A 70,606-nucleotide genomic window follows, 5' to 3' on the forward strand; every position below is an offset into this window, starting at 1 on the left:
AGACAGGAGCATGGTGGTTCGCGGACAGCCACAGCTACTTAGTGAGCCGTCCGCAACTCAGTGAGACCCTGTTTCAAAAATAAAGACTAAAACTGGGTGTGGTGGTGCATGCTGTAATCCCAGCATTTGGGAGTCAGAGACAGGAGGATTGTGGTTTGCGTACAACCTCAGCTACTATTTAGTGAGGCCCTCTACCCCTTAGTGAGACCCTATTTCAAAATAAAGAATAAAAAATAGGGCAGCGGGTGTAGCTTGGAGGTTGAATGTCCCTGGGTTCCATCCCCAGACCTGCAAAAATAAATAAATAAATAAATAAATAAATTGATTAATTAATTAAAATATAGGGCTGGGGACAGATCTTAGAGGTAGAATGCCCCTGGGTTCCATCCCCAGTATTGCAAAATAATAATAATAATAATAATAATAATAATAATAATAATTCAATTTTAAGAAAAGATTAAAAAACAGGGCTGGAGTATAGCTTGGGGTTCCATCCCCAGTGACACAAATAAAATAAATAAATAACTGATAAAACAATAAAAATAGTCTGGGGGTGTCTCTCAGAGGTAGAATGTCCCTGGGTTCCATTCCTAGTACCTCAAAAAAAAAAAAATCAGCCGGGCGTGGTGGGGCACACTTGTAATCCCCATGCTTGGGAGGCTTGAGACAAGAGGATCGCTCAGATTCGAAGCCAGCCTCAGCTGGCTTAAGAGACCTGTTTCCAAATAAAATATAAAGTAGGTCTGGGAGTGTAGCCCGGAGGTAGAAGGCCCCTGGGTCCCATCCCCAGTACCACCAAAAAAAAAAAAAAAAAAAGAAATCAAATTAAAATAGTGCTCAAGGTGAAGCTCTGAGGTAGACTGTTCCTGGGTTCAATCCTCAGTAACACACACACACACACACACACGACCTTGTTTCAAAATAAAATATAAGTTATGGCTTGGGTATAATGCCCTGGGTTCAATCTCCAGTATCAAAATATATAGGGTGAGGGTATAGCTCAGAGGTAGAATACCCTTGAGCTCAATCCCCAGTATGAAAAATAAAGTCTGTACATGTTTTGTACAGATGTATCTTTCAAAAATAGATTTTTTTTATCCACAGTTGGTTAAAGGCACAGATTGGAACCTGCAGATACTTAGGGCCACTCTATAGCACACCTTCCACTCTCCCCTGATCACCTGCATCCATGGCAGGCATCACCAATCAATCATAGATTACCATCCTTGCCCAACCCCAACCACTAGCTATCAGTGAAAAAACTAAAATCAGGTTCCTGTCTCTGGAATAATCTGGCCACTTGTCATTTTTCACATGAATAAACTAGGGCACAGAGGGGAGAAGAGCCTGCCTCAAGGTCAGAGCTGGAGCCCCAGGACTGTCCAATGTTTTTTTCCAGTACAGTCACTGACTCCAAACTCTATTTCCTGGGATTGCTGAGCAGCCGGTCTCTAGGGAGAGGGCTCGGAGAGGGGCCCCTGCCTTCTAGCCGGCCTCTCATCCTTCTGCCCTGCCTGGATGTAACAGAAGCCCCTGCCCACAGCCTGGCAGCCCCTCCCCGACATCACCACCGACAGACCTGCGGTTGCAATTCTCCAGGTCTGCAGTTTCAGCTTCCCAAAATAAACATTAAAAAAAATTAAAAAAATAAAGGAGCCATGCTCTAAGCATCTTTGCCTGTCACCCCTGAATCGTGGGAATATTAATTGACCAGACTAAATCAAATAGTTTATTACGGCAGAGAGGTCGCTTCAGCTGTTGAAGCCATAAAACTCTGAAAGCACCCCCTTTCCACCAACACGTCAGACTGGCCCTGGCTGTCACTGGAAGCGACGGCGAGAAAGAGAACGTGGGAGCACCAGCAGGTCTGCATGGGTGTGGGTGTTCTCGGCTGGGCAAGCAGAACATCCACTCAGTTCCCTGCAGGCCGGGGCAGGAGGGAAACATCAGGAGGGCGGCGATGCCAGAGCCCTGCGATGCCCGATGCCCAAGCCCTGCAGCCAGCTCGGCCCCACCAGCCACATGACCTTGGGCGGAGACTTCAGGTGTCTCAGTCTCAGTTTGTGTCTTCATCTATAAGACAGGCACGTGGCGGGGTGCGGTGGTGCTCACCTATCATCCTAGTCCTTAGAAGGCTGAATCAGGAGGGTTGCAGGTCCCAGCACAGCCTCAGCAGGCACTGAGACTCAGCAACCCAGCAAGACCTTGTTTCAAAACAAAATTACCTGTCTTTCTTCCTTTTTTTCTTTTTCTTTCCTTTTTCTTTCTCCTTTTTTCTTTTCTTTTCTTTTTTTTTTTTTTTTTTCGGGTCTAGGGATGGAACCCAGGGACATTCGACCTCCAAGGTACACCTCCTGTCCTATTTTTTATTCTTTTTTTTTTTTTTTTTTTTGCGGGTCTGGGGATGGAACCCAGGGGCATTTGACCTCCAAGCTACACCCCCTGCCCTATTTTTTGTCCTTAGTGAGACCCAGGGTCTCACTAAGTTGCGGAGTGCCTCACTAAGTAGCTGACGCTATCCGCAAACTGCAATTCTCTGGTGTCAGCCTCCCGAAGGTTGGGATTACAAGCGTGCGCCACCACACCCAGCCTATTTTTTATTCTTTAGTTTGAAACAGGGTCTCACTAAGTTGCAGAGAGCCTCAGTAAGTAGCTGAGGCTGTCTGTGAACAGTGATCCTCTGGTCTTAGCCTCCCAAATGCTGGGATTACAACCTGCGCCACCACACCCAGTATTTTCTTTTCATTTTTTTCTTTGTGATACTGGGGATTGAACCAGAGGCATTCTGCCTCCAAGCTACACGCCCAGATCTATTTTGTTATTTATTTATTTATTTATTGCGGGTCTGGGGATGGAACCCAGGGGCATTCGACCTCTGAGCTATAACCCTGCCCTATTTTTTATTCTTTATTTTGAAATAGGGTCTCACTAAGTTGCAGAGAGCCTCACTAAGTAGCTGAGGCTGTCTGCGAACCGCGATCCTCCAGTCTCAGCCTCCTGAATGCTGGGATTACAAGCGTGCACCACCACGCCTGGCTTTATTTTTATTTTGAAGCAAGGTCATGCTAGGTTGATGAGAGTCTCAATACTTACTGAGGTTGTCCTCAAACCTGTGATTCTCCTGTCTCAGCCTCCCAAGTGCTGTGATTACAGGTGTGTGATAGATACCACAGCTGACTCTCACAACAAAAATTTTAAAAGGTCTAAGGGTATAGCTCAGAGGTAGAGTTTCACTGCGTTCAATTCTCTCTCTCTCTACACACACACACACACACACACACACACACACACACACACACACGATGTATGGCTTATGAGTAGAACCTATTATTCATATAACTACCCCATAGACATGTACAATTACTATGTGTCAATTGAAAATAAAAATATGAAGCTGGCCAGGCGTGGTGGCGCACACTTGTAATTCCCACGCTTGGGAGGCTGAGACAGGAGGATCATGCAGGTTCGAAGCCAGCCTCAGCTACTAAGTGAGGCTCTCAGCAACTTAGTGAGACCCTGTTTCCAAATAAAATATAAAATAGGTCTGGGAGTTTAGCCCGGAGGTAGAAAAGCCCCTGGGCTCCAACCCCAGTACCAACAACAACAAAAAAAAAAAAAAGAGAGAAAGAAAGAAAGGAAGGAAGGAAGGAAACTGGACAGAGTGCTGAAGCAGGAGGTATTTTTCAGTTCAGTAGTTCAAGACCAGCCTGGACAACATAAAATCTTGTACCCCAAAAACAAAGAGGCCGGGCATAGTGATGCACACTTGTAAACCCAGTACTTGGGAGGCTGAGGCAGGAGGATCGCGGTTTGTGGCCAGCCTCAGTTGCTACTTAGTGAGGCTCTTTGCAACTCAGTGAGACCCTGTTTCAAAATAAAGAATAAAAAAAAAAATAGGGCTGGGGTGTAGCTCAGAGGTAGAATGCCCCTCAGTTCCATCCCCATACCAAAAAAAAAAAAAAAAGAAAAAAGAAAAAAGAAAAGAAAAGAAAAGAAAAGAAAAGAAAAAGAGTCAGGTGTGATGTTGCACACTGTAATCCCAGTGATTTGGGAGGCCAAGGCAGGAGGATTGCAAGTTCAAGGTCAGCCTCTGCTACTTAGGGAGACTGTCTCGAAATAAAAAACAAAAAGGTCCTGGATGTAGCTCAGTAGTAGAGCACCACTGGGTTCAATTCCCAATACCAGAAGAAAAAGTGGACGTTCATCTGTGGGTGCTTTTCAGTGACTGAGATCGTGCTTAGCTTGTACCAAGTCAATGTACCAGGTCGGTGGTAGAATGCCCCTGGGTTCCATCCATCCCCAGTACCGCAAAAGACAAAACAATAACTCCAGTACCAAAAATAGATGAATAGTAGATGGACTATGTAGGCATTAAACAGATAGTGTAACACAGTGCAGTGATGGAGATTTGCAAATTTACCCCTCAGTGCTGTAAACGGGCCTGCTTCCTAGAACGGAAGGACTGAATGGGTGCCGGATGCGCAGGCTTCCCACAGTGCCTGGCACAGTGAGGTGCTCAGTACATTCCAGCTAGGACTTTGTCGTTTACCATCTGACTTTGGGTAAATACTTGCCATCTCTAAGGCTGATCAGTAAAGTAAAAATAGAATAGTTAATCTCAGTACAATTGCTGGGACGGAGGCTGAAATGGAAAAGTGCTTAGGACTATGGTATATGGAAAGTGCTTAATAATTTTTTTTTTTTGCAGTACCAGAGAGTGTGTGTGTGTGTGTGTGTGTGTGTGTGCGCGTGTGTGCGTGTGTGCGCGTGTGCGTGTGTGCGTGCGTGCGTGCGTGTGTGTGTGTGTGTGTGTGTGTGTGTGTTACTGGAGATTGAAGCCAGGGGCATTCTACCTCTGAGCCACACCCCCAGGCCTGTTTTTTTTGTGTGTGTATGGTACCAGAAAAAGAACCTAGGGGCATTTACCTCCGAGCTACACTCCCAGACCTATTTTTTATTCTTTTTTTTTTTTTTTGGTGGTATTGGGGGTGGAACTCAGAAGCTTTCTATCTCTGGGTTATACTCCCAGCCCTCTTTTATATTTTATTTGAAAACAGGGTCTCACTAAGTTGCTGAGAGCCTCACTAAGTAGCTTCGAACCTGTGCGATCTTCCTGTCTCAGCCTCCCAAGTGCTGGGATCACAAGTGTGCGCCACCACGCCCGGCCTTTTATTCTTTATTTTTAAATAGGGTCTCACTAAGTGTGGAAGGCCTCATTAAGTAGCTGAGGCTGGTCGTGAACCTGTGATCCTCCTATTTCGGCCTCCTAAGTACTGGGTATTCCAGGCATGCACCATCCGGCTACTGTGTGTGCTACTGGGGATTAAACCCAGGACATTCTACCTCTGAACCACACCCCCAATCTTTTTTATTTTTCCCTTTTGACACAGGGTCTCATTAGGTTGGGAGTGTAAGTTGCTGAGGCTATCCTCAAACCTATGATCCTTCTGTTTTACCCTCCCAAATACTAGGGTTACAGGCATGTGCCACCATGCCCAGTTTTAATAATGTTTATATAATAATAAAGGTAAAAAGCAGGGGCAAGCCAGGCCTGGTGGCGCACGCTTGTAATCCCTGCACTTGGGAGGCGGAGACAGGAGGATCGCACAGGTTCGAAGCCAGCCTCAGCTACTTAGTGAGGCTCTCAGCAACTTAGTGAGACCCTGTTTCCAAATAAAATATAAAAAAATATGTCTGAGAGTGTAGCCCGGAGTTTGAAAGCCCTGGGTTCCATCCTCAGTACCACAAAAAAAAAAAAAAAATATATATATATATATATATATATATATATATATATATATATATATGGAGGAAAATAGATTGAATTAATTTTGTTGGATACTAACTGGGATCAGAACACCCCAAGCATTCTTATTAGGTAAACAATTAATTTTTCTTTTGGTAACATCTGTATCGGGATCCTACTCACCTATTAACCAATTTACCCACTTCACTGTTTTTTGGTAAATTCACAAAATTGTGCAGCTTTAGAACATACCTTTCTTTCTTTCTTTCTTTCTTTCTTTCTTTCTTTCTTTCTTTCTTTTTTGGTGGTACTGGGGTTCCTGGAAGCCCTTCTACCTCCGGGCTACACTCCCAGACCTATTTTTACATTTTTTTTATTTGGAAAGAGGATCTCGTAAGCCAGCGCGGCTGGCTTCGAACCTGCGCCATCCGGCTGGCTTCGAACCTGCGCCATCCTCCTGTCTCCTCCTCCCAGGCGCGGGGATTACCAGCGTGCGCCACCGCGCCCGGCTGCTTTAGAACATTTCATCATTCAAAAAAGGGGTCTAGACCCATCAGCAGACCCCTGTTCATTTCTCCTCTCCTCTGCTCAGCCCCAGGCTCCAGGCCACCGCGCTTCCTTCCTGTTTCTATTGATTTGCCCATTTGACCGTCTCATGTAAATGTCATCATAAAACCCATGGCCTTTGTGTCTAGTTCCTTCCATTTATCATGTTTTTTCAAAGTCCATCTGCGTTTTTCCCCCAGTATGGGTGATTGAACCTAGGGCGCTCCACCACTGAGCTATACCTTTAATCCCATTTATTTATTTATCTATTTATTCATTCAGTTCCTTATTTATTCATTTATTTATTTATATGCGTATTTATTTTGTGGTGCCAGTGATGGAACCAGGGACATTCTTTCTACCTCTGACCTACATTTCTAGCCCTAAGTTTTTATTTTTTTCCTTTTTTTTTTCCCTTTGGTACTAGGGATGGAACCAACAGGCATTCTATCTCTGAGCTACACCCTCAGCCCTATTTTTTATTCTTTATTTTGAAACGGGGTCTCTCACTGAGTTGTGGAGGGCCTCACTAAGTGGCTGAGGCTGTCTGTGAACCGCGATCCTCCCGTCTCAGCCTCCCAAATGCTGGGATCACAGGCATGCACCACCAGGCCCGGCTATTCATTATTTTGAAACAGGGTCTCACTAGTTGCAGAGGGCCTCCCTCAGTAGCTGAGGTTGGCTTCGAACCTGCGTGATCCTCCTGTGTCAGCCTCCCAAGTACTGATTACAAGCATGTGCCACCCATGCCTGGCTACATCGCACATTTATTTATTTATTTATTTATTTATTTATTTATTTATTTATTTTGTTGATACTGGGGGTTTCTGGAAGCCTTTCTACTTCCGGGCTACACTCCCAGGCCCATTTAAAAAAAAAAAAATATATATATATATATTTTTTTTTTTTTAATTTAGAAACAGGGTCTCTTAAACCAGCACGGCTGGCTTCGAACCTGCGAGATTCTCCTGTCTCCGCCTCCCAAGAGTGGGGATTACAAGCGTGCGCCACCATGCCTGGGTTTATTTATTTATTTTAAAAATTCCATTACTTAGTTATTTTTGCTGTCCTGAGGATGGAACCCAGGGGCATTCTAGCTCCGAGCTATACCCCCAGCCCTATTTTTTATTCTTTATTGTGAAACCGGGTCTCACTGAGATGCAGAGGGCCTCACTAAGTAGCTGAGGTTGTCTAGGAACCACAATCCTCCTGTCTTAGCCTCCTGAATGCTGGGATTACAAGCGTGCGCCACCACACAAGGCTTTTCTTTTCTTTTTCTTTTTTATTATTTGAGACAGAACTCACTAAATTGCCCAGGCTGGCTTTGAACTTGTAATCCTCCTGCCTCAGCCTCTCCAGTTAGTAGAAATCATGTGTATGTCACCATGCCCAACTGGGTTTCTTATCTCCCTTTCTTTCTTCCTCCCTCCCTGCCTTCCTTCCTTTTTTTGTGGTGCTAGATATTGAACCCCCAGGGCATTCTCGATCCAAGCTACACCCCCTAGCCCTATTTTATTTTTTTACTTGGAAACAGAGTATTGCAAAATTGCTGAGAGCCTCACTTAAGTTTCTGAGGCTAGCCTCAAACTTGCAATCCTCCTGTCTCAGCTTCCCATGTACTGAGATTACGTGTGTGTGCCACCATGTCTGGTTGTATTTCCTTTTATGCCCAAATATATTCCATTGCATGGAATTGGTGGACATTGAGATGTTTCTACTTTTTGGCTATTATGAACACCACCATGAACTTTCCCATATGAGCTTTCTGTATAGACATATTTTCCATTTCTCTGAGGTATACACCTGGGAGTGGAATTGCTGAGTCACATGGCAACTCTATATTTAGCCTTTAAGGAACTGTCCCTGTCTTCCATAGCGCCACTTGCGTTCCTACCAGCGATGTAGAAGGTCCTCATTTTTCCACCACCCCACCGACAGCTGGACAGCTGTAATGATCTGTTTTTGATCAGAGTCATTCTAGTGAGCGTGAAGGGTATCTCATTGTGGTTTTGATTTGCATTTTCCCAATGGGTAATGAGGTTGCACATGTTTTTGTGAGCTGAGAGGCCATTTATATATCTTTTTTCTCTGTGTGTATAGTACTGGGGATTGAACCTAGGGGCATTCTACCTCCAAGCTACACCCCTACCCTTTTCTTTTCTTTTCTTTTCTTGTGGGCCTGGGGATAGAACCCAGGGGCATTCAACCTCTGAGCTACACCCCCTGCCCTATTTTTTATTTTTATTTTTTTTTGCAAGTCTGGGGATGGAACCCAGGAATATTTGACCCCTGAGCTACACCCCCTGCCCTATTTTTATTCTTTGTTTTTTGTTTTGTTTTGTTTTGTCTTTTGAGGTCTGGGGATGAAACCCAGGAATATTTGACCTCTGAGCTACACCCCCTGCCCTATTTTTTATTCTTTTATTTATTTTTTTAAATTTTTATTATTATTATTTTTTCGGGTCTGGGGATGGAACCCAGGAATATTCGACCTCTGAGATGCACCCCATGCCCTATTTTTTATTCTTTTTTTAATTTTAATTTTTATTATTTATTTATTTATTTTTTGCGGGTCTGGGGATGGAACCCAGGAAATATTCGACCTCTAAGCTACACCCCCTGCCCTATTTTTATTCTTTGCTTTTTTGGTTTTTGGGGTTTTTTTGTGGGTCTGGGGATGGAACTCAGGGGCAATCGACCTCTGAGCTACACCCCCTGCCCTGTTTTTTTTTATTCTTTATTTTGAAACCAGGTCTCACTGAGTCACAGAGGACCTCACTTAGTAGCTGAGGCTGTCCGCGAACCGCGATCCTCCGGTCTCAGCCGGGCTTTTGTTTGTTTTGTTTTGAAATAGGGCTCTTGCTGAGAGTCGTTGCTCAAGCTGGCCTCCAACCTGTGAGCCTGAGCTTCACCCCCCCACCACCACCCCAGCAGTCTTGAAAGCAACTATATTTGAGCAGGACCAGAGTAACTGGATTAGGGAATGCGGTCACAGAGCTTCCTCATCTTTCTTTAAGGATTTCTGTGTGTAAATTGCTTCTGCATACACATCTCACTTCTTGCAGCAACTCTAATCTGATAGGAAACCAAGCTCCGAGATTGAGCGGCGCGCGCGTCCGTCCCTAGACCCACCCAGCCCGAAGCCGGGAGACCCCAGGACCAGCCTGTGGCTGTTCCCTCGATCCCAGCTCATTCATTCCTGGTTGAGTCCAGAAATTTGAAGAAGGGAAAAATGATGAGAAAAATTGGGGAGGAAAGCTGGGCATGGTGGCGCACGCTTGTAATCCCAGCATTTGGGAGGCTGAGACCGGAGGACGGCGGTTCGCAGCCAGCCTCTGCTACTTAGTGAAGCCCTTGCAACTCAGTGAGACCCTGTTTCAAAATAAAGAATAAAAAAATAAGGCTGTCGAGGTAGCTTGCAGGTAGAATGCCCCTGGGTTCCACCCCCAGTACCACCAAAAAAAAAAAAAAAAAAAAAAATTGGGAGGAAAAAATTAGGGAATTGAAAACTTATATTCATACAAAAACCTGCATATGGCTGCTACACTTTGTTTTATCTTGGTACTGAGGATTGAACCCAAGACAATAGGCTTACAAGCAAGGAATCTTTGTTTTGGGGCTTTTTGATTTTGCTAGGGATTGAACCTAAGGCCTCCTACGTGCTAGGCAAGCACTCTTCCACTAAGCTACATCCCCAGTCCCTGTGTAGTGCTGTTTTGAGAGCTTTATTCATTTACTTATTTATTGTCAAGATTTGAAAGCAACCAAAACATCCTTCACTAGGTGAATGGATAAACTGGGGCACTTCTAGACAAGGGAATATTATTTAGCACACACAAAAAAATGAAGGTGGAGACAGGAGGATTGTGGTTCGAGGACAGCCTCAAATACTCAGTGAGGCCCTCTGCAACTCAGTGAGACCCTGTTTCAAAATAAAGAATAAAAAATTGGGCTGGGGGTGTAGCTCGGACTTCTGGAGGTACAGCTGGGGGTGCATCTGGGTTCCGTCCTTGGTACCATAAAAAGAGTTAGCCAGGCATGGCGGCTCATGCCTGTAATCCCAGTGCCCGAGAGGCTGACAGGAGAACTACAGGTTAGAAGATAGCCTCAGCAGATAGCGAGACTCTTAGGAACCTAGTAGGACCCTGCTTCAATCAATCAACAAATCAATCAACAGGCGAGGGTGTAGCTCAGAGGCAGAATGCCCTTGGATTCAATCCCTAATACACACAAAAAAAAAAAAAAAAAAAGAAAGAGAGAGAGAGAGAGAGAGAGAGAGAGAGAGAGAGAGAGAGAGATATGTGTGTTGGTTGAACCCAGGGCATTCTATCTCTAAAGCCACATCCCAGCCTTTTTTATTTTTTTATTATTAGTGTGTGTGTGTGTGTGTGTGTTACTAGGGATTGAACTCAGGGGCTATACACCGAGTCCTATTTTTTTATTCTTTATTTTGAAACAGGATCTCACTAAATTGCAGAGGGCCGGGCTGGCTGTGAAGCTGTGGTTGTCCTGTCTCAGCCTCCCAAGTACTGCGATTACAAGCATGCGCAACCACGCCAGCTATTTTATTCATTTTTTGAAATAGGGTCTCAATGGGTTGTCGAGACTCTTACTATAGCCTCCCGTTTCAGCCTCTCAAGTGCTGGGATTGCAGTGGTGAGCCATGATGCCCAGCTAAAACTAAGTAAAAGAAGCCAGTCTGAAAAGGCTACATAGTTTATGCTTTTGGCTGTATGACATTCTAGAAAAAGCAAAACTCCAGAGATAGTAAAAAGGTCGGTGGTTGCTGAGGGATAGAGGAGGGGGACCAATGAATAGGTAGAGCGTAGAGGCTTTTTAAAAATTTTATTTTATTTTATTTTCTGTACTAGAGATCAAACCTAGGGGCACTCTACTACTGAGTTGCATTCTCAGATCTTTTTATTTTTTATTTTGAGACAGGATATCACTAAATCGCCCAGGCTGGTCTCAAACTTTCAATCCTGCTGTCTCAGCTGGGAATAGCTGGGATTTTTAGGATAGTGAAAATACCCTCCCTATATGACGCTATAATGGTTGGACACATGTCATTCTACATTTGTCGAAACCCATAGAATTTGCTCCACCAAGAGTGAACCCTGATGCGAAATTTAGAGCTTGGATAACAGTGATGTGTCATGTAGGTTACCAGTGTAACAAATGTATCACTGGGGGGGGGTATTTAATTAATTAATTAATTTTTTGCAGTACTGATGGGATGGAACCCAGGGGCATTCTACCTCTGGGCTACACTCCCAGACCTATTTTACACTTTATTTGGAAACAGGGTCTCGCTAATTTTAATAAATAAAAATAAAAAATAAAAATAAAACGCCCAGCTATTTTATTTTTATTTTTAAAACAGTCTTGGAGTCGGGTGTGGTGGCACACGCTTGTAATCCCCGCGCTTGGGAGGCTGAGACAGGAGGATCGTACAGGTTCGAAGCCAGCCTCAGCTACTTAGTGAGGCTCTCAGCAACTTAGCGAGACCCTGTTTCCAAATAAAATATAAAAAAGGTCTGGGAATGCAGCCTGGAGGTAGAAAGCCTCTGGGTTCCACCCCTAGTGCCACCCCCCGAAAAAATAAAAAAATTAAAAAAATGAAAATAAAAATAAAATAGGGCTGGGAGTGTAGCTTGGAGATAGAGTGCCCCTGGGTTCAATTGTGAGTATCACAAATGCACGTACACACACACACACACACACACACCCCAAAAACACAAAAAGCTGGGTATGATGGTTCATACCTGTAATCTCAGTACTTGGGAGGCTGAAGCCAGAGGATCACAGGTTCAAGGCCAGCCTCAGCAAGTAGTGAAACTCATCAACCTAGTGAGACCCTGTTACCAAATAAAAATAAAATAGGGCTGGGCTGTAGCTTGGAATTAGAATGTCCCTGGGTTCAATCACTATTACTTCACACACACACACACACACACACACACACACACACACACACGTGTTTTTATTTTAAAGTGGTAGACTGTTGTCAAATGAACTGATTACAAATGATTTCTAATCAACTACAATAAATTGCTCCTTCTCCTTTAAAGACCAGAATGGGGATGTTCTGGGTAATCCAGGGCTTTGCCTGGTACTGCATTTTCAAAGAATGAGAATAGAATGAAATACTCTCAACACTAAACTCAAACACACTATAATTTAATCTCAAAATCTTCAGTATATTTGAAAGCAGTGTCTCTCCAAGAGTGGTCCCAGGAAAACTCAGGTACCAGCATCATCTGATCGATGTGCTTATTTAAAAAATGCAGTTTTCAAAGTCCCCATCCATCCTGTCTACTGAATATCATTAGTGATTTTTTAATGCATATCAAGGTTGGGGAACCAGTTTTTTTGTGTTTGTTTGCAGTACCAGGGATGGAACCCAGGGCCAGTCTACCTCTGAGCTACACCCCAGCCCTATTTTATTTTTTGAGACAAGGTCTTGCTAAATTGCTGAGGGTTTCACTAAATTTCAAAGAGACTGGCTTCAAATCTGAACCAAAGCTGTAGTATTTAGTTGCTATGGTTATTTTCTTTTAACTTTTTTTTTTTTTTTTTTTTTTTTGGTACTGGAGATTGAACCCAGAGGCATTCCACCTCTGAGCCAAACCCTCAGCCCCATTTTATTATATTTTAGTTTGAAACAGGGTTTCCCTAAGTTTTAGAGGGCCTCCCTAAATTGATGAGGCTGGCCGAGACCCTGCCGTCCTCCTTTCTCAGCCTCCCGAGTACTGGGATTACAAGCTTGCGCCACCACCACGCTGGGCTTGGGAACCAGCTTTGATAGTTAAAATCAAATTAGAAATATCAACTATTGAGCTGGGCGTGGTGCCGCACGCTTGTTATCCCAGAATTTGGGAGGCTGAGACAGGAGGATCGAAGCCAGCCTCAGCAGCTTAGTGAGACCCTGTTTCCAAATAAAATATAAAAATAGGTCTAGGGGTACAGTCCAGAGGTAGAAGGCCCCTGGGTTCTACTCCCAGTGAACACACACACACACACACACACACACACATGTACATGCCCTCTTCAAATCTTTGCTAGTACATCACCCTTCCTATCAACGCGTCCTTGATTTAAAACTGCCTATCAGCCTCTCTCTACACGTCTCCCTCCTCCCTCCTTCTCCATCGCATTTCACTCACTACTATTTTTTATTTGACTTTTTTCTTCTTCCCTTTTTTCAGTCCTGGGGATGGAACTCGGAATCTTGTGCATACCAGGCAAATGTCCTGTTACTGAGCTATAAGCCCCAACCCTACTTATCTGACTCTAGACATTAAGCTTCATATCGAGGTGCTGGTCATACGAGCAGTGCTGGGGTGTACACGGCATTCGGTATATATTTGTGCCTAGTTGTATGATATCTTAGTGCTTGGGCATAATGTCGTTTTTTTTTCCACTGGAATTTTCATAAAACAAATGACTCTTTTATTCTCTGAGCGATGTTCTGTGTGCAGTCCTAGCAAGAACCAGCTACCACTATATCCTCTAATCTCCTAATTCTGGAGTCTGGACTAGTTGCTCCCAGGATCATTTTTCCTTAATACTGCTGAGATCCCCAATTTCCTATGAGGATCATGTATGTACAGCTGCACTGTCCTGCCAGGGCCACCCCCACAAGGACGTGCTGCCCCCACTTCAAAGTGAACCGAAGCTGCCAGGTAGACAGAAAGCTTACAGGTGGGAGGGGCCTTCTCTGAAGTCCACCTGTCGGTTATTGTCCTGCAAAGCAAGTATTGACAAGGGGAAGTAGATGCTTCCTCTGCTGACGTCCCGAATGAGGACACTCATAAATGGTCCAAGCTACTTTTTATACGGTCTTGGCTGGCTTTGAACAAAAGAGCCTTACCCATATCCTGTCCTCCACGCCATCTGCCAATAGCACCCACACACAAATCAATTCTCCGGCTGGAAGCATGGAGCTCTACCCTGCCAGCATCTCTCCACGGACCCCATTTTATACACAAAGAACATGAGGTTCAAACCTAGAAATAGTGGGTTCCTTCACACTGGGGGGGGGGGAGGAAGGCTTACTTGCTGCCGCTCATCTGAGTCTCTCCCAGGACACACCTGACATTCCAGCTTGTGTGAGCCGTGGAATGTCCCCCATGCCATCCCAGTCCAGGGGGTGCGGGACAGAGCGGGAGGACAGGACAAAGCTCGTTTGTAGTGTTAGGGGGACCAGGCGTCAGGATATACCTGCGGAGCATCCCCAGGGCCCCAGGAGAGCCTTAAGTGAGCCTGGAAGAGAGTGCTGGAAGGAAGGAAGGACCAGCGCCCTGCTAGGGGCAGGGCTATGCCTAGAGCTGGGGCACCTTCATCAAAGGTAGACGTGAAGGTGGGCAGCAAAGGGCCTGTCACCAGAGCCACCCAGTCACCCTGGGGCACTGAGGGGGGTGGGAAGGGGAGGGGCTTGTGTGGCCCTGAGACCCTCCCGCAGGGGAAGGGGTGGGCTGGATGGATGTCAGCCGCCCTGGCCGGGTTTCCCCCTTCCTCCTCCTCTCAGCTGGGGAATGAGGGGTCCTTGGGCTTGGAGATGGACGCAGCCATAGGGAGAGTGGCCTCGCGCTCCCATGGCGACCCAGAATGGACTGTCTCCGAGCTGTTCCCAGGCTGCGCGAAGAAGTTTTGGGGGTGAGCGAGAGTCCTGGGGGATCCCACCGGCTCCGAGGGCTGGGGTGGGGAGGGAGGAGTTTGCCTTCTTGGGGAGTAGTCTCAAATGAGATGGCCCCAGGGAAGCAACTCCTAACGTCGCGGGCAGGGAGTTCCGGTTCTTCCAATCGGGTTGGGTGGAGCCAGGACCCCGCAAAGAAGGGGTCTTGGGGCGGGGAAGGTGCCCGCGGTGCCCGGGCTCGGGGGCGCGCGCACTCCTCACCCCGTCCGCGCCTCGGTGGGGGGCTGGCAGCGGAGCCCGGGTGCACCCGGGAGTCCGCAGGGGGCTGACCAGTGACCCGGGAGGGGAGCGAAGCGGAGGCTCCGGGACCCGGGGTGGGGGGGGCAGCGGACCTGGGCCGGGGCGGGTGGGGGGCAGCGGACCTGGGCCGGGGCGGGTGGGGGGCAGCGGACCTGGGCCGGGGCGGGTGGGGGGGGCTTTCTGCCCAGACCCAGGGCCACAGGTGTGGAAGGCAGGGTCTGGGGGTCCTGACTCTGGAGGGGGCGCGGGTGGGGGCACCGGCTGGGCTTCTCTTGGGTGCTGACGCAGGCGCCCCGCTCGGGACGCGGGGCTCGGCGGGCCCCCCGGGGGGGACGGGGGTCCCGGGGGCGGGGTCCCGGGGCCGGGCGCGGAGGCGGGGGGCGCCCGGGCGGGGCTCGGGGGCGGGGGGCGCCGGGCCCGGGCTCGGGGTCCCGGCGGGAGGGGCCGCGCCGCCGCCGCCGCCTCCGCGGGCGCCCGGGCTTTATGCGCGCGGGGCGGGGGAGGAGCCGGCAGGTCGGCCCCCGGCGGGCCCTCCCCTCGGCCGTCCCCGCCCGAGCGGGGTCGGGGGAGGGGGCAGCATGGCCTGTCCGTCCGGCCCCCTGCGCCGCGCTCCTCTTCTGCCCCGCGCCGAGCGCCGCCGCCGCCGTCGCCGCCGCCCCGCCGCCCGCCCGCCATGGACTCGGACGCGCCGCAGCCCGGCCCGGCCGCCCCGGACGCGCCGCACGACCCCTGGTACGCCAACATGGCCGAGGCGCCGGCGGCCCGCGCGCGCCCCGCCCGGCTCACGCGGGCCTTTGTGTCTCTGCTCCTCCCGCAGCAAGATGTTCGTCGGGGGACTGAGCTGGCAGACGACGCAGGGTGAGCGGCGGGCCCGGGGGGCGGGGGGCGGCGGGGGGCAACTCCGCTCGCACCTGCGGCTCAAAGTTTTGCGGGGCGGCCCGGGGCGCGGGGAGCGGCGGCCCCGACCCCGACCCCGGCCCCGGCCCCGACCCCCGGCCCCGGCCCCGGCCCCGGCCCCGACCCCCGCCCCAGCCCCGACCCCGGCCCGCGGGCGCCGGGGGTCCGGGCCGGCGCGAAGGCGCGTGTGTGGTTGCAGAAGGGCTGCGCGAGTACTTCGGCCAGTTCGGGGAGGTGAAGGAGTGCCTGGTGATGCGGGACCCCCTGACCAAGCGATCCAGGTGAGCCCCCGCCCCCCGCCCCGGCGCGCCCCCCGCCGCCGCCCCCGTAACGCTGCCCCCCCCCCCCGCCGCGCAGGGGTTTCGGCTTCGTCACTTTCGTGGACCAGGCGGGGGTGGACAAGGTCCTGGCGCAGTCGCGGCACGAGCTCGACTCCAAAACGGTGAGTGGTCCCCGGGGGCTGCGGGGGCCTGGGGAGAGGGAGGCTCCGGAGGAGGGGGGGCCGGACTGGTCCGCAGGGACCGGCGGACGCCCCCCCCCCCCTTCCAGGGAAAGAGGGAGTCGCCGAGCGAGAGGGCCGCGGTGCTCTGAAACTTTGTCGGCCGAGTTGGGGGCAGAGGGAGGAGGAGAACCGCGGCCTGGGGTGCGATGCTGCACCCCTCCCCCGTGCGGGCGAGGGCAGGAGCGGCCACCCCCCCTACCTCTAGGTAGTAATCTGGATGGCTCAGAGCGTGGGGTGGGGCTGGGTGCCTCCCCTGGCCCAGAGTGGGTGAGTCAGGGCTGCAGTGACCCACCCGGTGGCTTCTCTGAACTCTTAACTAGTATTTGGCTCTGAGACACCCCCCCCCCCATTTATTCCAGGCCAATGAATGGCAAAGCATCGCGGAGGCCCCCTCCCTCCCCTCTGCCCTCCTCCCCAGACTTTTGGTCAGTGACCTCCTGGCTTTGTGTGGAAGACAGGGACCTGCCTTGGCCATGAAGGGCATTTATTTATGAGAAGGGAACTCGCTGGCATAGGAAGAACCCTTCTCAGGAGGAGCTGCCTGTTCGGCAAACTCCAGGAACATTTTGCTGCCGTGTCCCGCGGGCTCCCCAGGGTCTTGGACCCTGCAGGGGGCGCTAGCGGAGGCCAGACCTAGGGGAGAGGGAAAAGGAGAAGATCAGAGGAGGGCTTACTGGGTGATGGGGGTGCCCGTCTGCACCCCCGGACAGTGTGATCTCTTCTCAACTCCAACTCCCCCACCCTCCCTGTCCTAGGGCCTCCCTGCTTGGGTCAGTCACTGGCTACCGTTTACCTGCAACAACGGCTGGTTGTGCCCAAGAATTTGTTAAATTACCGCCTGTCCCCAGCTCCTGTTATCTCTGCCCAGTGGCTCCCACTCCCCGCTCGCAGTAATGAGCAAATGGGGCCAGGCCTCGACTTTGCCGGCTCTGAAAGGATCTTGGCGCAGCCCGAGTGACCCAGGCTGGGAAAGGAGAGACAGTGGCCTATTGTTTTGGGTGATTATCTGCCATCGAGCTGCCTGTTCTCCTACCATCCCCTGTCCTCAGAATGCACTGATGGCTTCTGCTGTGCTCAGGAAGCTGAGATTTAGGGGCTGGGGGCTGGAGGAGTGGAAGATTGATAGGGGCCAAGAGAGAGGGAGGAATGACTGGGAGATGGGTATCCTTAGGAGATGGGGACGGACGAGGGCGCTGGCTTTGTCTGTGTTTGGTCTCTCTGGGCTGGGGAAGGGGGCGGGCGGGAGGGTTACTGCGGGGAGTCTATTTTGGGTTCTGACTTTCACCTTTTATTTACTTGTTGGGTGTACTTAGGTTGCCAGCTGTGAGTCAGAGTGGAGGTGGGGTGTGTTGAGGATTGGGTGTGTGGGGGTATGGGGGAGAGTGGCTTGGGGACGTCTCCCCTTCAGGGCCTGTACAGAGGGATTGATTGAGGTGTGTTGGTGGCTGGGCTTCGAAGCTGCTTCTGGGAGAAACAGAAGGATGAAAATGTCCACAGGGTTATGAAATCAAAGCTTCAGACAGGGGAATGGAAGCTTTGACTTTCCCTAGAGCCCAGTGGGCCTTTGCAAGAGAGGAAGCTTTGTCCCCGCGTGCATTTTGGAGGTTCCATCTCTGGGCAGATTCCAGGAGGGGGTCTTGCAGAAGGATGGTTCCTGGTCTGTGCTGTTCAGACAGAAGGAAGCCAGGGCTGGTTGCCTAGAATGAGGCTGAGTTTTGAACAGAAAGAACTTTGAGAAACATAGATCTTCCCTGCGATTGGCCGGTGGACTTCTGAATGATGTCCATCCATGTGGGTGCCAAGAAACCCTGGCATGACCCGGCCTCCTAGGTCCTGCATCGATCACAGTGTCTCACGCCCTGTCTCTTGCTGCCTGTGTGCACAGCTAGAGTGCCCAGGAGTACCCAGGTGCATCTTGATCTCTCCCTCTGTTGTTCACAGCCAAGGGCAAAGGTGGCCTCCTGGTAATAGCACCTTTGTTTGTGCAATGAAGGACAGTTCACAAAGGGCTGCTTTCACCCGTGTTATCTCATTTGATTCCCCGCAGCTGCCCCTGGGAAGTGTGGGTGCGATGGTCCCCACTTTGCGGATGAAGGAGCTGAGGCTTAGAGGGGCAAGCAAGTTCCCAAGATCACAGGTTTGGCGAGCGGCCCAGAGTTTCTTATCCAAGTCCCGTGCCCTTTCATGTCACCAAAGGCTGCACCCTGCCTCACCCTGAGCCTAGCTGCATTAGCGAGCTGTTTGCCAGACGCCTCTAGGAAGGCTGTTTAGGAGTTGAGGTATCCGAGGAACAGAACTGGGTCTGTCCTTGGCATTTATGAACTCTCGTCTTGTAACCTTTTCCCAGGCAGGCAAAGACTGTTTCCATTTGCGAGGCTTCCAAAGTCAGAATTGCATGCCTTATCTAGACCGGTGTGTCTGTGTGACATCACTTAAGCAAGGAAGCCCTTGGTGTACCTATACTTGAAGGAATAAGACTTGGGCTTACTTATTACATTATTTTTGGTTCTTGCTGTGAGCTAGACACCATGCCAGATAATCTGTATGCTTTACTTTAAATAATCTTTAGTCGGGCATGGTGGCGTACGTTTGTAATCCCAGTACTTAGGAGGCTGAGACAGGAGGATCACAGGTCCAAGGCTGGCCTCAGCAATTTAGTTGAAGCCTTCGGAAATTTAATGAGACTTTGTTTCAAACTAAAAAATAATATAGGGCTGGGAGTATAGCTTAGAGGTAGAATGCCTCTGGGTTCGATCCCCGGTACACACAAGGATCTGCAGTTGACTCTTTGAGGTGGGCATTACTGTTTGCCCATTTTGCAGGTGTATTTGGTCCTGAGGCTCCGAGAGGCTAAATAACTTTCCCTAGGTCTCACAGCTAGGAATCAGTGTACGTGGGACTTGAACCCAGTAGCTTGCTTAACCACTGTGCTTTCCTGCCTGACGCTGTTGTGGCTCCTGTCACCTCTGTGTCCTGGTGAGAGGCGCTTGAAGGCTGTGTGGTCTCATGCCGAAGTGTGGTGACCAAGCCCCCTTCTACCTCTCCCTTCTCTTTCAGATTGACCCCAAGGTGGCCTTTCCTCGGAGAGCACAGCCTAAGGTAGGTGTGCCCATGGCTGGGAGGAGCTCTGTTACCTAGGGCAGCTCTGGGAAGCAATTTTCCTCGTGTTCTCTTCCATGGCAGATACATCTAGGACCTCTGGACTGTTTCTGGATAGACCTGGGGGCTGGGGGGAACTCTTGATTGACACTGTGGACTCTCCTGTCCATCTCTGGGGTGGACCAGAGAGAGAGGTCCATGTGTAGGGAGTAAAGAGAACCACTTGGGGGGTTCATTATCCTGTATTTGGGGCCAGTACAGTTTGGACCCTGTGTCTAATTCCTACATCATAGGTCTGAAGGCACTTACCTCTGTGCCTAGAACTGGGAGGGGGGAGGTCAAGCACAAGGCAGGCTTGCCCCCAAGGAGCCAGAATTGGGCCAGTGAGCCTACTTCTGACCCCCCAGTCATCTTCCTACCTCTGACATGAGGGATGCTAGACTTGCCAAGGGGCAGAGGGGATCACGGAGCCTGTCGCTGTTGACTGTGCAGAGATTTCTGAGCAGTCCTACACGGTGGCACTCAAAACTTGTGGGCAGGGCAGGGGCCTCAGGTCTGATTCCAGGTCTCATGGCAACCGGCCCGATCTTAACTTTTAAGCCCTTGAGTCTAGGGGCAGGAGAAAAGGCTAATTACAAACTCAGGAATCCCAAGTTTGCTGACTTATCATGTGTCCTAAGACTGGGTTCTTCTCACGAGATCTCAGTTTCTCACTTTTTATGAAGGAGTTGGTGTGAATTTGGGTGCCTTAAGATTCTAGCCAGTGAATTCTATTGAGGCCTCTAGCTCCTGCCAGGGTGAAGGGAGAGGAAGAATTTTGGGGACAGGAAAGGGGCATCTCTGGAAGGGGCCCAACAGTTATGGAGCAGGTATTGGAAGGAAGCTGCACCGGGGAGCACATGGTCGGAATTGGGTTAATTCCATTAAGCAGTTTGGTGACAGAAGGTGCTTTAGTGTTAGGATGGGGCTGGGAATTGCTGCGGATTAGCCATGCGGTCCTGGGGTAATTAGGACCATGTGTCGTTCCTAAAACAGGGCTGGGGCCACGGGGCTGCCAGAGGTTGGGTTGGGAGGAGGCTGATGAGGAAAATGTCAGTGTTAAGTTCGGGGAGTCCCTGTGATGGCCTCGGCCTGTCCCAGGAGAGTCGGCGGGGTCTTTGAGCTAGGCTGTGGGTCTGGGTCGCTGAACGGCCCCCTACCCTGCTGGGTCCCGAGGGAAGGCATTTTTCAGACCCAGGGAGTCAGGCACACTCAAGCCCGCCAGGGTGTGGGGTGCACAGCTGCCTTGCTCGAGGCAGGGGTCCGAGGGGGAGCTTGGGGCCTTCAGAGAGGCTGGGGCCACAGAGAGTTTGTCAGCTGGCATCCTGGCAGGGGCTCCAGCCCTGCTGGTGGCGGTAGGCCACCGGACTCAGATGCCCACTTTCTCATTCCCTCCCCGAACAGATGGTGACTCGAACTAAGAAGATCTTTGTGGGGGGGCTGTCGGTGAACACCACGGTGGAGGACGTGAAGCAGTATTTTGAACAGTTCGGGAAGGTGGGTCTTGAGTGGGGGGGTGCTTGCTGGGGGCCTCAGAAGTGCTGGAGAATGGTCAGTAGCCAGTAGGGGCCGGCCAGCCAGGTCATCCCGATTCCTGCCGAAGGTGAAGGGGGGAGGCTTTGTCCTCCTGCAGGTGAGGCCAGGCCAACCCACCTTTCCAGCTCCTGGCCCATCTCTGGTCCTCCGACTCTGGACATCCCCAGGGGAAGGAAGCCACACAGTGGCCTCCCTGTTGTTGCCCTTCCTCTGTATTTTTCTCTTGCTTAATCTTCATTCTCCTGAGGGAGGCGGTGCTCCCAAAGCCAGCTCAATCCAGTCACCCCTCAGCCTCCTGGGAGTTTGCACCTGTCCAGGCCAGGGGCCGTTGCCCCATCCCCCACCCCTCCTGGAGGATGATGAGGTAATAAACATGACTCCCCGTGCACTAGGTACCTGCTTGCACAGGTGGGGAGCGTGGGGGGCTGCTGATCCCCAGGTACGGGAGGGAGGCTGAAGAAAGCACCCTCGATTCTCATTTGGCCTAGAGGACTGGCTCTCACTCTGAGTGCGTGTAGCTTGAATTTCTGGGCCTGTGAAGATGTAGGCCGTGAAAAGGTAGGAGGTGTGGCAATGACAGACAATAGGGTGTCCCCAGAAAGGTGGCGCGTGAGCATCTAGGGTGGTAGAGAGAAGCTCAGGTCTGAGGAGGAGGAGGAGGAGGAGGAGGAGGAGGAGGGCAGCTTCGGTGGAGTCCAGGTCCCTGGGATGCCTTTTAGGTGAGACAGGCCAAAGGTGGTGTCTCTGCGCTCCCTGCAGGCCACGGCTTGGGAAATGAGCTGCAAGCTGTAACTGATTGGGGGTCCCCTGACCACGGAGGCTGAGGTGCGGAGGCTCCGTGGGGACCTGGGCCTGAAGCCAGGGCAGGCCTGCCGGGGCCCCAGAGGAAAGGGCGCTCCTGGGAGGCAGCAGGCCCGGCTCGGCTCCGGCGGGTGTCTTTGTGTCTGAGCGCCGAGCATTAGAGCTAGCACTAATCTGATCCAGCAGCTGTGATTGGAGGCCGCCTGCCCCCGGGGCCGGCGTTGCCACGGCAACCGGGCCCCAGGAGAAGCCGTCAGCGGCCGCGTCTTTTGTTCGGGCCTAAATCGGCGTTGGCATGTGAAACCGGCCCGGGGAGGCCAGGGGGAGCCGGGAGAATAGGCTGCCAGGGAGCGAGGGGGACAGCCGGGAATGCCAAGGGCCCCGCGGCGGGGGGCTCCCCGCCCGGATCGAGGGGCTGCCACCGTGGGGGGAACAATGGTCAGCCGCCATGGCTGCCACTCAGGCTTAGCGGCAGCCGAACTTGGCGGCTCCCACTGGTCAGCAGGCCTTGGTCGCCTCCCCTCCCCCCCGCCCGAGCCCCCCTGCCCCCAGGTTCCCATGGAGACCAAAGCCTATTAAGGACACTGGGCTGGGAGCCTCCCTCCCCTCAGCTGGCCCCAGGAGGGGACACCAGGCGGGGGCACACTGGACCCCAGCCGCTCTCCCAGCGCCTTGCCCTGGCCTCAACCCCACTGCCCCACTCGGGGTCTCTCTGGCCCAGGCCTGAGGGTGTGGAGACCAGGGATGCTGGATGGGGAAGGACTGTGGGTTTGGCCTGAATCAGGTAGTGGATCAGGCCAGAGCTCAAAGCTGTGGGATTAAGGAGGAAGGTGTGGCGGGCTCTTCTGCTCATTCACTCATCCATTCAAAAAATAATTGAGCTCAAGTCAGGGTGCTCAAGAGAAGGGTGAGCGCGTTCATAAACGACACTGTCCTTAGGTGGACTCTTCCAGCCCGGGTGTTGGACTGGAACGCCCTCTCTCTAGTTTCGCTACCCTCCCCTAAGTGACCGTGGACAGGTTCCTCCATAATAAAGATAGTAGTATCTGCTGTTGTTTACTGAGTACTTCTTGAGTCCCAGGTACTGTGAGAGGCGTGCGTTATCTCATTTAACCCTCCTGATGCCCGTTTCATGGATAAGGAGACCTAAAGCCTCTTGCCCAAGGTTACCCAAGCAGCAAAGGCAGGACCCGAGGCGCCAACTCAGGCCTGTTCTCCTCAAAGCCTGTGCTTTGATCAAAACCCTTCTTTCTGGGTGTCTGACTTCCATTGCTTACGGGCATGCTGGGGAAGATGTGCTGAACCTAATGTGTCTGTCCAGTTTGGATGGGGCGGCCGACTTGGGATTGGGACTCAAAACAGGGACGTAGGGATGGGGCAGGGAGTCCCTTGCAAAGAGAGAAGTTATTTTTCTTTGAGACCCTCCTGGCTCCTGGTCTTGGTTCCTCCCAGGGGAAGCCAGAGGCCCTGTGTGGCTTGATGCCTAAGGAGAGCTGGAGGACGCCCTGGTTCCGCAGCTGCACTTTGGCGAGGCAGGGAGGCCCTGGAAGTAGAAGGACGGGGAGTGAGGGAGGCTATGCCCCATGGCTTGAGGAAGGTCCCCTTATCCTTTGGGCGACTATTTAGGGGAGGATCAGAGACTGGTGGGGCGTGTGAGGGGGAGGATCAGGCAGCCCCCATCCCACTAAGGGGACAGCCATTAGCTGGCCATGTGTCTAGAGGACTGGCTGGAGGACTGGGTTCTAGAGAGGGTAGCTAGTGTAGACCCTCCCCCTTCCAGAGTCCCTTCCCCTCCCCCAGCCAGTGGGAGGCGAGCAGCCCAGGCACTGAACTCTACTCGCTTTAATTACAGCCTCTAGCTAAAGGAAACCTCAATTAGAGAAAAGATCTGAACCAGGAGAGGGGAGTGAGTCTGGCTGCTGTCCTGCCCGCCTGGCCTTTTGCAAAAGGGAAGACGCTCTTGCGTCTCTTACTCGCGCCCCGCATTTCCTTCTCTGGTGTCCACTCTGCCTCCTCTCTGCTCCGTCCAGGGTTGCTGTGTGACCTTGGGAGGCAAAGTCCATCTGTCTGAGCCCAGCTCCTTATCTACACAGTAGGGATCTTCCCCTACAGGCAATGGTGGGCGCAAAGTGCCAGGCACATATTCGGATAATAAATGCAGACGGGTCCATGAGGAATCTGGTGATGTGTGTATGGCGGGTGCCGTGGTGTCCGGTGGGCTGGTAGATGGAAAGGGGTCCCCTGAACTGGGAACAGGCTAAACTGAAGCCTGGCATGGGCAAGGGGGGCGTGGGGGCCCCTGGTGTTTGGTGGGTCCTCCATGGCAGGCTGTGTTTTAGGTTGATGATGCCATGCTGATGTTTGACAAGACCACCAACCGGCACCGAGGTGAGTGTGCTCCCTCCCCCTCCCCGGCTGGGCGGGGCCTGTGGTCAGCCAGGGGGCTGCAGGTCACCCCTGCCCTTTCATCTCGCCTCCTGACATCCTATCCCTGAGGATCCGCGTCCTCTCTCCGGCCTGGCCTTACAGAAGGCTTTTGTCCGCCGTTTCCTGTGCTAGAAACTTGCCGAATTGCAGACACCCGAGAGGAGCAGAGGACAGGCTCCCCACCAGTGGCCAGCATCTGCCTCGGCCCAGGCTTACCTTGTCCCCTGGTAACCAGAGCTCGGGCAGGCTGCCCCAGGGTCAGGCTGACTGCACGGGCGCGTCCGCCTGGCTCCCTCCCTAGGGCCTTGCCTCCTGAGAAACCCCATTCCAGCCCCAGGAGGAGGCGGGTGTTCCTCCAGTTGCCTCAGGGCTCTGGCTCTTAGCCTTTTGGGGGCAGTGGGGTATGTGCTCTGTGTGTGTGTGTGTGCACATGTGCACGCATGTGAGGGTGTCTGTGCCTGAGCATGTGTGTGTCTGGTATGTCAGGGCAGCTGTGTGAAGAATGCCCATGAGTGTGTGTGTGTGTGTCTTTGTGTGTGTACAAATGTATGTTTGGGTATATACACCTTTGTTTAAGTGTAAGCGAGTGCTCATGGGAGTTCTTTTTCCTTCTTTAGAAAGCATTTAAGAGAGGAAAGGCGTGTTAGCGTACGATGGGTCCTCTCTACCCGTAGTGCTGCGTTTTCAGATTCAACCAATCACCGATTTAAAATATTTGAAAAAAATTGTATTAAGCCTATACAGACTTTTTTCCTTGCCGTTATTCCCTAAACCATACCGTATAACAACGGTGTAATCGCATTTGCCTTGTTTCAGATATTAGAAGTCACTAGAGATGATGTAAAGCATGAGAGATGGTGTGCATAGGTTCTGTACAAATACTGTGTCCCTTTCTGTAAGGGACTTGAGCACAGCACAGAGTTTGGTATCTGTGAGAGGTCCTGGAACCAATCTTCCTCCAGTTCAGGGAGACGACTGGACGACTATGGCAGTTCTGCCATTTTCCAACTTGCTGTGTGACCTTGGGCAAGTTGCTTCACTTCTCTGAGCCTTGTTCTGCTCGTCTATAATTTGGGACTTGACGCTGTGTCTCGGCCAGGGGCTGAGAGGCTCCTGGACTGCGGGCAGAGCCTTTCATTAACTCCCAGACACTTGCCCACAAGAGGAGCGGTGGTGTTGCTCTGACCTGGGGCTGGGTCCTGCCCCTGCCCCTGAGCCCTGGCTCTAACCTGCCCTTGCCCCTTGCCCAACCTCTAGGGTTCGGATTTGTCACATTTGAAAGCGAGGACATCGTGGAAAAAGTGTGTGAAATCCACTTCCATGAAATCAACAACAAAATGGTAAGCTGGGGTGGGAAGAGGCCAAAGTGCCGAGGGGTGCTGGGGAAGCCCCAGGGTCCAGCAGCCACAGAGCTGGCTCTCCTGCCCCCGCGGATCGAGACAGGGAGGCTGTGTCCATGGTGGCCAACTGGGGTCTTTGAGCCTCAGTTTCTGCACGTGTCGAATGGGGGTCACAGGAGCAACACACCACAGGCGTGGCGTGAACCTTTAGTCTGAGCAACTGCATGCAAAGCCCTTTACACAGTGCCTCGAACCACGAGTGCTCTGTAAACAGTAACTGTGGAGTTAATAATAAAAGCCAGGCATGGTGGTGCACACCTGTAATCCCAGTACTTGGGAGGCTGAAACAGAAGGATCGCAGGTTTGAGACCAGTCTCCCAACATAGCACGACTCTTCGCAACCTAGTGAGACCCTGTTTCAAAATTTAAAAAAAAAAGGACTAGGGCGTAGGTTGGAGTAGAATGCCTCTGAATTCAATCCCCAGTACCAAACTAATAACAACAAGAGAAGAAAGGCGCCCAGCTGTAGGGAAGACTGACCATCAGGTCTCTTGCAGGTGGAATGTAAGAAGGCTCAGCCAAAGGAGGTCATGTCCCCGACCGGCTCAGCCCGGGGCAGGTCCCGAGTCATGCCCTACGGAATGGACGCCTTCATGCTGGGCATCGGCATGCTGGGTACGTACGAGGCTGGCCCCTGCGGCTTCTTCCTGCCTGGAACTGCTCCCTGGCTGCCAGGGCCTGCGTGGGTGTCGCATCTCCTCTGTGGTCTGCCCTCCTGTCTGAGTCACTGGGCGGGAGCGAGGGCCGGGCATCTCCATCAGGGCTGGCGGTCTGCCTCAAGGTGGGTGGTTTAGCTGTGAAGTGCTGCCCTCTCCTGGTAGCCAGAAGGATGGTCCAGCTGCTCCATACTTACTGGTCCTCAGTCCATTGATCCGTCTGTCCGTCCATCCATCCATCCAGTAAATAGGTACTGAGCAACCGTGTGTGCCAGGCCCTATGCCAGGAGTCCCAGCAGTGACTTTCCTGAGATTTATGTTCTGTCAGAGAACAAGTAAGGAGTTAAATAGATATAGGATGGAATTTAGGTTACCCAGGGAACCTGGCGATAGGGAACTTGACCAAGACGTGGGGAATCAGAAATAAGTGACATCTATGCTGAGTCTGTAGGTGAGGTAGGAACCAGTGATGGGAGGGGAAGGGAGAAGAAAAGGGAAAAGTGTTCTAGATGAAGGGAACAGTATTTGCAAAGGTCCAGAGGTCTTTGGGAAAGCAAAAGGAGGTCTGTCTCTTCTTATTCATTCAACTAATGTTTTTATGTGTGTAGTATTGGGAATTGGGTTTCTTTTTGTTTTGTTTTGTTTTTTGTTTGTTTGGGTTTTTTTGGTGGGTACTGGGGATGGAACCCAGGGGCCTTCTACCTCCAGGCTATACTCTCAGACCTGTTTTATATTTCATTTGGAAACAGGGTCTTGCTAAGTTGCTGAGAGCCTCACCAAGTAGCTGAGGCTGGCTTCGAACCCACACGATCCTCCTGTCTCAGCCTCCCAAGCTCGGGGATTACAAGCGTGCGCCACCACGCCTGGCTAGTAGGCTAATATTGGGAATTGAACCCAGCGTTGTTCTGTCTTCAAACTACACCCTCACCCCTTTAAAATGTATTTATTTATTTACTTACTGATTATTGTGGTACTAGTGATTGAACTCAAGGACATTCTACCTCTGAGCTACACCCCAACCCTATTTTTATTTTTACTTTGAAACAGGGTCTCACTAGGTTGATGAGAGCCTCACTACTTGGTGAGGCTGTGCTCAAACTATGATCCTCCTGTCTCAGCCTCCCAAATGCTGGGATGACAAGCGTGCACCACCACACCTGGCTTGTTATTATTATTTTTTTTAATAAACAGTATCTTACTAAATTGCTGAGGCTGTCCTCTAATCTGTGAACCTGTCTCAGCCTTCCAAGTACTGGAATTATAAGCTTGTGCCAACACACTATGCTGTTGTTTTTTATTTTATTTACTTATATTATTATTATTATTATTATTATTAGTAGTAGTAGTAGTAGTAGTAGTAGTACTGGGAATGGAACCCAGGGGCTTTCTACCTCTGGGCTACACTCCCAGATCTATTTTTTTATATATATATTTTATTTGGAAACAGGATCTCACTATATTGCTGAGATCCTCACCAAGTTGTTGAGGCTGGCTTTGAACCTACGCAATCTTCCTATTTTATCCTCCCAAGTATGGGGATTACAAGCGTGCGTCGGCACGCCCGGCACTATTTTACTTTTTTGAAACAGGATCTTAATAGGTTGTTAAGTCTGGCTATATTGCTGAGGCTGACCTTGAACCTGTGACACTTCCTGTCTTAGCCTCCCAAGTCCTAGGATTACAGGCATGCAGCACTGAGCCTGGCTTTTATTTATTTACTTATTTATTTATTTGGAAGTAATTATGACAAAAACAATTACATAAAACTGGCCACAATGGTGTACACCTGTAATTCTAGTACTTGGAAGGCTAAGACAGGAGGATTCCAGGTTCAGAGCCAGTACACCAAAATTTAGCACGATCCTGACTGAACCTAAAATAGGGCTGGGTGTGATAATGTACATCTGTAATCCCAATACTTGGGAGGCTGAGGTAGCAGGTTCAAGACCAGTCTCAGCAACTTGGTGAGGATCTCAGCAACCTAGCGAAACCCTATTTCAAAAAATAAATAAACAAATGAAACAGGCTGGCGTGTAGCTTGGAGGTAGAATGCCCCTGAATTCAACCCCCAGTGCCACAAAAAGAAAAAGAAAAAAGGGCTGGGGGTGTAGCTCAGAGGTAGCCACCCTCTGGGTACAATCCCAGTATTTTTTTTTTGTGTGTGTGTGGTACTGGGGATGGAACCCAGATGCATTCTACCTCTGAGTGACACCCCCAACCCTATTTTTTTATTCTTTATTTTTGAAACAGGGTCTCACTAAGTTGCAAAGGGCGTAAGTAGCTGAGGCTGTCCGTGAACCTCAAGCCTCCTGTCTCAGCCTCCCAAAAGCTGGGATTACAAACATGCACCACCACGCCCTGCCAATCCCCAATATTTTTAATTTTTTTTTTTTTTTTGGTGGTACTGGCGTTCCTGGAAGCCCTTCTACCTCAGGTATACACTCCCACGGGCTACACTCCCAGACCTATTTTTTAACATTTTTATGTGGAAACAGAGTCTCTTAAGCCAGCAAGGCTGGCTCCGAACCAGCGTGATCCTCCTGTCTCTGCCTCCCAAGCACGGGGATTACAAGCGTGCGCCACCATGCCCGGCCTATTTTTAATTTTTAAAAAAAAAATTTGGAGCCAGGCGTGGTGGCACACACTTGTAATCCCAATACTTGGGAGGCTGAGACAGGAGGATCAGGGTTCACGGCCAACCTCAGCTACTTAGTAAGGCTCTGCGCAGCTTAATGAGACCCTGTTTCAAAATAAAGAATAAAGTCAGGCTGGGGGTGTAGCTCGGAGGTAATTGCCCCTGGGTTCAATATTCAGTACCACACAAAAAAAGAGGTGCTGGATATTGAGTTTAGAGGCATTCTAACTCCAAGCTACACCACCATCCCGATTGGTTGTTTTGTTGTTGTTGTTTGGTTTGGTTTTGTGGTTGTGAGATTGAAACCCAGGGGCTTTTCTACCTCTGGACTATACTCCCAGACCTATTTTATACTTTATTTGGAAACAGGGTCTAAGTTACTGAGATCCTCAGTAAATAGCTGAGCCAGGTTTTGAACCTGTGCAATCCTGTCTCAGCCTCCCAAGCACTGGGATTACCAGTGTGCACCACCACGCCTGGCCGGATTTTTTTTTGTTTTCCGGGTCTGGGGATGGAACTCAGAGGCATTCGACCTCCAAGCTACACCCCCTGCCTTATTTTTTATTCTTTATTTTGAAACAGGGTCTCACTGAGTTGCAGAGGGCCTAAGTAGCTGAAGCTGTCCGCGAACCGCGATCCTCCGGGTCTTAGCTTCCCGAATGCTGGGATTACAAGTGTGTGCCACCACACCCAGCTCCTGGCCAGATTTTTACTTTATTTTTTTATTAAATTTTTTTCGGGTCTGGGGTGGAACCCAGGGGCATTCCACCTCCAAGCTACACCTCCTGCTCTATTTTTTATTCTTTCTTTTGAAACCGGGTCTCAGTGAGTTGCAGAGGGCCCCACTAAGTAGCTGAGGCTGTCTGCGAACCGCAATCCTCAGGCCTCAGCCTCCCTAATGCTGGGATTAAAGCTTGCACCACCATGCCCGGCCAGATTTTTACTTTTTATTTGGAAATGGACTCACTAGATTGCTGAGACCCTCGCTAAATTGCCAAGGCTGGCTTTGAACCTGCGATCCTCCTGTCTCAGCCTCCTAAGGAGAGGGATTACAAACTTGTGCCACCATGCCCAACTCAATCTCCAGTATTGGGGGGGGTCAGGCCTGGTAACACATGCCTGTAGTCCCAGTACTTGTGAGACTGAAACAGGAGGATCAAAGGTTCAAGATCTGCTTCAGCAATTTAGGGAGGCCCTCAGGAACTTATTGAGACCTTGTTTCAAAATAAAAAATAAAGTAGGGCTGGGTTGTAGATAAGAGGTAGAATGCCAGAGTTCAATCCCCAGCACCAGCACGTACAAAAACATAAAAGAGCCAGGCATGGTGGTGCACACTTGTAATCCCAGCATTCTGGAGGCTGAGACTAGAGGATCGTGGTTCCTGGATAGCCTCAGCTACTTAATGAGGCCATCTGCAACTCAGTGAGACCCTGTATCAAAATAAAGAATAAAAAATAGGGCAGGGGGTATAGCTCGGAGGTCAAATGCCCCTGGATTCCATCCCCAGACCCACAAAAACGAAACAAAACATAAAAGAACAAATGTAATATTTTATCAGATCCAGCTGTTAATTTTTGGGGGGGGTACTTGGGAAGGAACCCAGGGGCATTCTACCGCCGAACTACACCCCAGCCCTATTTTTTATTCTTCATTTTGAAACAGGGTCTCACTGATTTTCAAAGAGCCTAATTAAGGAGCTGAGGCTGTTCGTGAACCATGATCCTCCTGTCTCAGCCTCTCAAATGCTGGGATTACAAGTGAGCACCACCACACCCGGCTTATTCTATTGCTTTTTTTTTTTTTTTTTTTGGTGGTACTGGGGTTCCTGGAAACCTTTCTACCTCTGGGCTACACTCCCAGACCTATTTTATATGTTTTTATTTGGAAACAAAGTCTCTTAAGCCAGCAAGTCTGGCTTCAAAACAGCGCAGTCCTCCTGTCTCCGCCTCCCAAGCGTGGGGATTACAAGTGTGTGCCACCACCCTGACTCTTTTTTAATTTTGAAACAGGTTCTCACTAAGTTGTGGAGGGCCTAGTAAGTTGCTGAGGTTGGCTGCAAACCTATGATCCTTCTGTCTTAGCCTCCCAAGTACTGGGATTACAGGTGTGCACCACCACACCTGGCTCATAATTTATATTAATACAGTATTTTTATCTCGGGCTAGGGATGTGGCTCAGTGATGGAACTCTTGCCTAATATGTGTGAGGCCCTGGGCTTGACACCTTAGCACCACCAAAAATAAAGAAATAAATCATCTAGTCTACCTTCTCTTCTTCAATTTTATCAATTTATCCAATAATATTCTTTTTTGTGTTTAATATATATTTTAAGTAACTCAAAGCTGTCTCACCCCCCCCCCCCATTTAAAAAGTAAACATTAGCCGGGCATGGTGGCACACACATGTAAACCCAGTATTTGGGAGGCTGAGACAGGAGGATCACACAGGTTCAAAGCCAGCCTCAGCTACTTAGTGAGGCTCTCAGTAACTTAGTGAGACCCTGTTTCCAAATAAAATATAAAATAGGTCTGGGAGTACACCCAAAAAAAAAAAAAAAAGGAAAGGAAAAAGAAATGTCTACTAAATAGTGGAACTGGTGTAGTTAAATGCCCTGAAGCCTGTCAGAACTGAATTTGAATCCTAGTTGTACCATAATTACTAACTGTAGGATTTTTCTCTGGTAAGACAGGAAATTAACGCTTAAGGAAATCGTGGAATAAATTCAGACAGTAATCCTCAGTGCTATGAAGGGAGAGATGAGGGTGTGTCATGGCACAGGGTGTAACTTCTGGGCCAGAGACTCCTGGGGGAAGACTTGTCCGGGACTCGTACAACACAGTCCTCCAGGGAAGACTCTTGGGCAGAGGCTGCAGAATGTGCAAAGGCCCAGCAGTGGGGGTGGCAAATTTTGCTGGAGCAGAACAAGGGAGGCGCAGAGCAGAGGAGACGAGACCGGACGGGAGCAGGAGCCACAGCGCGAAGGGCTTTGGGTTTTTCTCATCGGTTAAGTGTCACATCTCCCAGCCTCGGTTTCCTTGTCGATAAAATGAGGCTCTTAATAGTACCTGTTGGCTACTGTATGCTTTGAGGTTTAATGAGATAATTAGCGTACGCTATGCTTAGCACTGGCGTTGGCGTTCGGTAGGTCTTTGGAAGCATCACTGAGGATTATTCATGCTAGGTGGTCGGGGAACAGGAAATGGTTGGGCCCAGATCCTCCCCCGGCAGGGTCTCAGCTGTGGGTGAGGCATCTGACGCTGTGCCTTTGCCCCGTCAGGTTACCCAGGTTTCCAAGCCACGACCTACGCCAGCCGGAGTTATACAGGCCTCGCTCCCGGCTACACCTACCAGTTCCCTGGTAAGTTGTGCTTGCTGTCCCTGTGCTGACGGCATGTCCCTGGTTCCCAGGCAGTCTGACTCCCAGGGCGGTGTCTGGGGGTGCATGGCCGGGGTCTGCCTGCTGGAGGCTTGGAAGGAAGGGCATGTCTGAGGAAGGAGGGCCTCTCCCCAAGCCTGTCCCAGAAGCCGGGTGGGGACCTCTGGTGTAGCCCCTGCATGGAACCGTTCTCTCCCAGGCCCTTCTCTGCCTGCTGCCTGCCTGTCTCTCCTCTCCCCCCAACTCTGGGGTTGCCACTTCCACCAAAGGGGGCACAGGGCTTGTGGGGCTCCCCCAGGACCAGTCTGAGTTGTGCCTTCATGACCACCCTTAAAATGACCAGGTGCAGTCTGGCGCGGTGGTGCACGCCTGTAGTCCTAGTACTTGGGATGCTGAAGCAGGAGGATCACAGGTTTGAGGACAGCCTTGGTAACTTAACGAGGCCCTCAGCAACTTAGTGAGACCCTGTTTCCAAATAAAAAATAAAAGCCAGGTATGGTGGCGCACGCTTGTAATCTCAGCATTTGGGAGGCCAAGAGAGGAGGATCCGGGTTTGCAGCCAGCCTCAGCTACTTAGTGAGGCCCTTTGCAACTCAGTGAGACCCTGTTTCAAAATAAAGAATTAAAAAAAAAAATAGGGCTGGGGGTGTCACTCAGAGGTAGAATGCCTTTGGGTTCTATCCCAGTACCAGAAAAAATAAATAAAAATAAATAAAAAGGGCTGGAATGTATCTCAGAGGTAAAAGGCTCCTGTGTTCCATCCCTAGTTCAAGAACAAAAACAAGCCAAGCGTGGTGGCACTCACTTGTAATCCCAGTACTTGGGAGGTTAAAACAGAAGGATCCAGGTTCTCAGACCGCCTCAGCTACTTAGGGAGGCCCTCCACAAACTAGTAAGATCCTGTTTCAAAACAAAAAATAAAAGCCTGGCGTGGTGGTACACACTTGTAATCCCAGCATTCGGGAGGCTGAGACAGGAGGATCACGGTTTGCAGACAGCCTCAGCTACTTAATGAGGCCCTTTGCAACTCAGTGAGACCCTATTTCAAAATAAAGAATAAAAAATAGGGCTGGGGTATAGCTCATAGGTGGAATGCCCCTGGGTTCCATTCTTACTACCACAAAAATAAATAAGTAAATAAAAATTAAAAAAGAAGTACAAGGCCAGGCGTGGTGGCACAGGTTTATAATCCCAGCATTCAGGAGGCTGAGACCGGAGGATCTCGGTTCACGGACAGCCTCAGCTACATAGTGAGGCCCTCTGCAACTCAGTGAGACCCAGTTTCAAAATAAAGAATTAAAAAATAGGGCAGGGGGTGTAGCTCGGAGGTAGAATGCCCCTGGGTTCCATCCCCAGACCTGCAAAAAAAAAAAAAAAAAAAAAAAAAAAAAATCAGGCTGGGAGTGTAGATCAGAATGTTACTCTGGGTTTCATCCCCAGCACTACAAAAAAAAAAAAAAAAAGAAAAGAAAAACAAAACAAAAATACAATGACCAGGTGCTATGCCAAGCCCTTTGAAGGCTACTTTTGAGATTCTAAATACTGAATAAAAACAGATCACAAGCATTATAATCACCAACCTCATTTGTTAATCCAACATCCAGGTAACAGTAAACTTTTAAAAAAGTGTCAGGAGAGGTTGAGACATGATTACAGTTTCAAAGCCAGCCTTATTTATTTATTTATTTAGTGGTACTGGGAATGGAACCCAGGGGCCTTCTACCTCCGGACTATACTCTCAGACCCATTTTATATTTTATTTGGAAACAGGGTCTCTTAAGCAGCTGAGGCTGGCTTCAAACCTGTGCGATCCTCCTGTCTCAGCCTCCCAAGTGCGGGGATTACAAACGTGTGCCACCACGCCCAGCTCAGCCTCAGTTATTTAGCCAGACCCTTGAGTTCAATCCCCAGCACCACCAAAAAATAAAAATAAATAAATAAACAAACAAATAAATAACACACACACACACACACACACACACACACACACACACACACACACACAAAGTATCAGGGGGCTCAACAAATTTCTGAACCGTCCCATCGTGACTATTTAATGTTGTCTTCTTTGAAATATCAAATGTCAACCAGGTGGCACATACCTGCAGTCCCAGTACTTGGTCAGCTGAGACAGGGAAATTGCTGGTTCTCGGCCAGCCTCAGCTACTTAGTAAGGCCCTCTGCAACTTAGTGAGACCCTGTTTCAAAATCAGAATCAAATAGAGCTGAGGGTAAAGCTCAGAGGTAGACCGCCCCTGAGTTCAGTCTTCAGAACCATACAAGAAAGAAATATCAAATGTCATACTCTTGCAAGGCTACTTACTTATTTTTGTGGAGCTGGGGATGGAACCCAGGGTCTCGAGGGTGCTAGCTGGGCAAGTACTCTCCCACTGAGCCACACCCCCGCCCATCTTTGGTCTTACTTATTTGAAGGCTCCCTGGGCGGGTAATTATATCTGCTGCCCTTTGGGCTGTTTAATGTGGAATCTTTTGTATACATTATATTGTTTAATCCTGCCAGTAATCTCATGGAGGGACCCCCCCCCATTTTATTGATGAGAAAACAGACTCAGAAAGGAAAACTGACCTGCTAAGATGATTCAGCTAGGGGATGGCAGCACCCCAGTGCTGGACCCCAGCCCGGGCAGGGCCTCACCTGGGGCCACTGCTTTTATCAAGCTGCAGCCCAGCGCTTCCCTCCCCACAAAAAAGAAAGAAGGAAAGAAAAAAGAAAGAAAGAAAGAGAGAAAGAAAAGGAAGAAAACCTCCAGAGAGAGAGAGAGAGAGAGAGAGAGAGAGAGAGAGTGTGTGTGTGTGTGTGTGTGTGTGTGTGTGTGTGTGTGTGTTACTGGGGTTTGAACCCAGGGGCTTCAACCTCCAAGCTACATCCTCAGCCCTATTTTATTATTTTTATTTTGAAACAGAGTCTCACTATGTTAATGAAAATCTCACTACTTGGTGAGGCTGTCCTCAAATCTGTGATCCTCCTGTCTTAGCCTCCCAAGTACTAAAGTACTAGGATTATAAGTGTGTGCCACCATGTCTGGCCTGAGTGTTTCTTAAAAGGCTCAGAAGCCGGGCGTGGTGGTGCACACTTGTAATTGTAGTACTTGGGAGGTTGAGACAGGAGGGTCACAGGTTCTGGTCCAGCCTCAGCAACTCAATGAGACCCTATTTCCAAATAAAGAATAAAATAGGACTGAGAGGGTAGCTCAGAGGTAAAACACCTCTGGGTTCAATCCTCAATACCAAAACCAAAAGCCAAAACAAAGAAACAAAAAAAATCACTCAGAGCCAGGTATGGTGGCATATGCTTGTAATCCCAGTAGTTGGCTGAGACAGGAGGATCACAGGTTCATGGCCAGCCTCAGCTACTTGGTGAGGCCCTGTTTCAAAAGAATAAGGCTGGGTGTGGTGGCGCACGCTTGTAATTCCAGCATTCGGGAGGCTGAGACCGGAGGATCGCGGTCCGTGAATAGCAACAGCCTCAGCTACATAGTGAGGCCATTTGCAACTCAGTGAGACCCTGTTTCAAAATAAAGAATAAAAAATAGGACTGGGGGTGTACCTTGGAGGTCGAATGCCCCTGGGTTCTGTCCCCAGGCCCGTAAAAAAATAAATAAAATAAAAAATAAAGAATTATAAAAAAGGATTGGGGATATAGCTTGGAGGTAGAGTCCCCCTGGGTTCAATCCCCAGTACTGCACACGTGCGCGCGCGCGCGCGCACACACACACACACACACACACACAGATAAGAAACCCCCAGGGCTGGCGCAGTGGGTACACGTTCCTATGATTCCAGCTACTTGGGAAGCTGAGGGGAAAGGCTCAAAAAGTTTGAGGCCAGCCTGGGCAACGTAATCAGACCCCATCTCAAAATAAAAATTAAAAGAGCTGGGATGTAGCTAAGTGGTAGCGCCCCCCTCGGTTCAATCCCCAGTACTGAGGAGGGGCCTGCCCAGAATTGTGCTAGCACGGCCCCCTGCCCAGGGTGGAGGTGGCAACACGGCCTGCCTTTCTCTCCCTCTGTCTCCTCTGTCTTCTCCCCCCCCCCCCGCCTGCTGGGACTCTCCCACCCCAGCCTAGGTCCTGTGCATGGCTGCCCCCACCCAGTGTCCCTTTGGGTGCATTTGTCCTCCCTGGGCCATGCCCGAGGGGTCCCCGACTTCTTCCTAAGCTGTTTTACGTTTCATTTTAGAATTCCGTGTAGAGCGGACCCCTCTCCCGAGCGCCCCAGTCCTCCCCGAGCTTACAGGTCAGTGGCTCGGATTTCGTACATCTCCTAGGCCACACGGGAAGCGAGGGAAGGGCCCAGGCCTTCCTGGGAAAGCCAGCGGGACCCTTCCTCCTGCCCACCAGCCCCTGGCTGTGGGGACACAGCAGATTGTGCCTGGGCCTGTCACGGCTTTGCCCTCACGGATCGGGGATAGGGCCAAGCCAAACAGACGGAGGCAAAATCACTCATTTACCCATTTGGCAAATATTTACCCAGCGCCTCCCGCGTGCCAGGCACCATGGAGGCTTGGGATCCAGCAGTGAACGGGCCAGGATCTAAAACCCTGAGCTCAGCTGGTTGGCGAGGGTAACTTCAGGACATGGAAGCGACATGCCTGTGCCCGGTGCCAGCCACTCCCGCCAGGGGGTGCAGGCCCAGGACGTGAGATCCGCAGAAGCCTGAACCCCAGACTTCGCTTTCAGACGCATTTTTTTGAATCATTTTTAAACATTGGGAACAAATTCCTAATGGTCAAAACGCCACAGGCCAAATGAAACGCACCTGAGAGTCAGACTGGGCTCTGGGGCCGCCCGGCTGTGGCTTCGGGGAGGTGGGTGGGTGCTTGGCCGGCAGGGGCCGCTTCTCCGGCTGCAGCCTTTCCTGGAGCCAAGCGCTCCCCTGCGGAGCTGGGCAGACTGTGGCCAGCTGGAGAGACCAGAGGCGGGCTGCGAGGGGCTTCTCTGTCCAACCTGCTTCTCCCCCACCCCACCCAGACTGTCCCCATTCTGGCCGCGTGTGGAGGATGTGAGCATAGGGCCTGCTCAGATGAGACCTTCCTTCCAAAGGGTGCTGGGGGCCCAAGGCGTGGGAGGGGGAGACAGCTGCTTGTACCATGAACAGGGCGTTTGACCAGCAGCCGTCACAGCCTGCAGACTGGAGAGGGAAGCAGATGCTTACCGCCCTAAGAGGGATTCCTTAGAGTTGTGATGACACTACCTGGGGATGCCCACTTGGCTCTGTGATGTGCCCCAGAACCCAGGCCTCGGGCCCTGTCCGGCCTTCCGCCCCAGGGCACAAGTGTCCTCTCTCCAGGTCCCTTGGCAGTGGGGCAAGTGGGTCTGAACCAGCAACTCTTACAAATCTGGGCTCTGAACTTCCCTCTTGCCTTGGAGAAAGGGGACTTGGGTGTCTCCTCTGTGTGCTGAGTGTGTGTTTATTGTGCTGATGCTGGGCCAGGTACTGGGGACACAGCAGTGTGTCCCTTCTAGAGGAGGGAAAGGGCCGTAGACAGTAACCACTTCCAGAGCGGGAGAAGTTCTCCAGGGAAGGAGAAGTGGGGCTGTGCTGAGGGGCTGGGGCTGGCGGGGGGCTTCAGAGGGGCTAGGTCTGAGCGCCAAGGGCCAGTGGTATGAAGGTCCTGAGAGCCTCCCCAGGGTGCAGGGGCCTTGTCCAGGGTCCCTAGGCCCAGGGCTAGTTCCCTTCAAGGGCCAGAGTCACCCACACTATCCCAGAGGGTGCTTCTTGGGAGGGGAGTGGGGTGTCCTGAAGACTTACGAGATGCAATCCCTGAAAGCCCCTTGTTCTGGGGAGTGGGAGCCCTCAGGGCCGGCACCAGGGCTCCGGTGAGCCCCTGTTCAAGCCAGCAGACCATCAAGTAAAGGTCCCCTCTGCTCCTCTAGCAGACGCTTAATAAACACCTGCTGGGCACTGTGGAATGGGACAGGTCCCAGCACCTGAGGACAGTTCCACAGAAAAGGGGCTGGAGTGGCGTTTACCAGCTGGGGCCAGCCCTGCACAGGAGCCTGGGGCACAGCTGCGCCACGGCCTCTGGATCTGCCCTGTGCCCGCCATGGCGAGCACCGAGCCCAGCTGCCCAGAGCCCGTCCCACCTTGAGACAACCAGGCGGCTTTCTGTGTCCCTAGTTTATCTGTCACCAGAGGGGAGTAACCCCCCAGAAAGCTGGGGGCCAGGTGGCCCATGCTCTGGCACAAGTACTCTGAGAAAGGGCTGCCCTCTGGGAGTGATGAGCCCAGAGGAGAAACTGAGGCCGGTCTGCTCAGGAAGCTGTCCTCTCTCCTACCCGATTCCTGCCGTCACGCCGGGGCCCGGCCTGGTGGCACAAGGGAGCTCTGTCTGCCTCGGGCAGGACAGAGAGTCTGCGCGCGTGCCCCTGGCGGGCGCTGGCCACACTGAAGTCCGACCTTCCCTTTCAGCCATTCCTCTTACTGCTTACGGACCAATGGCAGCAGCGGCGGCAGCAGCAGCTGTGGTTCGAGGGACAGGTAAGACCCTCAGAGAGAGAGTGTCAAAGTCCAGAGGGGCGAGGAGGTAGCTTCTGCCCTCCCAGCAGGACTGAGCCATTCACCCAAGTATTAACTGAGTGCAGGGCCTTGCCTCAGTACCAGCGAGCCAGCCAGGAATGTGACTGATGGGGTCTCTGTCCTCTGGAGTGCCCAGGCCATAGGCTTCAGTATTAAAAATGCCATGCCAGGCCAGGCGTGGTCGCGCACGCTTGTAATCCCAGCATTGGGAGGCTGAGACCAGAGGACTGAGGTTCGCGGGTAGCCTCAGCTACTTAGCGAGGCCCTTTGCAACTCAGTGAGACTGTTTCAAAAATAAAGAGACAAAAAAATAGGGCTGGGGGTATAGCTCGAAGGTACAATGCCCCTGGGTTCCATCCCTAGTAATGCAAAAAAGTAAATAAAAATGCCACTCCCGCCAGGCATGGTGACACACGCTTGTAATCCCAGTACTTGGGAGGCTGAGACAAGAGGATCACAGGTTCACAGAAAGCCTCAGCTACTTAGTGAGACCTTGTTTCAAAATAAAGAGTAAAATATAGGGCTTGGAGTATAGCTCAGATATAGAATGCCCCTGGGTTCCATCCAGAGTGACACACACACACACACAAGCCATACCCAAACCAAGCCAGTGATGCACACCTGTAATCTTTTTTTTTTTTGCGGGTCTGGGGATGGAACTCGGGCATTCGACCTCCGAGCTACACCCCCAGCCCTATTTTTTTATTCTTTATTTTGAAACAGGGTCTCACTAAGCAGAGGGCGTCACTAAGTAGCTGAGGCTGTCCGCAAACCACGATCCTCGGTCTTAGCCTCCCGAATGCTGGGATAACAAGCGTGTGCCACCACGCCCGGCTCACCTGTAATCTTAGTACTTGGGAGGCTGAGACAGAAAGATTGAAGATTCAAGGACAGCCTCAGCAATGTAGTAAGACTCTCAGCAATCAAGCAAGACCCTGTTTTCTAACAAAAAATAAAAAGGGCTAGGGGTGTAGCTCAGAGGTTGAATGCCTCTGGGTTTCTTCAGTACCACAAAGAAAGAGGGAGAGAGGAAAGAAGGAAGGAAAAGAAAAAAGGAAAAGAAAAGCCCATACCCAAGCTGAGCATAGTGCATATACCTGTAATCCTAGTTTTTGGGAGGCTGAGACAAGAGGATCAAAGATTCAAGGACAGCTTCAACAACATATTGAGACTCTGAGAAGTCTAGCAAGACCCTGTTTCCAAGCAAGAAATAAAATAGGGCTGGGGTATAGCACAGAGGTGAAATGCTCCTGGTTCAATCTCCAGGACCTCTCCCCACTCAAAACAAATAAGAAAATCTGGGAGTGTGGCTTGGATATAGAACACCCCTGGGTTTAATCCCCAGTACCAAAAAAAAAAAAGGTGGGCGTGGTGGCACAGGCTTGTAATCCCAGTACTTGGGAGGCTGAGACAGGAGTATGACACAGGTTCGAAGCCAGCCTCAGCTACTTAGGCCCTCAGCAACTTAGTGAGACCCTGTTTCCAAATAAAGTATAAAATAGGTCTGGGAGTATAGCCCAGAGATAAAAAGCCCCTGGATTCCAACCCCAGTACCAAAAAAAAGAAGAAGAAGAAGAAGCCATAAGCTGAGGTGGTGACACATGCTTATAATCCTAGTACCTGGGAGGTTGAGACAGGAGGATTACAGGTTTGAAGTCAGCCTTAGCAACTTAGTGAGGCTTTCAGGAACTTAGCAAGACCCTGTTTTCAGAGTTAAAAAAAAAAAAAATACATCTGGGAGTGTAGCCCAGAGGTTGACACGGGTTCCATCCCCAGTAAATAAAACACACACACACACACACACACACACACACACACACGCACCATCATACCAAAAGATGCTGCTGGGGGAGTTGGGTACCAGAGCAGCATGCAGTCATCCTTCCTGGGAAAGTAGGAAAGGCTACCAGGGTACAGGCCTCTTAACTTGAGATTTGAAGGCAAAAGGAGGAATAGTGTTTCTGGTCAAGAGAGCAGCGTGTGTGAGGGCTCGGAAGCCAGGCCATCTGGGTAGCGTGCAGGAGCAGGGAGTGGTTCGGCGGGACTTGAAGCAGAGTGGCGGAGGTCAGGCATAGACAGTGCCCTGTGTGCGGGGAAGGGTTAGAAGGGGCTCCGCAGGAAGCTGGGACAGGTCCCTGGGCTGCGGAGGTGGATGAACTGGGTCTCCAGTCAGTGGACCCAAAGGACTGGCTCGGCTGCAGGGTCCAGGCCAGCGTGGGGGGAGGGGTTGGAAGGGTGCTGTGGGCCACCAGGGCGCCGGGGCTATCACCATCTTCTTTCTGGGTTACCAGGCTCTCACCCTTGGACGATGGCTCCCCCTCCAGGTTCGACTCCCAGCCGCACAGGGGGCTTCCTGGGGACCACCAGCCCTGGCCCCATGGCTGAGCTCTACGGGGCAGCCAACCAGGACTCGGGGGTCAGCAGTTACATCAGCGCCGCCAGCCCTGCCCCCAGCACCGGCTTCGGCCACAGTCTTGGGGTGAGTGGCCGGGCCTGCAGCCTCCACCTCATCCCCTGCCCTGGGATGCTGGGGAGAGAGAAGCATTGTCATTTGGGGCAGAAGGCGGGGTGAGGGGTGAGGGGTGGGATAGAAAGCGTCGCTCTGGGGGCCCGTGAGGGACGGCGTCCGCGCAGTGGGCGTTTTGCTGTGGCCTTCCGTGTGCCAGCGTTTGGAGGACAAACTGGGCCCGCGCCATCTCTGCTACATGGGAGTAGATTCCAACTTGGGTGCCCTAGTTTTAAATGGGGCGCTGGTTATGTGCAGACTCCTAGGCCCTGCCTTGGAAGTTCTTTGCAGTCCTACTTGGAGACTGCCACATTGTCCGTAGCTACAGCAGGGCCGACAGAGGCCTGGTAGAGAAGGGTCAATTCCTCAGCTCGGTCCTCCTGGGCGAGAGGGCCCCCTGGGCCTTCTGTATTTTCCCTGGGAGTCCAGGAGTCTAATTCTTTTTTTTTTTTTTTTTTTTCAGGGCCCCTTGATCGCCACAGCCTTCACCAATGGGTACCACTGAAGCCGGGGACAGGTGGCAGGAGGTGAGAGGTGGGAGGAGTGGCATCGGGGAAGCTGGTCCTGGGCGATCCCAGCTGGGGGACAAACCCCATCCCTGCCCTCACAGCCTGCGGGGGAGAAAGACCTTACACCAGCAGTGGCCCGCGAGCATAGAACTGCTCAGCACGTGCACATCTTAAAATATAAGTGAGTTGGGCGTTGTCGTGCACGCCTGTAATCCCAACACTTAGGAGGCTGAGACAGGAGGATCACAGGTTTGCAGCCAGCCTCAGCCGCTTAGTGAGGCCCTACTCAACTTAGTGAGACCCTGTTTCAAAATAAAGAATAAAAAATAGGGATAGAGGCCAGGCATGGTAGCACACGCTTGTAATCCCAGCATTCGGAAGGCTGAGACCAGAGGGTTGCAGTTAGCAGACAGCCTCAGCTACTTAGTGAGGCCCTCTGCAACTTAGTGAGACACTGTTTCAAAATAAAGAATTAAAAATAGGGCAGGGGCTGTAGCTCGGAGGTCAAATGCCCTTGGGTTCCATCCTAAGACCAGCAAAAAAATAAATAAATAAAAAATAAGGCTAGGAGTGTAGCTTGAAAGTAGAATAAACCTGGATTCAATCCCCAGTGCCACAAAAACAAAACAAAACATATTAACCAGAGGCAGTGGCATATGTCTGTAATCCCAGTACTTGGGAGGCTGAGACAGGAGGATCACAGGCTTGAGGCTAGCCTTAGCAACTTAGCAAGACGCTGGTTCAAAATGAAAATATAAAAAGGGCTGGGGATATAGCTCAGGGGGAGAATGCCCCAGGTTCAGTTTCTAGTACCAAAAAAGTAATTAGTTAAATAAAACACCAATCCAGCATCATATCCATCTATTGGGCTAGCAAAGTTTTTTTTTTTTTTTTTTTTTTGACTGGTAACATCCAAGCAAAGGTATAGAGGAAACTAAATTGGTGTGGGGTTTCCAGGGGCTGTTAGTCTGGAAGCTTTTATCCAGATTATAAACATTCATGCTCATTGGCCCAGTCATTCCACTTTGAGGCATTTAGTTTAAAAACCACGAATAGCACGCCGGGCGTGGTGGCGCACGCTTGTCATCCCCGCGCTTGGGAGGCGGAGACAGGAGGATCGCGCAGGTTCGAAGCCAGCCGTGCTGGTTTAAGAGACCCTGTTTCCAAATAAAAATATAAAATAGGTCTGGGAGTGTAGCCCGTAGCCCGGACGTAGAAGGGCTTCCAGGAACCCCAGTACCACCACAAAAAAAAAAAAAAAACCTGAATAGCTGAACTGCCCATCAAAAGGAGAGTGGGTAGATAAATGAGAGAATATGCACGTGGTGGAATATTACACAGCCTCAGAACAGGATGCCCTGACAGCTGGGACTCTAGGACTCCGGTGCACACCGGCGACATCGATCCCTATTCTGGGGCAGAGATGGAGCAGTGAGACCATGTCCCTTCCTTTCTCCACAAAAGTGAAGGAAATTCCAAATTGTGGACGCAAGAGATCCCTTAGACGAGGGACCAGAGATGGAATTCCTGAGAAGAGGACACGGGAATAAATCCAGGCATTTAAAATCCAGGGAAATGTCAATGTCAGAATGAGCTCTTCTGGGACAGGAGTAGGGAAGAGGGTGTCTTGCTGGGGGACTCCAAAGAGAGGCCGCCATAACTTGCTGCTGTCTTCCAGCACTCCGGCCTGCAGCTGACTGAGGACCAGGAGTCCAGCGAGGGGCACCGCAGCCGCCGCCGCCGCCCTCCCCTGCAGCGACTCGATGCTACTGCCTGCCCGCTCTCGCTGGGCCTCAACGTCTCTGGCTCCCTACTAACCTCCCCCTTCTCCCCTGCCCCTCAGTCTCCCCTCTCCCTGCCCGCTTTTATTTATTTTGGATTAGCCAGTTACCTCTCCCCCCCTCCCCTGTGGGTCTGCACCTCCCTCCCCGCTGCCCGTAGGACACCCCTCAGAAGGCTTTTGTATTGTGCATAGCTAGAGTGAGGCGGAGGGAGGCTGCTACAGGCCACAGCCCAATCCTGGTTTTTTATTCTGATTCTCCCTCCTGTATTCTTTTTTTTTTCATCTCTCCTTTTTTTATTTTTAAGAAACTGTTTTTAAACTATTTCTAGGTTTGTGAATGTGAAGCCCCAGGCCGCAGGGGGCAAGGGGCCAGGCGCCCCCCACCAGCTGAGAACAAAGTGTCTATGTGGGTGCGGGCCCTGGCCGCCTCCCTCCAGCCCTGGAGAGGAGGGCAGGGCTGCGGGTAGCCAGGCCGAGCCCCTGGAACCATCCCGTCCTGTATCATATGTAAATACTGTGAGGTGGAGACCCACCCCTCTCTAAGACCCCTTGGGGGGAGGGCATTGCCTGGACCCCTCAGGGCAAAGGCCTCCCCCACCCCGGTTTCTGTCCCGCCTCAGACACCGGTACTGTAGCTTGTAGCTTGCAGGCCTCGGCCAGCTCTGCCCTCTCAGGCCCTTGGGGTCAAGGCCTTGGGCCTGCTCACCCCGAAAGCCCAGTGTGGCAACGAGGGAAGAGGGCTTGCCCAGAGCCAGTGCTGGAAAGGAATTAGCTCTCCAAAGGTGTCCCCTGCCCCTGCCTAGGTTGGACCTTCATGCTTTCCACTCTGAGCACCCCCTCACCACAAGTAGGAATTGGGGGCGCTTTGGTAAGGAACCAGTGCCAGGGGAAAGCAAAGGGCTTCTCAGGGAACCCCACATTCTCTCACTGAAGTTTCCCACCAGGATGGTCCCGTGGCCAGAGGCCCTTGGCAGCCCTTACCCCAGCGCCCCCTTTGAAGGAGAGAGAGCTCGGGTGCGAAGCTGAAGGGAGACCTGGCACGTGCAGCTGCTGCCCGCCCCAGCGTCCCGTTCCGCCCCTCTCCCCAGGTCTGAGGCTGGCTGCCACAGCCCCCAGACCGCCTTTGGAGAGTTAATTGTCTGTGTGAGGTGCTTAACCTATCAGCCCTGAGAACACAAAGCAATAATCTTTGTTACTGAGACGCGCGGCTGTTTGTGTTTGGGTTTTTTTTTTTTAATGTTTCCTAATAAAAGAGAAGCTGCATTTTATTGGTTTTTATTTTTAATTTTCTACACATTTGAGCTTGAGTCCTGAGAGACTGAGCTCCCTTCCTTCCCATCTCCTGACCCTCCCACCCCACCCGCCCAACCATGGGCTCAGGGCCCTGCTGTTCTGTTTTCTGATTTTTTTAAAGATGTTACACGGTGTTTTGAAGCCAGCAGGTTATCACCCTCCAGTGTCTTTTCTCTCCACATCTGTAACTTCTTTTTCCAGGTTTTATTTTCCGTTTTAAATTCCTAATAAATTATTTGAAAACGGTGCTGAGATTGTGAGCTTCTTATGTGTCTGGGCATTCAGGTCAAGGTGCCTAGGGGATACTGCGTTTTTCTGCTATGGGAGTGGCAGGACCCCATCTTCATCCACTAGGGACTAGGCCATGTTCACGAATTGAATTGGTTTAACCCCAGTAACAAACACACACACACACACACACACACACACACACACACACACACACCAATCATAAGAGGAAAAAATTAACAATTTGTAAAAAAAATTAACAATTTGTAAAAAAATTAACAATTTGTGAGCTGGGTATGGGGGATCATAGGTTTGAGATCAGCCTTGTCAATTCTGCAACTCAGCAACCTAGTATACCCTGTTTTTTTTTTTTTTTTGTGGGGGGGGTCAAACCCAGAGGCATTCTTCCTCTGAACTACACCTCTGGCCTTATTTTGTGTATATGTCATCGAACTAGGGATTGAGCTCAGGAGCATTCTACCTCTGAGCTACAGCCCCAGCCCTATTTGATTTTTTTTTCTTTTTTTTTTTTTTTTTTTTTTTTTTGGTGGTACTGGGGTTCCTGGAAGCCCTACTTCCGGGCTACACTCCCAGACCTTTTTTTTTTTTTTGGAAGCAGGGTCTCTTGGGCCAGCGAGGCTGGCTCCGAACCAGCGCGATCCTCCTGTCTCAGCCTCCCAAGCGCGGGGATTGCAAGCGTGCGCCACCACGCCCAGCTCCTATTTGATTTTTTACTTTTTTATTTGAAACTGGTTCTCAGTAAGTTCCTAAGACTCAATGCACCAATAAGAAAACTGGGGGGTGATCGCGCAGCGCCCCCTCATGTTACCCTATGAGGCTGTAACTGTCTTCTGTATTACTATCTTTTTAATAAACTTTAAATCTTCAAAAAAAAAAATGAATTGGTTTAAGATACACCAATAAACCAGGCGTGGTGGTACACACTTGTAATCCCAGCACTCAGGAGGCTGAGACCTGAGGATTGTGGATCACAGACAGCCTCTGCTACTTAGGCCCTCCCTCTGCAACTCAGTGAGACCCAGTTTCAAAATAAAGAATAAAAATAGGGCAGGGGGGTGTAGCTCAGATGTCGAATGCCCCTGGGTTCCATCCCCAGACCTGCAAAAAAAAAAAAAAGTACACCAGTAGAGCTGGCTGTGGTGACACACACTAGTCTTAGCAATTTAGTGAAACCCTGTGTCCAAACCATAAAAATAGGGCAGGGGATGTAGTTCAGATATAGAATGATCCCAGGTTTAATCCCCAGTACCACCAAGAAAAGAGAAATGAATTGAAAGCCAGGCACACTGAGGTACTTGAAGGTTTAGACTGGAGGATCACCAGTTTGAGACCAGCATGTGGTGACTTAGTGAGATGCTATTTAAAAAAAAAAAATGGCACACATCTGTAATCTCAGTACTTGGGAAGCTTAGACAGGAGAATTGTAAATTTGAGGACAGCCTCAGCAAACAGTGAGACACTCATCAACCTAGAGAGACTCTTTCCAAATAAATAAAATCAGGCTGGAGGTATAGCTTTTTTTTTTTTTTTTTTTTTTTTTTTTGGTGGTACTGGGGTTCCTGGAAGCCCTTCTACCTCCGGGCTACACTCCCAGACCTATTTTTGCATTTTTATTTGGAAACAGGGTCTCCTAAGCCAGCGCGCACGGCTGGCTTCGAACCTGTGCGATCCTCCTGTCTCTGCCTCCCAAGCGCGGGGATTACAAGCGTGCGCCACCACGCCCGGCCTGGAGGTATAGCTTGAAGGTAAAATGCCTCTGGGTTTAATCCCCAGTATCAAAATAAATAACAAACTAGAGCTGGGGGTGTAGCTTGAAGGTAGAATCCCCCCGTACAGACAGACAGATGGACAGAATAGGGATGTACCTCAGAGGTGGAATGCCTCTGAATTCAAATTCAATCCCTAGTATCCATCTATCTGTCAGTGTCTCACACACATACGCACACTTAGACTTGTTACTTTGTGTGTGTGTGTGTGTGTGTGTGTGTGTGTGTGTGGTACTGGGGATTGACCTAGGAGAATTCGACCTCTGAGCTATATATTCAGCCCGATTTTATTTTTTGTTTTAGAACAGGGCCTTGCTAGGTCGCTGAGATTCTCACTACTTGCTGAGGCTGTCCTCAAACCTGCAATCCTCCGGTCTCTACCTCCCAAGTACTGGGATTACAGGTGTGCGCCACCACACCCACACAGTATATAGTTATTATACACTGCTGACCTGGACAGGGGAGGAAGTAGTGACAGGCAATTGAAATGCGTGAAGAGAATTACAGATAAGATCATTTTAACAGCGCAGCCCCAGCCCAGTGCCCACACGCCCGGCCTTAGGTCCTGCTTCAGACCGTGGCCTCGTCCAGCTGATGTAGCCTCAACACCGCGTCGTAACCACTAGGTGCTTAGCGCCTGTCTACGCCTCTCACCTGACGCCCTGGCCTTATCCTGTGGCTCTCCAGCCTCCCCTGCCCAATACCCCGGCCTCTTGCACTGTGCTTCCGCCTCCTGGCCTGGAGCCCTGGTGCTGACCAGCTAGTGTCTTCCCTGGCCTGGCCTGGAAACCCTCATTTTCTCTGGCCAGCCTGACCTCTTGGCCTAAGCCACCATGTCTCGTCCACCAGGCTGCTGTCCATGGCTAGGCCCAGGCCTTCCTTTCCTGGCCTAGCGGGCTTTCCATGCCTCCATCCGGGTCACATCACACTGCCGGAGCCCTCAGCCCGGCCCACCCGGCTTTAACCTCTAGGTGGTCAGTGCTGACTACTTGGTGCTTACCCTGGCCTGGCACCCTCGCTCCATTCCCTTCCCGAACACCTCTGGCCTTATTGACCTCTCGAATCACCAATTTGGTGTTAATCACCATCTTGACTTAGCCAGCCCTGTAATAATCCTCATATCGTCTGGCATTAACCTGTTTGCTTTTTCTTTCTCCTTCCTTCTATCCATCCATCCATCCATCCATCCTTCCTTCCCTCCCTCTCTTCCTCCCTCCCTTCCTTCCTTTCCTTCCTTTCTTCCTTTCCTTCCTTCCTTTCTCTCTCTTTCTCTCTTCTTTCTCTTTCTTTTTGTACTAGGGATTGCACCCAGGGGTATTCTACCTCTGAGCTCTACCCCCAGCACTATTTTATTTCTTTTTTTGAAACAGGGTCTCACTGAGTTGCGGAGGGTGGCCTCAAACCTGTGATCCTCCTGTCTCAGCCTCCCAAGTACTGGGATAACCTGTTTTTATTACTCAGCCCGCTCTGCTGACCCAGCCGTGGCCCCTGCTCCACTCAAAGTCCCTACTTCCCCTGGCCCGTGTCCTGTCCCCTAACCCCCACCACGTCCCTTTGCCACCACAGCTGCTCGCCCACCCCCTGCTCTGCCCACCCGGCCATCCCTTTTTGTTCCTTTTTTTTTTTTTTTTGGCAGTACTGGGGATGGTACTGGGAATTGAACTGAACTACACTCCTCAACCCCATTTTATTTTTTGTTTTGAAACAGGGTCTCTCTAGAGGGCTGAGAATCTGGCTAAATTGCTGAAGCTGTCCTCAAACTTGCAATCCTAGCTCAGCTTCCCAAATACTGGGATTTCTGACATGTACCACCTTGCCTGGCAATTTTTTTTTTTTTTTTTTTTTTTTTTTTGGTACTAGGGATGGAACCCAGGGACATTGGACCTCTGAGCTATACCCCACCCCTATTTTTTTTTTATCTTTTTGTTTTTTTGGTGGTATTGGGGTTCCTAGAAACCCTTCTATATCCGGGCTACAGACCTATTTTATATTTTTATTTTAGGAAACAGGGTCTCTTAAGCCTGCGAGGCTGGCTTCAAACCTGTGTGTTCCTCCTGTCTCTGCCTCCCAAGCCTGGGGATTACAAGCATGAGCCACCATGCCCAGCCTAAATCTTTTTATTTTTGAAGCCGGACGTGGTGGTGGCCCACGCTTGTAATCCCAGCATTCGGGAGGCTGATACGGGAGGATCGTGGTTCACGGACAGCCTTAGCTACTTAGTGAGGCCCTCCAGAACTTAGTGAGAATCTATTAGCGAGAATCTGTTTCAAAATAAAAAAAAAATAGGGCAGGGGGTGTAACTTGGAGGTAGAATGCCCCTGGGTTCCATCCCAGACCCACCAAATATATATATATATCTTTATTTTTGAAACCGGATCTCACTGAGTTGAGAAGGGCCTCGCTAAAATAACTGAGGCTGTCCGTGAACCACCATCCTCCCGTCTCAGCCTCCAAAATGCTGGAATTACAAGCGTGAGCCACCATTCCTGGCATTTTTTTCCAGTCTGGGGATGGAACCCAGGGGCATTTGACCTCCAAGCTATACTCCTTGCCCTATTTCTTATTCTTTATTTTGAAACAGGGTTTCACTGAGTTGCAGAGGGCCTCACTAAGTAGTAGCTGAGGCTGTCCGCAAACCGCAATCCTCTGGTCTCAGCCTCTAGAATGCTAGAATTACAAGCGTGCACCACCACGCCCAGCTCTGATTTTTTGTTTTTGATAGAGGGTCATGATACATTGTTGAAGAGTCTTACTAAATTACTGAGGCTGGTCTCAAACCTGCAATGCAACCCTCCTATCTCAAACTCCCAAGTACTGAAATTACAAATGTGTGCCACCACACCCATCTCCTCCTTGCTATTTCTTTTTCTTTTTCTTTCTTTTTTTTTTTGTGGAATTAGGGATGAAACCCAGGGGCATTTTACCTCTGAGCTACACCCCTAGCCCTATTTTTTTATTCTTTTATTTTTGAAACAGGATCTCCCTGAGTTGCAAAGGGCCTAAGTAGCTGAGGCTGTCCGCGAACCGGTATCCTCCAGTCTCAGCCTCCCAAATGGTGGGATTACAAGTTCACGCCCCAACTCCCAGCTCCTTGCAGTCTCTCCCCTTGTTCTCCTGCAGCCCCACCATCTCTAACCCGGCCCCAGCCCTCACCCCTTTCCTTGTTCCTGCCTCCCTGCCACTCCTGTCCTCAAAAACCAGCCCTTGGGGAAGGAGGGGGAACGCGCCTGTAAGCCCAGTGCTTGGGAGGCTGAAATGGGAGGATTTCAGGTGAGAAGCCAGTCTCAGCAACTTAGTGAGATCTTGTTTCAAAATAAAAAAATAAAATCAGGCCGGGTGTGGTGGTGCACGCTTGAAATCCCAGCATTCTAGCATCTAGGAGGCTGAGACAGGAGGATCATGGTTTGCGGACAGCCTCAGCTACCACTTAGTGAGGCTCTTTGCAACTCAGCGAGACCCTGTTTTAAAATGAAGAATAAAAGATAGGGCTGGTGGTGTAGCTCAGAGGTAGAATGCCCCTGGGTTTCATTCCCAGTACCGCAAAAAATAATAAAATAAAATAAAATTGGGTGGCAGGCATAGCTCAATGGTAGAATTCGCCACTGTGTTGAATCCTTAGTACCACACACACACACACACACACACACACACACACACACACAAAAGAAAGTCCCTTAGGACACCATTTTGATTCACTTATGTTGACTGGTCTTCACTGGCTTTTCCTGCCCATAACCACCTGGCCTTGCCCACTTCCTGTCCCCGGGCCATGACAGCAGCTATCCCCTGGGCTGCTGCCCGCACCCCAAGTACGGACCCACCTGACCTCTGCTCGGTGTCCTTAAACACGGCCTTAAACAGTCCTCGCCAGCATGGCCTTGACCACCTAGATTCACTGAGGTGCCTGGATATCGGCTTATCTGCCTGGCCTTTCTTGTCTGGCCTCAGGCCCTCCTGCTTCCGTGCCCACTGCAGCCCGCGCACCTCCCAGCGCCCGCATGGCCCGGCCTCATGCACCTGGCCTTAACCTCACTACGTAAAACACTTTGCCGTACCAAGTGGATGTTGACGGCCTGTCTTTACTTAGCTGGCCTGTAGATCCAGGATTTACCGTCCCGCTTCCCCACCTGGCCATTTCTCCTTCTGTACACACTGGCTTTAGCCAGCGGGCTAACGGCCTTAATCCCTGGATTAAAGTTTTTTTGTTCTGTTTTCTGGCACTCAGGGTTGAACCAGAGGTCCAGTGTTCTTCCCTGGCTGCTGTGATCGTCGTTCTTATCATCAAAAAAAGCCCAGGCCTACAAGGCAGGTAGACCCGGGTCCGAATTCGATCTCCACCACCTTCTAGCTGTGTAACTTTGAGAAAATTGGTTAACTTCTCTGAACCTGTTTCATCTATCATATGAGAAAGACAGAGATAGCAGCAACAATAATACTGTGTCAAAAGATGCGTCCCGCCGCCGAAGGGCCGTCACACCAAGCCCAGTGCCTGCGGCGTCCAGTCTAGGGAGTCCTCAGCAAACACAGCTCTTTCAAGCATTTCCTCCACACTGGAGCCAGAGCCTCCGGGCCCAGCAGGTATGACCTTGCTGGAGTGTGGGTATGCCGTCACCTGAAGGAGCCACGAAGCTATCGTCGACTGTTCTTTCCACAGGACGTTGCACTTTTCCCAGGCTGGGAGAGGCTGTGCTTTGCACACCTGTGCGTGGCTCCGAGCCAGCGGAACAAAGAGTGCAGGAGCTGCCCAGGCTCACTCTGTCGTCACAGTCAGCATGCCTCTTGGTGGGAAAGAGTCTTGTGGCTGCCCGTTCTTTCTCGGAGTATTTGGCCAGGCTGGCCTGGTGGGACACCTCCAGGGATGCTTTGACAGACCCCTCCCAAGGCGCTCTTACCGTACAGCATACACCAGGGGCTTTCTAACCCCGGGATACACTCCCAGACCTATTTTGTATTTTTTATTTGGAAACAGGGTCTCACTAAGTTGCTGAGAGCCTCACTAAGTAGCTGAGGCTGGCTTCGAACCTGCGCGATCCTCCTGTCTCAGCCTCCCAAGCGCGGGGATTACAGGCGTGCGCCACCACGCCCGGCTAACCTAGCCACATCTTGGTCCTGCTGTGAGACGCTGGGGTAGACACTTAGGTGCCCTGAGGCATACCGCCTTCTCTGGAAAATGGAGTTTGCAATTGGACCTAATCTGAGTCCAAGTGCAGCCAGTTCCAACCTATATCAAGAGCTCGTGCTACGTTGTTCTTTTATTTATTTATTTTTTTTTTTTTTTTTTGGTGTGTGGTGTGGCACTAGGTACTGCATCCACGGGCATTCTACCTCCAAGCTACACCCCCAGACCAATTTTATTTCCTATTTGGAAACAGGGTCTCAATAGGTTGCTGAGAGCCTTGCTAAGTTGCTGAGACTGGCTGCAAACCTGCAATCCTCCTGTCTCAGCCTCCCAAGCACGGGGATTACAAACGTGTGCCACCACACCCCGCTTGTGCTAGATTATTCTGTTCTTTCCTTTTGCAGTATTGGAGATTGAATCCATGGCCTCACACATGTTAGGCAAAGCACATGAGCTACCACAGAGCCGTGTCAGGTCTTGTTTTTGAGGGGTGTACTAGGGATTAAACCCAGGAGCATTCTATCTCCTAGATGTACCTCCATGCCTTTTTTTTTTTTTTTTGTAATAGGGCGTCACTAAGTTGCTAAGGTTGGCCTTGAAACTGCAATTCTCCTGTCTCAGCCTTCCAAGTACTGGGATTATAGGCATTCACCACCAGGCCCAGCAGTGGAACGTTCCTTTTTTTTTTTGTGGTACTGGGAATTGAACCCAGGGGCATTCTACCTCTCTGAGCTACTCACCCAGCTCAATTTTATTTCTTATTTGAAAACAGGGTTTCACTAGGTTGCTGAGAGCCTCAATAAATTCTTGAGGCTGGCTTTGAACCTGTGATCCTCCTGTCTCAGCCTCCCAAGTACTGGGATTACAAGCGTGCACCGCCACGCCTGGCTAATGCCAAGTTTTTTGTTTTGTTTTGTTTTTGCGGTACTGGGGATGGAACCCAGGGGCTTTCTACCTCCGAGCTACACCCCCAGACCTATTTTTTATTCTTTTTTTTTTTTTTTTTTTTTTTTTGGTGGTACTGGGGTTCCTGGAAGCCCTTCTACCTCCGGGCTACACTCCCAGACCTATTTTTACATTTTTATTTGGAAACAGGGTCTCCTAAGCCAGCGCGCGCGGCTAGCTTCGAACCTGCGCGATCCTCCTGTCTCTGCCTCCCAAGCGCGGGGATTACAAGCGTGCGCCACCACGCCCGGCTTATTCTTTATTTTTGAAACAGGGTCTCACTGAGTTGCAAAGGGCCTCACTAAATAGCTGAGGCTGTCCGCGATCCTCTTGTCTCAGCCTCCCAAATGCTGGGATTATAAGCGTGCGCCACTACGCCCGGCTTAGTGCCAAGCTAACACACAGATGGTATGGAATTAGTGGAGTGATAGTTACTGATATTTGCCTTCAGGGACTTTGAAGCACTAGCTTCTCCTTCCCTGAACACCCTCAATCACCACTTAGCATCCTTCAGGCCCAAATCCAACAGCACCTCTTTTTCTGTCCTCTTCTGACCCCCAAAAACCCACACCAGAGGGTTTTTTTTTCCCTCATGGTACTAGATATTGAGCCCAGGGACATTCTGCCTCTAGCTCCAAGCTCAAACCCCAGACCTTTTAAATTTTTTTGTTTTGAAACTGGGGCCCGCAGTTGCGTGCCAGGCTATTTCTTCTTTCTTGGCCGTGGTGTATTCTCAAGAGAAAATACAAGGAGCTCGAATCCTGCCAAGGTGAGCCAAGGTGAGGTTAGAATGGGGTCAGGTTAGAATGGGGAAACTGAGTCTGGGCACAGACTCATTACAGCATGGGTTTGTCCGGGGTGGAGGGAGATGGTGGAGGAAAGAGGCTGAATTGGTATCGAGCCCAGGGCTGGCCATGTCTAGCCACACCCATGCTACACCTCTGTTTCCTAGAAAGTAGCCAAGATGCAAGTCAGGAAAAGGAACGGCTACAGGAAACATCACGTTTTACCTCCCGCCATCGGCCTCCTCCAAACCCAGAACTCTAATTAGGAGATATCAGACTAATTCCAATTGGGATACTTGACCAGTATACTTGACCACTCTCCCCAGAGCTATCAAGGTCGTCAACAGGGGCTGCCGCAGCCAGGGGGGCTCATGGGGACGTGAGGACTAAGCGGGCTGCCCGGGATGCCACCTTGGGCTACAACAAGGACGCCTGCCTGGTTGAGGCAGCGCACGCCTTAACCTCAGCTACTCAGGAGGCCGAGAGAGGACCTTCTCAAATCCAGCGAGGCCAACCTGGGCAAGGCCCTGTCTCCAATTTTAATTTATTTTATTTTGTTTTATTTATTTCTCTTTCTTTCTTCTTTCCTTCCTTCTTTTTTTTTTTTTTTTTTGTGGTACTGGGGGTGGAACCCAGAGGCATTCTACCTCCGGGCTATGCTCCCAGACCTATTTTCTATTTTATTTGGAAACAGGGTCTCACTAAGTTGCTGAGAGCCTCACTAAGGAGCTGAGGCTGGCTTCGAACCCGTGCGATCCTCCCGTCTCAGCCTCCCAAGCGCGGGGATTACAAGCGTGTGCCACCACGCCCGGCACTTCCTTCCTTCTTTTGCAGAACTGGAGATTGAAATTAGGAAGCTCTAGCTGATCATGGTGGCGCACTACTGTAATCCCAGTACTTGGGAGGCTGAGACAGGAGGATCACAGGTTCAAGACCAGCCTCAGCAATTTAGCAAAGACCTCAGCAACTTAATAAGACCATGTTTTAAAAAATAAAAAGGCCCCGTTTCAAAATAAAGAATAAAAAATAGGGCTGGGCATGTAGCTCAGAGGTAAAACGTCCCTGAGCTCCAGTACAACAACAACAAAAATAAGTAAATCAATCAATCAATAAATAAATAAATAAGCCGGGCATGGTGGTGCACGCTTGTAATCCCCGCGCTTGGAAGGCAGAGACAGGAGGATCGTGCAGGTTCGAAGCTAGCCTTGCTGGCCTCAGAGATCCTGTTTCCAAATTAAAAAAATATAAAAAATAGGTGTCTGGGAGTGTAGCCCGGAGGTAGAAGGGTTTCCAGGAACCCCAGTACCACCAAAAATTTTTTAAAAAATAAAAATAAAGAAAGAAAGAAAAAGAAGAAATAAAAAGGAACCAGGCATGATGGTGCACTCTTATAATCCCAGCACTTCGGAGGCTGAGACAGGAGGATTGCAGATTCCAGGTCAGCCTCAGCAACCTTCCAAGGCTATATGCAACTTAGTGAGACCCTGTTTCCAAATAAAAAATAAAATAAAACTAGAGGTGTGGCTCAGAGGTAGAATGCCTCTGGCGTCAATCTTTGTACCACCAAAAGGAAAAAAGAAAAAAAGGGCTGAGATAAGAGCCGGGTTTGTGGTGGCACACGCCTGCTATCCCAATACTTGGGAGGCTGAGACGGGAGGATCTCAGGTTCATGGCCAGCCTCAGCTACTTAATGAGGTCCTCCAAAACTTAATGAAACCCTGTCTCAAAATAAAGAATAAAGCCAGGTGTGGTGGCATATGCTTGTAATCCCAACATTTGGGAGGCTGAAACAGGAGGATCATGGTTTGAGGACAGCCTCAGCTACTACTTAGTGAGGCCCTTTGCAACTCAGTGAAACCCTGTTTCCAAATAAAGAATAAAAAATAGGGCTGGTGGGGTCACTCAGAGGTAGAATGCCCCTGGGTTCCATCCCCAGTACCGCAAAATAATAATAATAATAATAATAATAATAATAATAATAATAATAATTTTTAAATAAAGAAGCCAGGCATGGTGGCGCATGCCTGTAATCCCAGCACTTGGGAGACAGCACAGGTTCAAAGCCAGCCTCAGCTACTTAGTGAGGCTCTCGGGAACTTAGACCCTTCTGCTTCTGAGCTACACTCCCAGCCCTATTTTATTTTTTAATTTGAAATGAGGTCTCTGTAAATTGCTAAGGGTCTGGCTAAACTGCTGAGACTGGCCTTGCACTTGGGATCTTCCTGTCTCAGCCTCCCAAATTCTGGGATTACAGATGTGCACCACCACGCCCAGCCGTGTTTTTATACAACCTGTTTCATGAGGCCAAGTGTAGACTTCTCCACTGCGGTATCATGTTCCCACTCGGAAAGTTTCACATGTTGGAGCATTTCAGATTCAGGATTAGAGATGCTGCTGCTGTGCAGGAAACCTCTAGAACAGGTTAATCGTGGAGACAGCGAGCAGGTTAGCAGTGGCCAGGGATGAGAAGCAGGACTGCCGAAGGCTGCCTGTTAGGGTGAGGAGAATGTTCTGGAACTAGGCAGAGGTGGTGGTTACGCAGCGCCGTGGTTGTACCCAACCGCGCGGCCCTCCTCACTTCAAGCAGTTAACGTTACGTGAATTTCACCAAAAAATGTCATCTAAACAATGGCACTGGGGACTGAACCCAGGGGTGTCCTAATCTCTAAACTGTATCCTCAGCCTTTTTTATTTTTGGTTTGGAAACAGAATCTCACTAAGTTGCTGAGAGCTCACAAAGTTACTGAGGCTGGCCTTGAACCGTGATCCTCCTGTCTCAGCCTCCCGTACTGGGATTGATTAAACGTGCCACTACACTGGAATTTTTTTTTTTTTTTTTTTTTTTTTTTTTTTTGCGGGTCTGGGGATGGAACCCAGGGGCATTTGACCTCCGAGCTTCACCCCCTGCCCTATTTTTTATTCTTTATTTTGAAACCGGGTCTCACTGAGTTGCAGAGGGCCTCACTAAGTAGCTGAGGCTGCCCGCGAACCACGATCCTCCAGGTCTCAGCCTCCCGAATGCTGGGATTACAAGCGTGCGCCACCACGCCCAGCTACACTGGAATTTTACAAGCATGCACCACCATGCCTGGCTGGTGTTTTAGTTTTTCTCACTATACCAATACCACTTTCCTCCTTGTCAGTACAGGTTTTAGAAAACCCTACGTTGGCCTGGTATGATGGCGTGTGTCTGTAGTTCCAGTACTTGGGAGGTAGAGACAGGAGGATTGCAGGTTCGAGGCCAGCCTCAGCAATTTAGCCAGACCCTCTGTCACTTAGTGAGACCCTATTTCAAAAGTATAAGCTGGGCATGGTGGTGTATACCTGTAATTTCAGTACTTGGGAGGCTGAAACAGGAGGATTGAAGGTTTGTGGCCAGCTTCAGCAACTTAGTGAGGCCCTCAGCAACTGTGCATGACCCTGTTTCAAAAAAGAAAATACTGGGCGTGGTGGCGCACGCTTGTAATCACCTGGACAGGAGAACTGCAGGTTCATGTCCAGCCTAAGCAACTTAGTTAAAACCTCGGCAACTTAGTGAGACCGTTTCCAGATTTTAAAAAAATGAATAAAATAAGGCTGGGGGTGTAGTTTAGATACCCCTGGGTTCAGTCCCCAGCACCACAACAAGTACATGTAGGGTGACAGAATGTGCCTGGAAGCCTAAGCCTGGCCTGCGCTGCCACTTCCTGGCTGTGCGACTGGGCAAGTGATTTCAGGTTTCTGAAGTGTTTCCCCGCCCGTGAAGTGCGTGTCTCCCACCTCAGCCACACCACGGACCCAGGCGAGTGAGAAGACTTGGAGGCCTCGTGCTTTTCTTCCTGTCCCTCTTCTCCCAGCTTCCCCAGAAGATCAATGGCTGCCCCTCTCCTCCTACGTGGAGCTGGACCCAGGGCCAAGGGCTGGGGTGATTCCAAGATCTACCAAACTCCAGCCAACAAATCCGATGGGGAAAAGCGCCAACTGCAAATCCACGGAATCGTTTCCAGCGATCCCTTGCGGGCAAAGCCATCCGAGTCGTTCCCCCACGAGACTCAAGGCCAACCCCAAGCCGGCTAAGAGCAAAGCAAACAGCCTTATCTCGGGGGCGTGGGGCCCGAGCTATAAGAAGGGAGGCCGCCGGTCACTTCAGTCCTCTTCCTGGCTCAAGATGAGATTCCTTCTGGTGGTTGCTCTGCTCGCAGGTAAGCGCCCCTTTCTGCTCCTAAGATGTGGGCTAAGATGTCTCTTCACAGAGGGGCTTGGGCCACAGCTGGAGTCTCACCTGCCACTTCCCGGGGATCTCAGGGTTTCCAGGTTGGGATTCCCTCCTCATTCCTCATATCCCCGACAGCCGGCACCTTCTCAGCCTCCAGGTCTGAACGCAGATGACCCTCCTACACAGGTCTCCCTGGGCCGCCGGCCCAAGCTCCTCCGCCACATCACCTTGACAAGGTGACTTCCCAGAACCAACCTGGCCTGAAATCCTCATTTGTCCATTCATGGATAGGATAGATAGATAGAGAGAGAGAGAGAGAGAGATAATAGATGATAGATAGATAGATAGATAGATAGATAATAGATGATAGATAGATAGATGATAGATAGATAGATAGATAGATAGATAGATACTGGGGATTGAGCCCAGGGGTGTTCTACTTCCAAGATACACCCCCAGCCCTTTTTTATTTTTTTATTTAGAAACAGGGTCTTACAAGCTGGACGTGGTGGCTCACGCTTGTAATCCCAGCACTTGGAAGGCTGAGACAGGAGAATTGTGCAGGTTCGAAGCCAGCCTCAGCTACTTTGTGAGGCTCTCAGCAACTTAGTGAGACTCTGTTTTCAAATAAAATTTATTTATTATTTTTCTTATTTTTTATTTTTTGGGTGGTACTGGGGATGGAACCCAGGGGCCTTCTACCTCCGGGTTACACTCCCAAACCTATTTTATATTTTATTTGGAAACAGGGTCTCTTAAGCCAACTGAGTCTGGCTTTGAACCTGTGCGATCCTCCCGTATCAGCCCCCCAAGCGCGGGGATTACAGGCGTGCACCATCATGCCCGGCTTTCGGCTTTCAAATAAAATTTAAATAGATCTGGTAGTGTAGCCTGGAGGTAGAAAGCCCCTGGGTTCCATCCCCAGTACCACAAAAAAAGAAAAAGAAAGAGAAAGAAAGAAGAAAGAGAGAAAGAAGGAAAGAAGGAAGAAGGAAGGAAGGAAGGAAAGAAAGAGACAGGGTCTTGCTAAGTTGCTGAGGCTGGCTTCAAACCTGCGCTCCTGTCTCAGCCTCTCGAGCACTGAGATTTCAGGGCGTGCATGGCCACCCCGGCAATTCACTTCCTCCTTGCGTCCCCCACACTGAAGCCCGGGCTCCACAGGGCCAGGCGATGCCGCCGGCGTGGTGCACCGGTGGTCCAGGGAGTCAGACGCGCTGGGGTCCGAATCCTGCCTCCTCCGCCCGGCCTCCACCAGCCCTGATGGAAACCTCCCAGGCTGGGGCTGAGACCAGCGACCCAGAGATGAACGCGCCGTGGTCCCCCTGCAGGAGCACATGTCTGCGTGCACAGATCTGCACACATATACTTGTGCACAAGCTGGGGTTTTTGTGCAAATCTGGCTTCTGCAAAGAATCTATGAAAGACAGACAGACAGACAGACAGACAGACAGACAGACAGACAGACAGAGGCCGGGGCAATCAGGCGGCTCCTGCCCAACTCCGGGTCTCTGCTCCTGAACACAGACCTTGACGGCTGCCCGGAGGCTGCTTCTGGGGGAGCAGTTGGCCGTGGCCCCCGGTTTAGGCACAAGTGCTCCTAGAGACCCAGCGGATTGAGAAGGAAGGGGCAACGAGACCGTATTGGTGTCTAACACAGTGGGATCATGAAAATCATTCGTGTCCTCTCCTCTCGATTTTATTTTTTTGTGTGGTGTTGGGGATTGAACTCCGGGGGCTTTTTACCTCCATGCTATACCCTCAGCACCCCCGTTTTAAAAACTGTCTCACTATCTCAGCCTCCCAAGTCCTGGGATTACAGGCATGCATAACTGGGCCTGACTCCCCCAGCCATATACAAATACATTTTTTTTTTTAATTTCAGGGATGATACTAAGGATTAAACCCAGGAACATTCTACCTCTGAGCGATACTCTCAACCTTATTTTAATTAATTAATTAATTAATTATTTTGGTGGTACTGGGGTGCCTGGAAGCCCTTCTACCTCCGGGCTACACTCCCAGACCTATTTTATATATTTTTAAAATTTAGCCAGGCATGGTGGCGCACACTTGTAATCCCCGCGCTTGGGAGGCAGAGACAGGAGGATCGCGCAGGTTCGAAGCCATCCGCGCGTGCTGGCTTAGGAGACCCTGTTTCCAAATAAAAAAGTATTAAAAAATAGGTCTGGGAGTGTAGCCCGGAGGTAGAAGGGCTTTCAGGAACCCCAGTACCACCAAAAAAAAAAAAAAATTATTTAGACAGGCGTGGTGGCGCACGCTTGTAATCCCCGCGCTTGGGAGGCTGAGACAGGAGGATCGCACAGGTTCGAAGCCAGCCTCAGCTACTTAGTGAGGCTCTCAGCAACTTAGTGAGACCCTGTTTCCAAATAAAATAGAAAATAGGTCTGGGAGTGTAGCCTGGAGGTAGAAAGCCCCTGGGAACCACCCCCCAAAAAATTAATTAATTAATTAATTAGCAGGGTCTCTTAAGCCAGCACGGCTGACTACGAACCTGCGCCATCCTCCTGTCTCCGCCTCCCAAGCGCGGGGATTACAAGTGTGTGCCACCATGCCAGGCTTAATTTTTATTTTGAAACAGTCTTGCTAAACTGTTGAGACCCTGATTTAGTTGCTGAGGCTGTCCTTGAACCTTCAGTCCTCCTGTCTCAGCCTCCCAAGTACTGGGATTACAAGGGCATGCCACCATGCCCAGTTTATCTTTTATTTATTTATTTATTTTCTTTGCGGTACTGGGGATGGAACCCAGGGGCATTCTACCTCCAAGCTATACCCCAGCCCTATTTTTTATTCTTTATTTTGAAACAGGGTCTCACTGAGTTGCAGAGGGCCTCACTAAGTAGCTGAGGCTGTCCACGAACAGGGCTCCTCCTGTCTCAGCCTCAGGAATGCAGGGATTACAAAGGTGTACCACCACGCCCGGCTTATCTTTTTAATTTTGAAACAGGATCTCGCTAAATTGCATAGGCTGGACTCAAACTGGCAATCCTCCTGTCTTGGTTTCCCAGGTACTGGGATTACAGGCCTGCACCACTCTGTCTGGCTTCCTCTTCTTTTTAGGGTACCAAATCTCACAGGGTAGAGCTCTGCTCAAATGGGGTAATGGTTCTGTTCCCCTAAGCCTGTCCTGTGAAGCCTTAGACTTGGTTTGGACAAGCATTCTTTCAACTAGAGGTTGGATTTATGAAATACCTACTACGTGCTAAGGAACTTTGTTTAAATCAATTATTATTTCATTCATTTAATTTACCATATATAGCCAGGTGTGCTTGTAATCCCAGTACTTGGGAGACTGAGACAGGAGGATCACAAGTTTGAAGACAACCTCAACAACATAGTGAGGCTTTCAGCAACCTGGTGAAATCAACTTTCAACAACCCTGTTTAAAAAAATAAAAGGCCAGCCGGGCGTGGTGGCACACGCTTGTAATCCCCGCGCTTGGGAGGCTGAGACAGGAGGATCGCACGGGTTCGAAGCCAGCCTCAGCTCCTTAGTGAGGCTCTCAGCAATTTAGTGAGACCCTGTTTCCAAATAAAATAGAAAATAGGTCTTGGAGTGTGACCCAGAGGTAGAAAGCCTCTGAGTTCCACCCCCAGTACCACCAAAAAAAAAAAAAAAAAAAAAAAAAAAGCCTGTAATAAAAAGCTTGTAATACCAGCATTTGGGAGTCTGAGACAGGAGGATAGTGGTTCGAGGATAGCCTCAGCTACTTAGTGAAACCCTCTGCAACTCAGTGAGACCCTGTTTCAAAATAAAGAATTAAAAGATAGGGCTGGGGGTGTAGCTTGGAAGTAAAATACCCCTGGGTTCTCAGCAACTTAGACCCTGTTTTCAAATAAAATTTAAATAGATCTGGTAGTATAGCCCAGAGATAGAAAGCCCCTGGGTTCCATCCCCAGTACCACAAAAAATAAAAAAGAAAGAATAAAGAAAATAAAAAGAAAAGAAAGAAAGAAAGAAAGGAAAGAAACAGGGTCTTGCTAAGTTGCTGAGGCTGGCAGTGGCAGTACCCCAATACAAAAAAAAAAAAAGGTGGAAAACACAACATTCAGCTGTTTGTTTATTTGTTTGTTTGTTTGTTTGTTTGGGGAGTACTGGGGATTGCACCCAGGGGCATTTACCTCTGAGCTACACTGCCAGTCCTATTTCTTTTGAAACAAGGTCTCACTAAGTAGCTGAGGCTGGCCACAAACCTGTGATCCTCCTGTCTCAGCCTCCCAAGTACTAGGATGACAGGTGTGGGTCACCACGCCCCACTCATTTTCCATTTCTGAATTAATTAAGCTGTGTGTGATGATACACACCTGTCATCCCAGTACTTAGGAGGCTGAGACAGGAGGATTGCAGGCTCAAAGACAGCCTCAACAACTTAGAAAGGCCCTCCGCAACTTAGTGAGACCTTGTTTCAAAATACAAAGCCCGAGCTGGGCATGGTGACACACACTTGTGATCCCAGCATTCGGGAGGCTGAGACAGGAGGATCATGGTTTGCAGACAGCCTCAACTACTTAGTGAGGCCCTCCACAACTTAGTGAGACGCTGTTTCAAAATAAACAATAAAAAAACAGGGGCCGGGCGTGGTGGCGCACGCTTGTAATCCCAGCGCTTGGGAGGCTGAGACAGGAGGATCGCAGAGGTTGGAACCAGCTTCAGCTACTTAGTGAGGCTCTCAGCAACTTAGCGAGACCTTGTTTCCAAATAAAATATAAAAACAGGTCTGGAAGTATAGCCCGGAGGTAGAAAGCCCCTGGGTTCTACCCCCAGTACCACCAAAAAAAAAAAAAAAAAAAAAAAAAAAAAAAGTCCCTATTCACTTTATCAGGTCCCTGGGTCCTGGGATCTTGGAGGAAGCAGCTGGCAGGGGCCAGTGGCGGCCCCTGGTGGCGCTTGGCAGAGCCAGCCGGGACTGACCCTGGCCGTGTCATCTTGCAGTGGGCGCTGGGGCACACAGCATCAGCCCTCGGGCGGTGTGGCAGTTCCGAAACATGATAAAATGTGCCATCCCCGGAAGCAGGCCCTACCAGGAATTCAACAACTACGGCTGCTACTGTGGCTTGGGCGGCTCCGGCACTCCCGTGGATGAGCTGGACCAGTGAGTGCCCCGTCCGCGGTTGGGAGATCCGAGTGTGCACGTCGGGGTGGGGGCGGGCACACACCACAGACCTCAGGAGGCTCGGAAAGGTGGCGTGCACATCTGCTAAGGGCTTCCACCCCCTGACTTATAAAGAGCTAACATTCTGAAGCCGGGTGTGGTGACACGTCTGTAATCCCAGTACTTGGAAGGCTGAGACAGGGGGATGAAAGGTTCGAAGCCAGCCTCAGCAATTTAATGAGACCCTATTTCAAAATAAAAAATGAACATTAGCGCTGGCATGCGGCTTGGAGGTAGAATGCCTCTGAGTTTAACCCCCCTCCTGTAACTAATGTTCCTCATTAGAAAAGGGAAAACAATGTCCAAGGTATAAATAACGGGAGATGCTTCCCTCTAGTGGCAGAAAATGGCACTACACGCCATCCCGGCCACTATCATCAGCCTAGGATTAGAAAAAAACGTGTCTCTGAATCTTCAGGATATATAAATTTACTATAGTCCTACAACCACGTCAAACAATGTTCAACAAATATGCAACCAGAGGGACTGTGGGTTTTCAAGTTACAAGACCTTTCTCCCCAGGTCATTCCTGCCTGTTTCAGAGGGCAACTGCAGGCTGATCTGCTCCCCCCTTCCCCCTGCAGGTGCTGCCAGACCCACGACAAGTGCTACACCCAGGCCAAGAAGATCAAAGGCTGTTTACTCCTCGTGGACAACCCCTACACCAACACCTACTCATACACCTGCTCCGGCACTGAAATCACCTGTAGCAGTAAGTTGATACCCTTCTTTGGCCTGTGGATTCTAGCAAGCTCTCAGGAGGCCTGCAGAACATTAGCCAGGCATGGCAGCCCACACCTGTAATCCCCATACTCCGGAGGCTAAAACCGGAGGATCGAGGACAGCCTCAGCAATTTAGAGAGGCTCTCAGCAACCAAGCAAGATCCTGTTTCTTTTCTTTTCTTTCTTTTCTTTTTTCTTTTCTTTTCTTTTTCTTTTTCTTTTTCTTTTTCTTTTTTTTTTTTTTTTTTGTGTGTGTGGTACTGGGGATGGAACCTAGGGGCATTCTACCTCCAAGATATACCCAGACCTACTTTTTATTTTGAAACAGGGTCTCACTGAGTTGCAAAGGGCCTCATTAAGTAGCTGAGGCTGTCCACGAACTGCGGTCCTCTCGTCTCAGCCTCCCAAATGCTGGGATTACAAGCGTGAGTCACCACGCCCGGCCCCATATATATATATATATATATAATTTTTTTTTTAAACAGGGCCTCGCTAGGTTGATGAGAGTCTCACTAATTGCCGGGGCTATCCTCATACCTGCCATCCTCCTGTCTCAGCCTCCCAATTACTGGGATTACAGTTGTGTGCTACCCTGCCCAGTTCAAGTACTATTATTCCCATTTTACAGGTGGGAAGTTGAGGCTCAAAGACAGTCATCTCCCCAAAACTGTATAATTTATTAAGTAGTAGGTTGGTATTGAGCTTCATTTCACCTGGCTTCTCCTGCTCTTGTTTATTTTTATTTTATTTTATTTTTTGGTGGTACTGGGGTTCCTGGAAGCTCTTCTACCTCCGGGCTACACTCCCAGTTTTTACGTTTTTATTTGGAAACAGAGTCTCTTAAAAGCCAGCGCGTCTGGCTTCGAACCTGCGCAATCCTCCTGTCTCCGCCTCCTAAGCGCGGGGATTACCAGCGTGCGCCACCGCGCCTGGCCTCTTGTTTTAGACAGTCCAGTCCGCTTTGTAATGACATGACATGAAACGTGTCACTCTGCCAAGGTGGCTTTTTTTTTTTTTTTCAATACTGGAGATTGAACCCAGGTTATTTTTCCACCACTGAGCTACAGGACCAGCTTTTTTTTTTTTTTTTAAAGGACAAGGTCTTACTAAATTTCAAGCTTGGTCTTAAATCTGCAGTCCTTCTGCAAATCTAAAAATCAGTGGGATTTATTTATTTATTATTCATTTATTTATTTATTTATTTATTTATTTATTTTTGTGGTACTGGAGATCGAACCCAGGGACATTCTACTTTTTAATGCTTTATTTTGAAACATGGTCTCACTGATTTTCAAAGGCTTCGTTAAGGAGCTGAGGCTGTTCGCGAACTGTGATCCTCCTGTCTCAGCCTCCCAAGTGCTGGGATTGCAAACGTGCGCCACCACACTTGGCTCGGGATTATTTTTGGGTTTTTTCCCTTGTTCGTTCTTTCTTTCTTTCTTTCTTTCTTTCTTTCTTTCTTTTGTTTTTGTGGGACTGGGGATTAAACCCAGAGGCACTCTTAGAGCTCCTTTTTATTTGTATGTACGTATTTATTTATTTATTTACTTACTTATTTACTTATTTTGCAGTACTGGGAATTGAACCGGGGCATTCTACCTCTGAGCTATACTCCGGCCCAATTTTTTTTTTTTTTTTTTTTTTGCAGGTTTGGGGATGGAACCCAGGGGCATTTGACCTCCGATCTATACCCCCTGCCCTATTTTTAATTCTGTATTTTGAAACAGGGTCTCACTGAGTTACAGAGGGCCTCACTCAGTAGCTGAGGCTGTCCGCGAACTGCGATTCTCCAGGTCTCAGCCTCCTGAATGCTGGGATTACAAGCGTGCGCCACCACGCCCATCTACTCCAGCCCAATTTTATTTTTATTTTTTGAAACATGGTCTCACTAGGTTGATGAGAGTCTCACTTTCTGAGATTTTCATTAAACCTATCATTCTCCTGTCTCAGCCTCCCAAGTACTGGGATTACAGGTTTATACCACCATTCCCATCTTATTTATTTTCCTTATTTTTTGTTGCTGTTGTTGTTATGGGACTAAATGTTGAACTCAGGGACATTTTACCTCCAAGCTACACACCAGCCCTTGTTTTTATTTTTATTTTTATTTATTTATTTTCTGTGTGTGTGGATCTGGGGATGGAACCCAGGGGCATTCGACCTCTGAGCTACACCTCCTGCCCTATTTTGTATTTTTATTTTGAAATAGGGTCTCACTAAGTTGCAGAGGGCCTCACTAAGTAGCTGAGACTGTCCATGAATGGCGATCCTCTGGTCTCAGCCTCCAGAATGCTGGGATTACAAGTGTGCGCTAATTTCTTTTTTTTTAATTTTGAAAAAGGGTCTCACTAAATTGCTGAGACTGTCCTCAAACCTGCAATCCACCTGTCTCTGCTTCCCAAATCCTAGGATTACAATTACAGGTGTGCACCACCCCACCTAGCGATTTTTGTTTATTTTGGGGTTTTATTTTTATTTTTTTATGGTACTGGGGGTGGAACAGAGGCTTTCTACCTCCAGAATATACCCCAGCCCTATTGTGAGTGTGTGTGTGTGTGTGTGTGTGTGTGTGTGTGTGTGTGTGTGTTACTGGGGATGGAACCCAGGGGCACTCTACCTCTGAGCTATACCTCCCAACCATAAGTAGCTGAGTCTGTCCATGAACCCGGATCCTCCCATCTCAGCTTCCCAAATACTGGGATTATAAGCGTGTACCACCACACCTGGCTCCCAGCCCTATTTTTATTTTTACTTTTTTTTTTCTTATTTGGAAACAGGGTCTTGCTAAGTTGCTGAGAGCCTCACTAACTTGCTGAGGCTGACTTCAAACCTGTGATCCTCCTGTCTTAGCCTCCCAAATACTGGAGTTACAGGTGTATGCTACCACACCTGGCTCTTTTTTCTTTTTCTTTTTTGGTACTGAGGATTGTGAGCAGCACCCACAGCTCTTTTTATTTTATATTTTTTTCTTCTTATTTTGGTACTGGGGATTAAAGCCAGGGGTTTTCTACTTCCATGCCACACTCCCAACCCTACTTGTGTGTGTGTGTGTGTGTGTGTGTGTGTGTGTGTGTGTGTGTGTGGTACTGGGGATGAAACCCAGGGACTTCTACCTCCAGGCTATACTCCCAGACCTATTTTCTATTTTATTTGGAAACAGGGTCTCACTAAGTTGCTGAGAGCCTCACTAAGTAGCTGAGGCTGGCTTCCAGCCTGTGTGATCCTCTCGTCTCAGCCTCCCAAGTGCTGGGATTACAAGCGTGTGCCACCACGCCTGGCTCCAACCCTATTTATCATCCTTGATGAAACAGGGTCTCGCTACACGGCCGGGGCGGGCTGTGAACCTGCGGCCGGCTCAGGACCCCGGGGCCACACACTGGCTTCACCTTCACCTATATCCGCACCGGTGTGCTGGCCACGGGTTCATTCCAGTTCACCCTCCCGCCCTGGATGCACAGAGCAGGGCCCACCTGACTGATCCCTTCTGCTCCCCAGGCAAGAACAGAGAGTGTGAGGCTTTCCTCTGCAACTGTGACCGGGAAGCCGCCATCTGCTTTTCCAAGGCTCCATACAACCCTGAGCACAAGAACCTGGACAGCAAGATTTGTAAGAGCTGAGCCCCTCTGGACAGCCACCTACCTCCCGCTCCTTCGCCACACTGTGCCTTCCAATAAAGCACCCTGTAGCAAGATCTCCTTGGGATGTTGTGTGCATTTTTTTGGGGGGAAAGGGGGTGTTGTGGTACTGGGAACTGAACCCAGCAGTATTCTATCTCAGAGCTACACTCCCAGCCCCACTTTATTTTTACTTTGAAACAGTCTCACTATTTGCTGAGTCTGGGATCCTCCTGTCTCAGCCTCCCGAGTACTGGGATTACAAGTGTGTACCACCACACCCGGTTCTTCTTTCTTTTCTTTTTTCTTTTCTTTTCTTTCTTTCTTTTCCTTCCTTTCTTTCTTTTTCCTCATTTGTTTCTTTGTGTAGAGATGGGGGGAGGGACTGAGGATTAAACTCAGGGGCATTCTACCTGAGATACACCCCCAGCCCTTTTTGTTTCTTTTTTCTTTTTCTTTCTTTTTTTTTTTTTTTTTTTTGCGGGCCTGGGGATGGAACCCCCCCGCCCTATTTTTTTATTTTGAAACCGGGTCTCACTGAGTTACGGAGGGCCTCACTAAGTAGCTGAGGCTGTCTGCGAACCGCGATCCTCTGGTCTCAGCCTCCCGAATGCTGGGATGACAAGCGTGCGCCACCACGCCCGGCTCCCCAGCCCTTTTTGTTATTTGTTTAGAAACATATTGCTAGCTTGCTAGGTCTGTTGTGAACTTGTCCTCCAGCCTGTGATCCTTCTGTCTCAACCTGGGATTCCTCAGTGCTGAGATAACAAACTGTACACCACTCTCGACACTTTTTTTTTTTTTTTTTGAAACAAGGTCTTGCACCGGGCACGGGGGCACACATTTGTAATGCCAGTACTTGGGAGGCTAAGACAGGAGGATCGAGGTTCAAAGCCAGCCTCAGCTACTTAGGCCCTCTGCAATTTAGGGAGGCCCTGCTTTAAAAATAAAATATAAAAGCTGGGTGTGGAGGCCCATGCTTGTAATCCCAACATTTGGGAGGCTGAAACATGAGGATCTGGATTCGTGACCAATCTCAGCTACTTAGGCCCTCTGCAATTCAGTGAGACCCTGTTTCAAAATTAAAAAAAAAAAAAAAAATAGCTGGGCATGGTGGCGCACGCTTGTAATCCCTGTGCTTGGGAGGCAGAGACAGGAGGATCGTGCAGGTTGGAAGCGAGACCCTGTTTCCAAATAAAAATATAAAAATAGGTCTGGGAGTGTAGCCTGGAGGTAGAAGGGCTTCCAGGAACCCCAGTACCACCAAAAAATGAATAAATAAAATAGAATAAAATAAAATAAAAATAAAAATAGGGCTGGAGGTATAGCTCGGAAGTAGAATGTCCCTGGGTTCCATCCCCAGTACCGCCAAAAAAAAAAAAAAAAAAGTAAGTAAAATAAAATATAAAGCTGGGTGTGGTCATTACGGTTGGAAACCTGCAGTGGTGGAACTGCTCTGGGGGTCCTGTTGGGCTCCTGAAGCTGTTACGTGAGAGATGCAGCGGTAGGTTCTTGTTCTAAGCTAGGTACAGAAAACACTAGCCAGAATTGCTGTAACCTTAAGCAATTTTTATTATTAGAAAGATAGGATAGATTTAATAAAGCCCTATACCAGAGACAGTACAGGAGGGTGCCTTGAAAAGAAGTCACAGAGGTTTCTGGATACAGAGTATCTTTATAACCAGTCTTCTGACCCAACTAGATTCGCCCTTTCTTGGGCTAGATCTGCCTTTTCTCCCGCAGGTCTTTTGATGTGGGGATTCCTTCCTGTAGACCTGCCCTGTCTCCAGCACAGACCCCACACCTTTTGTTACACTCCAAAATGTGTTGATTATCGGAGTCTGGGGTCTCTTGAAGGCTCATGGCATTCCCCCACACCCTTGAAGAAGTTTGCTTCTCTTAGAGAAGTACAAGACCCTAGGCTTCCGTGTTTCACCTGGGCACCTGGGTCCTCTGCAGCTCTTTCCCCTGAAACCCCTGGCTTTCTAATAAGACGTTATTTTCACATTTTGAAACCATTTCCCAATACTGGTACATCATACATTTTAAAGCCATTTCCCAATACTGGTATAGTGGTGAACGCTTGTATTCCCAGTATTCCAAAGGCTGAGACAGGAGGACTGCAGTTCATGGCCAGCCTCAGCTACTTAGTGAGATTCTTTGCAACTCAGTGAGACTCTGTTTCAAAATGAAGAGTAAAAAATAGGTCTGGGGGTGTATCTCGGAGGTAGAATGCCCTGGGTTCCATCCCCAATACTGAAAAAAAATAATAATATAAAAAATAAAGGCTGGGGTAAGCCAGAAGTGGGCACACTTGTACTTGGGAGGCTGAGACAGAAGCATCGCAGGTTCACCAATAGCCTCAGTAACTTAGTGAGGCCCTCCTCAACTTAGTGAGATCCTTTTTCAAAATAAAGAATAAAAGCCAGGCGTGGTAGCACACGCTTGTAATCCCAGTACTTGGGAGGCTGAGACAGGAGGATCCAGGTTTGCAGCCAGCCTCAGCTACTTAGTGAGACCCTGTTTCATTTTCTTTTTTTTAATTGGTGGTGCTATGGATTGAATCCAGTACCCTCTAGGGGTATTCTACATCTGAGTTATACCTCTAACCTCTATTTTATCTTTGTTTTTATTTTTGTTTTGTTTTGTTTTTGTAGTACTGAGGGTGGAACCCAGGAGCTTTTCTACCTCCAGGCTACACTCCCAGACCCATTTTATATTTTATTTGGAAACAGGGTCTCACTAAGTTGCTGAGAGCCTCACTAAGTAGCTGAGGCTGGCTTCGAACCTGCACGATCCTCCTGTCTCAGC

General features: G+C 49.9%; 2 protein-coding genes across 6 annotated transcripts; both read left to right on the top strand.

Moving 5' to 3' along the window:
- Window positions 1-15,903: 15,903 nt before the first annotated feature.
- On the top strand, window positions 15,904-42,149 carry MSI1 (musashi RNA binding protein 1; the record flags this gene model as incomplete). Of its 5 annotated transcripts, none has more annotated exons than XM_080717366.1 (14): window positions 15,904-15,962; window positions 16,048-16,088; window positions 16,327-16,408; window positions 16,485-16,569; window positions 19,687-19,728; window positions 21,172-21,264; window positions 24,444-24,492; window positions 25,789-25,871; window positions 26,429-26,546; window positions 32,500-32,580; window positions 36,799-36,855; window positions 39,031-39,099; window positions 41,430-41,617; window positions 42,108-42,149. In XM_080717366.1, the coding sequence occupies 14 exons, from the start codon at window positions 15,904-15,906 to the stop codon at window positions 42,147-42,149; spliced, it is 1,089 nt and encodes a 362-aa protein (XP_080573492.1). The 5 variants fall into 5 exon arrangements, with proteins under 5 accessions (XP_080573492.1, XP_080573494.1, XP_080573493.1 ...); XM_080717368.1 differs by having other exon boundaries at window positions 41,463-41,617; XM_080717367.1 differs by having other exon boundaries at window positions 16,330-16,408.
- A 15,887-nt stretch (window positions 42,150-58,036) lies between these two features.
- Window positions 58,037-67,798, top strand: PLA2G1B (phospholipase A2 group IB; the record flags this gene model as incomplete). Its single annotated transcript, XM_080717775.1, has 4 exons — window positions 58,037-58,274; window positions 63,239-63,398; window positions 64,043-64,170; window positions 67,677-67,798. The coding sequence occupies 4 exons, from the start codon at window positions 58,037-58,039 to the stop codon at window positions 67,796-67,798; spliced, it is 648 nt and encodes a 215-aa protein (XP_080573901.1).
- Window positions 67,799-70,606: the final 2,808 nt, after the last annotated feature.

Source organism: Muscardinus avellanarius, assembly GCF_963383645.1.
Source record: "Muscardinus avellanarius genome assembly, chromosome: 21".
NCBI classification, from domain to species: Eukaryota; Metazoa; Chordata; class Mammalia; order Rodentia; family Gliridae; genus Muscardinus; species Muscardinus avellanarius.